The sequence below is a fragment of the Puma concolor genome, chromosome C1 (genome assembly GCF_028749965.1).
Source record: "Puma concolor isolate L17-30 chromosome C1, mPumCon1.1.hap2, whole genome shotgun sequence".
Taxonomy (NCBI): Eukaryota; Metazoa; Chordata; class Mammalia; order Carnivora; family Felidae; genus Puma; species Puma concolor.
In genome coordinates, this window is record NC_141674.1 from 2,629,057 (window position 1) to 2,700,676 (window position 71,620).

The 71,620-nt window shown below is 50.2% G+C and overlaps 2 long non-coding RNA genes across 2 annotated transcripts; both read right to left on the bottom strand.

Annotated features, from left to right (window-relative positions):
* Window positions 1–27,910: 27,910 nt before the first annotated feature.
* On the bottom strand, window positions 27,911–29,079 carry LOC147577728 (uncharacterized). Its single transcript, XR_015254129.1, has 2 exons — window positions 28,890–29,079; window positions 27,911–28,622 (listed from the first exon to the last, which is right to left on the bottom strand). It is a non-coding gene; the product is annotated as an uncharacterized LOC147577728 (long non-coding RNA).
* Window positions 29,080–31,282: 2,203 nt separating this feature from the next.
* Window positions 31,283–42,496, bottom strand: LOC147577729 (uncharacterized). The gene is made up of 4 exons (XR_015254397.1): window positions 41,238–42,496; window positions 33,349–33,471; window positions 32,155–32,402; window positions 31,283–31,702 (listed from the first exon to the last, which is right to left on the bottom strand). It is a non-coding gene; the product is annotated as an uncharacterized LOC147577729 (long non-coding RNA).
* Window positions 42,497–71,620: the final 29,124 nt, after the last annotated feature.

The following is a 71,620-nucleotide window of genomic DNA, read 5'->3' on the forward strand; positions in this document are numbered from 1 at the left end:
GACAGGTACGGGGACATGGGCGGACCCTGAGTCAGGCCAAGGCCATACTGCATCTTCCTGTTCAGATCAACCTACACTGTGTCACTCCCTTCTCTCTCTTTCAGGTTTCTCTTGACCACTCCCGCCTGAGTTACCAATCCTTGCCTCAGCTCTGTTTCTAGGGAATCTGAACTGCTGATAACCCTCTTAATGTGGATTATTTTAAAGGTAAGGAATGAGGAGCGCCTTCTATCTGGGTTAATTGTGTGTCCCCAAAAGATGCCAAAGTCTTACTTGCAGGTACCTGTCAGTGTGACCTTATTTGGAAGCAGGGTCTTTGAAGATACCATCCAGTCGGGATGAGGTCACTGAAATGAACCCTAGCCTGGTGTCCTTTGGGCAGAGTCTCCTTCCTTGACTGCATTTCAGCTAGGTTCCTCTGACCCCCCCCTTTGAATAAGGCCTTGACCTTGAACCTCCATCCTGTCCTTGGTCCGCCCAACCCAGCTGAAGCAAGGATCCTGCTAGGTCAACTTAGGAAGAATCCCCTACCCTTGGTGTCCCTCTTAGTGATTTTCCATCCACCGACCCCTCCACCTGCTTTGTGGCTATAAATCCCCAGCTGTCTTTGCTGTACTTGGAGTTGAGGTCAGTCTCCGCCCCCTGTTGCAATGGTCTTCAATGAATCCTTCCTTACTATTTCAACCAGTGTCAGAATAATTTTTTTCTTGAATAAAACAACTTCTTTCAAGGGGACATTTGGATACACACGAGCACACAGGGAGAACACGGTGTGAACATGGAGCCGGAGAGCGGGGCAATATTACCCACGAGCCCAGCAACATTGAAGATGCCAGAAAACCACCAGGTGCAGGAGAGAGGCAGGGGGTAAATTCTTCCTCAGAGTCGCTAGAAAGAACCAGCCAACCTTGAGCTCAGACTCCCAGCCTCCAGAACTGGGGCAGAACAACTTTCTCCTGAAGCTGCCTTGCCTGTGGGACTTTGTCTGTTTGTTACGGGGGCTCCGGGAAACTAACACACCCCCACCCTTGCATCCTTGGCATTGCACGCAGCACCTGCCCCACTCATGCTCCCGGGAAGCCGGGACACAGGGAGTCTGCTGAAGGACCAAGTTCACTCTCAGGATATGGGTATGGAGCACAGATGCTCGGGGAGGGCTGAGGTTGCATGGAGCAGAAGTCCTGGGCGGGAGGAGGAGTTGCTGACTAATCCACAACAGAGCCAGGCGGAGGTCCTGTCTGCGGCAGGATTCTCAGACCTTCCACACTGGGCGGCCACACCTGTGGGACTCACACGTGCCCGGGCCGTCACGGGGAGCGCCTCCCCTGCCAGACTTTCACATTCACGTACTCTGCTGCTGGAAGAGGCAGCTTTCTGCAGGATAAGTCATCACTGGGCCTTTTAATGCACTTTCCCCCATGAACAACGATGCTCCACTGGATGTCAGTCATCAGGCAAACGTAATTGGATCGGGAAAACGCTTTATTGTGAATTAAGTTGACTGATGGGGAAATGTCAGTTTTATTAACAATCTTCCTTCAGATGATAATTTTGTACCCATAACGATGAATGAGGAAAGAGCGATAGAAGGCGTCAACTTGGAAGATGGCGTCGTTTTGATCAAGTCTGCGTCTCCTTCCTTTCTTCCTTCTGTCTTTAAATATTTTCCCTCTCTACAGGGAATTGTTTGCGCGTGGTTTGGCTGTGGCTGGGAATACCTGAGAAGGCTGTCTGGCCTCAAGCCCCTCCACTGTACATTCTCCGGGGGCTGTGTGGGCTTGACGGGCACGGGCTCATGCCGAGAGTCTGAAGATGGCTGCTCGGTGTCAGCAGCTGGGCTCACAGGACCCCAATCTGCCCCTCACGAATGTTATCTTCTGGGGAGCGTGCTGTCTGTAGGGACATGATTTCGACGCTGGCTTCCAGCTCCCTCTTCCTATTTTTGTTGCCTCATGGAAACTACTGGAGGCTCTGGGCACCTCCTCCCACCTGGCCTCCTGCAAGGCCTCCTGCCTCTCCAGGTACACCTTCCTCTTAAAGTGGTTTGGCCCTGCTATTAAAGGTGACACCGTATGACACTTCTCAACGTCTAGAGGTTCCTAACTCCCCCCAGAATCACATCCAAACCTCCCCCTGGCCTTCAAGACCCTCGTGCTTCACCACTGCCTTCTTCTGTGCTCCAAAGCCTCTGAGCCTTTGCCCTTTCTGTTCCCCGCCCTACACCCCCCCCCCCGGAGCTGTGTCCCCTACAGGGTTCTTGGCTCACTCCCTTGGTTTGTAGATGCGTTTTGAAATATCACTTAAGGACACGCCTTCCCTACCTCCTGCTTTCTCTCTTCTCTCCTCTGCAACAGCCTTCTCTCTTCTTACCTTGTGCTATTTTCTTACCTGTACCTAATCACCACTGAGAGTTCTTGTATTGATTTCTTATTCACTTAAGTCTCTTGTGTGCTCTCGAACATTCCATGAGGGGAGAGACTTTGCCTCTGTGCCCAGGGCTTGGGCATTTCACTGCAGGTTTCTGTGATGAATTAGTTTATGTACCCGAGCAGCCATTATAGACCTTATGTTGCTCTAGATGTGTTTCTTAGAGTGATGAGAAATGTACTTCTTCAGGGGGAGTTGCTTCTTGGAAAACACCTGTCCATTTCCACAGGAGAGTGTGCAGGTGTTTGTGATATTGGGAAATGCAGCCCCTCTGCATGCTGGTTCTAGGTCTGTCCCTTTGCCAGCCCTGAGGGTGAGGGCAAGGGGCTCCATTCTCTGGGCCTCATTGAAAAATGGGCTGTTGGCCTCAAGAACCGCCAACCCCATGTTGTTGTCCCCGCCAATCAGAGGGTTTTGGCGGCTTGCTGAGACTGACACATCTTGCATTTGGTGGGGTTCAGGCTTAAACACGGAACAATCTATCATTCTGGTGTTCAATTATGCAATCGTCCGTGAGTGTGTTGGACGGAATGTGTGTGCACACGTGTGCATGAGCACATATGCCTGACCCCACGAGTCAGGGAGCCAGGAAGCAAGTGGGATTCTGTCCCTGCATAGAATCAAGTCATAGGAGAACCCCATGTAGGCAGACACCACTTGATGAGCCCAGAGTAGAACCCACAGAGCATCCGAGACAGGGTGTGGGTTTCCAGGGGGGCACACAGCACATTTCGCCTAGATTGGTGATATTCCGTGTTTTAAGATAACCGCCAGGTTCGTTACCATACGCGTTTGCATGTATGAAGTTTGCCTGTAGAAAGGGTAATTGGGCTACAGTCAGCGACGTGAACCGGCCACAATGGTCACAGTCCTAACGACTTTGAGAAACGATTCAGCCCTTTGGTTGCGGGCACCCAGGCACCCAGGCACCCCTGGGCCCTTCAGCTTTTACCCGTGCAAGCACCCCCAGCAGGAGGGTCTGAAGTGATTACGTTGAAGTCCAGACGTCACTCACGGTGTTGGATGGTGAAATCAATACCCCTGCCAGGCACACTTTCTGGCCAGACGGCTCGAGCCTCTGGCCTGCAAGCAGAGAGCCCGAGGGCGAAAGCGGACTGGCTTCATCTTCCTTTTTATTTTCAGGGCGTGCGCTGGGTTTGCTGGCTCCTCAGGCGTGATGGCAAACTGCTTGCTCTCTTCCTTTCTGTAGGATCACACACCCCTGCCATGGCTAGTGACCCCCGTGCCCTCCCGGGAGAGGCGTGCTCTACACCGTGCTGGTGTGGGATGTGGCCGTGTTGCACATGTGGTCAAGGGCATCTGAGCAGATTCAGGGGTTATTGTGTCAAGCTTTCAGGGGCACAGGAGTTTCCAGTGCTGCTCTAGCTCTGCCCTGCTGCCAGGAGACCCATCAGGGAAGGAAAAGACACAGGAAAGGAAGGCATGCTGGCCCCAAAAGGGAAAGAAGCCAGTCTGGCTTTCTGAGCCCCTGAGAGCTGGGTTGTTTGTTATTGCAGACTTCCCTAGTGAGAACTGGCTAATGTGGCCGTCTTGTGCCCATGTCCTCATTTGGAACACGAGGTCTGAAAAACCCTCCTGTGACGGTGCTCTGGCCCCATGAAGATCCAGGCTACGGGGTCTTTACAGAGATGCAATGACCAGAATCCACAACGAAGACGGAGCACCCCTGCTATTTGCGGAGATGCGGACAGCTTCAATAATTAGGTGGCCAGTGCACATTTCTCAGCCTGAATGTTTATGGAGTGTCACATACCCTATAAAGAGACTGTCACAATCTGTGGCATATGTGTTGGAATGTTGGCAGGACAGAATGATCAGAAACCAAGCATAGAAACAACCCCATTTGCTGGCTTTCTTCCTGGCGAGATCTTGGGACCCGTCCAACCCGGCCCGTCTTAGTTCAGACGTTGGTGTGGCGCACAATGACAGACGTGCCAAAGTCACTGTCACCTGTCACCTCACCCTGTCCTCCTCACACCCTTGGCAGGTGGGTAGGGCAGATCGCATTCCCAGTTTAGATTTGAGGGACTGGGGATGAGGAAGAATGAGGGGCTTTATGCAATCCAGGAGACCGTGGAGCTCTGGCAGAACTCTGTTTGTGGGTTATAAATTCCACATTATTTATATTATGTCCGTGCTTTTCAACGTGTGTTCTGCAGAGAGCTTCTTACACAGATTATAAAAGATGTTCCCTGAGTACAGGACATATGTTTAAAAGTATGGGGAAGGCTAGGCTGCTTGAAGCAGGGTTTTGTCACCGTGGGGCTTCTCAGAGCCTTCCCAGGCTTTGGTGTGTGTGGATCTCGGAGGAGGGGGCTGCCACACTCTGGCTGCTTGAATGTGGGTCTCAACTCTTACTCCCCCGCAGTAGTGTCCTATGTCAGTGTGGCAGGTGCCATGCATGTCCCTTCTGTGGCCATGTGACTTGCTTGTTTGGCCCACGAGATATTCCAGGACACGAACAAGTAGAGTCTGAAATGTGTTGGGACATGCGGGTTAGACCGGGACCCAGCCAGCTTAGAGTCCAGCCCAGCTGAGGCCAGGCCGGACTGGCCAAACTCGGCCTGACCTGTGGACACGTGGGCAGCAGATGCCGCTGAGCTTGAGTTCTGGGTGGCAGTCCATGCAGATTGCTACAGCAGTAGGTGGGGAGAGTGCAGTGTTTCTCTCTCCTTCGATCATGGAACCCTTGGTTCACTGAGTGGCTGCAGAACAGGCTTGTGGGAAATCCGGCAATCCACCCTGGGGCTCTGCCAGGAAAAGTGTTCAAACCTGCTGGCCTCAACGCAGAACATTTTGAGGGCTTCTCAGCTTGCTGGCATCCCAGTGGCATGAGTACAGGGGCGTGAGGTATCCTGGTAACACTGTGAAGTGTTGGGGCAAGATGTTATCTCCTGCCACCTCTCCTAAGGGCTTTTCACATCTTCCTGCTGTAAGCCTGCCTTGGGGCGGGTCTCCATGGCATCAGGACAGCCAGCAGAGAGGTGGCCACTCGCCTGCCACCGTGGAGCCCTCCAGTCCTGATGAGATCTGACCAGACAGTTGGCATCTTCCAAACTTATGGGGAAGTCTTTATTCCAGCAAAAGGCAAGTGTTTTCTATCTTTAGCCAGGGTAAGAAATCATGGAAGAAACCCCAATAATTCAGAACAGATGAAGTCTGACCTATCTAAAATTTGTAATCCATCAACACTGCCCCTCCCCTGGTGACTTTTTCCCCTTCTGGCTCAGAGGGAGGTCATTCTTCAAAGACTCAAAGCACCTTCAGGGGCGCCTGGGTAGCTCAGTCGGTTGGGCGGCCGACTTCAGCTCGGGTCATGATCTCGCGGTCCGTGAGTTCGAGCCCCGCGTCGGGCTCTGTGCTGACAGCTCAGAGCCTGGAGCCTGTTTCAGATTCTGTGTCTCCCTCTCTCTGACCCTCCCCCGTTCATGCTTTGTCTCTCTCTGTCTCAAAAATAAATAAACGTTAAAAAAAAAAATCAAAGCACCTTCAGACTGGCTGTGTCCCCAGCTTTGGAGAAGGGCAGGTTGGGTTGGAAGACTGAGCAGGAAGAACAATGATGTCACTGCCGTTGTGTCCCCGTCCTTAACGAGGCAGGGAGCATTGACCCCCTGCACCCACAGTATCAATCTTGCATTCTGTCGTGAAGAATCTGTGGGATGTTGGAAAGAGGGCAGGGAGACCTGGATGCTTTATCCTGAGAACAACGTTGTGACATAAGCACAGCCAGCTGGCTTCTCCTTGTGCTTATCCCCTGTTAAGACCCAGAGAAAGGGGCGCCTGGGTGGCTCAGTCCATTATGCTTCTGACTTCGGGTCAGGTCATGATCTCGAGGTCTGTGGGTTCAAGCCCTGTGTTAAGATCTGTGTAGACAGGTTGGGGCTTGGAGCCTGCTTTGGATTCTGTGTCTCCTTCTCTCTGTCCTACCCCACGCATCCTTTCTCTCTCTTTCAAAAATGAATAAACATTAAAGAATTTTTTAAAAAAGACCCAGAGAGAATAAGAACATGGACATGAGGGGCTGTGATGGGCACAGAGCATCCACAGAAGCTGGTGAAGAGTCTCATGTACAAATCCTTCAAAATGGATTTGTCCTGTCTTAAGAAAAGGCACCGTAAGATAAGTCTAGTGTTTCTGGGTAGGCTCTGAAATAAACAAACATGAGTGGGTTATTCTCCAAATCGTGGATAGCATTGCTTAAAGTCTGAGAAATCTAAAATGAGGGAAATGCAAGGTGCAGAACAGATAAATGTTTGGCACTTGCCAACTTGCAAGGGAGTATGTGATAAATACATAAACCAGAGCAAATCCAGCCCCCTCCCTGCTTGTGTAAATAAAGTTTTATTTAAACACAGCCATGTTCATTCATTTCTGGACCATCTGTGGCTGCATTCATGCTACAATGGTGAGCTAATTGCCACAGAGACCACTTGGCCTACAAGGTCTAAAATGTTTACCATCTTGTCCTTTGCAGAAAAAGTTGCTGACCCTTGATATAAACCAGTTCCTAAATAGAATTCCTGTACCTGAAGTGGGCTTCTAAGAGACATGAGGTCTCTGAGGTCCACGTCAAGAAAGTCAGCTCACCAAACTTCTCACCATCTGCTCTCCCAAACTGGGTATGAAGCTGAGCCATGAATGAAGGAGCTGATTGAATCATAGCAGGTGCTATTGCGACCCCACCCTGTGGCCTCAGTCTAGCCAGGGACAGTTTCCAGAGAGCAGGAGCAAAGGGTCATTATGCCCCCAGGAGTAACCCTCAGCTCATGGCAGTGGTGGATGGTCCTCAGGCAAGGTCCCTGTGGTTTCCCAGAGGCCCCTCTGCAGGACTGAGCCCCACAGTAGAAGCCACGCATTACCACACACTTTCTTTGGCTCTTGTCCTCCCTGTCTCTCCATTTCCCCACCTGTGCTTCCTGGTTTGCCTGGCAGGTCAACTATCAGTTCCTAAGACCTGTCTTGGGGTAACCAACCTAAGACACTAGTATTTCCTAGGGATTTACTCTGAGCCAGGTTGTGGGGAAATTGCTTTCATGGGAATATTATGTGTTTTATTTTTGCTCTGCAAACCTTCACCCTGAAAACATCTCGGGGGTGGGGGAGCCAGTTGAAGGCAGAGTAACAGACAGCAGAGGGGGCAGATAGGGGTTTGCCAAAGCCTGAAACTTGTTCAATTTTCAATACCCTCTCTATTTAGAATAAGAAAATTGATCATGAAAAATTATAAAATTTGAAAAGCTGATAAATGCAACAAACATCACAAAACTGGATCAATAATGTAGTTGTGTTACGTAACCCCCTGACCCAGCTCTGGCTTGGTGTCCCCATGTGACAACTCACTGTGGGATGCCTTGGCCCAGTGGGCTGTTGGAGGATTCTGGGAGCCATTGCTCCATAGGGACACTTTTATGGGATGAGTCATGCCCCCCCCCCCCAATTCATATGTTGAAGTCATTTAATATAGAGCTGATAAGGTAAAATGAGATCAATTAGGGTGGGTTTTAATCCAGTAAGACTGGTGTCCTTCTAAGATGAGGAGATCAAGACACAGACAAGCACAGAGGGATGACTGCATGAGGGCATGGAGAGGACAGCCATCCACATGCCAAGGAGAGAGGCTCAGGAGGACCCAGCCCTGTGGACACCTGGACGTTGGACCTCCAGCCTCTAGAACTATGAGAAAATTGCTTTGTGCATTTTAAGCCGCTCCGTTTGTGGTTACAGCAGTCGTGGCAAACTAATATTCCAGCAACAAGTACACAATACGGGGAAGTGAGTGCTCTGTGAGATCTGGTCACCAGAACAAAGTACAGGTCTCCCCAACACAGCATCCCCTTGATGGATTCCCAGCCATGGTCCCCCCATCGAGACCTGAGGCAGGGTCAAGGGTGTGACAAGGAACTTGGGTGGAAAGAGGCAGCCGAGAGGGACCCAAAGCTTTACCTTCATTGGCTCTCTGGCAAATCCATCAGCCATCCCAGCTCAGAGGCCACCTCAGCCACTGCATTTTCACGAGACCTTGGTCCTTGAAGGACTAGTCCCAAGCAGAACACCACAGTGGGATGCTCTGCTTCCTTCCCAAGGCATCACCCAGGCAGATGCCAAACACAGTGTAGCGTGTCCCCCAGTTCTGGACAGCGTCTCAGACCCAGTCAGCTATAACTACATACCTGCTTACGATCCTCAGGGGTCCCCCGGAGAACACTTCAATTCTGTCCAAGACTCAGACTATTTACAGGATCCTTCAAAGATGACAGATGCTAGAAAACCTACAGAATTATAGAAATATAGGTACTGTCACCTGTACGAAATGAGGGGGAAGAACAATTTTTAAAAATGAGTGGAAAGAAAGGTCAGAAATCCAAAAGCACAGGAATAAAAAAATAACAATAGCCCACCTATTAGCATTCCACAAAGCACTTTCCCAGGCTAAGGGCATAAACAGATTTCAGAAGGCTTTGCTTAAATTCACTGGGCTTGGGAGACTATTATAATAACCTTATTCTGTAATCTCCCTTCCACAGGCTTAGAGAGATCAGATAACTGCTCATCATTGGACATAGCTCATTGAGAGACAGAGCTTTTTACTTTAAATGTCCTCCCCACATTCCTGTAGCAGGCTCTGTGGGGGGATCCATGGGACAGGGGAGCAGAGGGAAAAGTCAGTGGGCAGAGGGCTGACTCCAAGGAGGATGCGCCCGGAACATGTGAGTTGAGGGACATGAATTGAACAGGAGCCCCAGGGCTTGACCCATATAGGTTCTCATCAGTAAGCTTGTTGTCAAATATCTTTTGGATGTGAGCATTGTCCCATGGGTGCTCTGTGCCAACTTCTGACGAGAGACTCATTCCTCCCTGGATGATCCCATGTACTTAGTAGCCTATCACTCCCACAGCCAGATCTCTTACTCCAGACCCCTCTGCCCATTTGAATTTCCATGTGGATGACTCCCAGGCAGCAGATTTCTCAATGCCTCACCATGTCCTTCCCACTCATCCCCATAGGACATCTACCACCTTCTCCTTTTCCAGTGGGCTCCATGCTGGGAAATGACAACCCACCCAGGGGCTCGTTCAGAAACGTGGGAAGTACCCTTGATTCCTTTATCTCCCATATCCCATACACCTGACTGGCCTTCAGATCTTGCTGATTCTACCTCCAATTATGTCTCTGTGATGACTTAACTTCTTTCCGTCTTCACAGCCAGCCGCCGGAGTAAGTTTGATATTTGTCATTAAATATGCATGAATCTTTGCCAAGAGCACATCGTTGTTTGATCATGCACTATAAATTTCCTTTTGTTTCTTTCTATCCCTCCCTCCTGGAATGTCAGTGTTTAAGACCTCTGACTGCTGTGTGCATGTCTGGTACATTGCCTGCAACTGAGGACTTCCACCATCATTTACTTATCTGTTCCTCTCATGATGGACAACTAGTTTTCTTCCAAATCCCACTACCACAGACAACTTCTCAGTGACAGACTTCTGAGATCTTACTCCTGGTGTGGGATGGCTGGTCATAGGTGACCCCTTTTCCATTGGGTGGTTTATCTCCTTGATTTGTAGAAGTTTATACTGGTCTGATATGAGCTGTTTGGTGGCTGCAGTGTGGTGGACTGAGTCCACTCCGGCTGATGTAACAGAACACCATAGATGGGGACACTGATAAACGACAGACATGTTTTTCTCACCGTTCTGGAGGCTGGAAATCTAAGATCAAGGTGCCAGGAGATTTGGGGTCTTTTTGACGACTGTCTTCTGTGTCCTCACTTGGTGAAAAGAGCAAGGGAGTTCTCTAGGGTCTCTTCTATTGAGGGCACTAATCCCATCCATGAGGGCTCTACCCTCTTGACTGAATCACCCCAAAGCTGTCAACTCCAAACACCATCACTTCCAGAGTTAGGTTTGAACATACGAATCTTGGGGAGAAAACAATCATTTGGTCTATACAGCGGACTAAATGTGTTCCTCCCAAATTCATATGTTGAAACCCTAACATTCAGTGTGGCTGTATTTGGAGATGGGGCTATTAAGGAAGTAATTAAAGTTAAGTGAGGTCTAAGGGATGGGGCCTGATGGTAGGTTAGTGTCCTAACAAAAAGAAACTCCTACATTGACACCGAGCTCTCTCCCTTCTTTCCTCTCTCTCTCTCTCTCCCTCCCTCCTTCCCTTCCTCCTTGCCTCCCTCCCTCCATGCATGCACACACACCAAGGAAAGGCCATGTGAGGACTTAAGTAAGAAAGCAGCCATCTACAAGCCAGGAAGGGGGCTTTCACCAGAAAGTGACCACGCAGGCCCCTTGATCTTAGACTTCCAGCCCCCAGAACCATAAGAAAATAAATTATTTAAGTTCTCCAATCCCTGCTATTTTGCTATGGTAGCATGAGCAGACTAAAGTAAGTGGGTTACAAATATCTTATATTCCCACTTTTATGATGGCATCGATTATAAGATTATTTTATAAGGCAGTATTCTAAGAAATCTCTTACTTGAATGCATCCAAATGTATCGATCTCTTCCTTTATGGTTTGTCATTTGCATCTTGTTTAAAAAAATCCTTACTGATTGATGTCATATAGATATTCTCTCATGTTTGTTTATTTGTTTTTAGAAATTGCATTATTGGGTTTTCATACTCAGGTGTTTAATCCACTTCAAATTCATTTTTGTGTACATGTCACAAAGGAACACTTCTTCCCCCCAGACCGATGAGTTCTTCCCACTGGAGAAAACTCCACTTGGGGACCCTCCACCTTCTTCCACCCTTGATGTCCTCCGCCACAGGGAGAGGTGGGTAGGCTGTACCTGATAGGCAAGTCTGGGGAGCAGCCTGGTTCAGCAACTTCCTTCTAGATCTACTGAGTTATTTCCTGCACACTCTGTGCTCTTCCCTGCATATCCATCTGTAACCAGAGGGAGGCCTGTCCTGTCCAGAGGTCTCTGCAACTGGATGGGAGGCCTGTCCACGCCTGGCTGCAGGAGCAGAACTGTTTGTTCTGCACATGCTGCATCATAGCCCTTAGCAATAACAAAGGTGCTATTCTAGACTTTAAAAAGCTAGGCTCCCTAGTTTGCTTTCTATCTTGTTGTGTTCAGAAGCCAGGAGAGAAAAGAGGTGCTGCTATTGTGTCCTCTCAAAGATCCCCACGGTTGAAGGGAAGCAGTCGTGTGTTGCTGGAATTACATCATCTTCTCTCTTGGCATCGTGACAAGACCCTTCCTACCCGGTGGAAGGTGGGGGTGCTTCTGCCCTGCGCCAGCTTCCCAGCAGCTGGCAGGCTTGTTCCTGGGTTCTGTCCTCTGCACCATGTCTCACAGTGACGGGAACGTTGATCTGTGCATCCAGAGAGAGCCATTCCCAACCTTGTCCTCTTTCCCTTCTGAGAATGTTCTTGACTTTTCCCACTCTTGACTCCTCCCTAGAAATTACACTCTAGGTTCATTAGGTTCTCTGAAAAACCCTGTGTTTTTGTTGAAATTGCCTTGACTTTATAGATTAATTTGTGGAGGATTGACAATTTTTATGACATTCTATCTTTCTTCTCTATTTATTTAGGGTTGCTGTCATGTCATAACCAACAAAAGTTAGTTATCTTTGTGAACATCTTGCACATCCTTTGCGGGATGTATTCTCAATACCTTCTAATTTTTTCCCCATTGTCGATGATATTTCTTTAAAAGCATTATGTCTGGTTATTGTTTGTTACTGGACTAAAGGCACACTGCCAATTTTGAGGGATGAACCTCAGAACAAGAAGCTGTACAGAGGTCTCTCACTTATACTCTGAGTTGATCTCTGTTCTCCAGAGCTTTCTGTGTGCTGGTCACCACTATGAATAATGATGGGTTTTGTTTTTTCCTTTCCAATCCTTGTCACATTTGTTTCTTTTTCTTGTGTTACTGTGCTGGTCAGAAGCTCCAGCCCAATGTTGAGTACTGATATTCTGAGTTCTGATAAATACACTCAATCACGGTGCCTTTTGTGACTCACTGTGTATGCACATGTGTGTACATTCACACACAACTCAATTCTGTGACCAGTACCCAGATGCATGTGTAAACACACATACACTTGCTCTAAACCTTGCTTCCCCTGACTACATGTGATTCATTCTGATATTTTCTATTCTCTTCTCTTCTGCTCTGCCCTACCCTACCTTACCTTGTCCCACCCTACCATACCCTGCCCGGCCCCATCCTACTCTACCCTATCCTATCCACTTCTCTTTCATTAGTATTTTCACCAAAATGACCTCACAATACTAAAATGCATGACAGTTCACAGTTTAAAAGCAAGGACATTATTTTAGAAGGTTTGCAGGATCAAAAAATTCTCTTCTACTTGTAGGAAACATATTTTATTTTATTGCTTAATGATGGATGAGGTCAGGTGTGAAGTATGAGAAAGAGGGGGTTAGGGATGACCACAGACATCTGGACAAGTGGCCTTGTTACCTCCTGAAATGGGCACTGGAAGAGGCATGTGCTGGGGAGGCAGGAGGTCAGCAGTGTGAAGGACCCATCAGACCCCCAAGTGGAGGGCTGAGGCAGCTGGATACAGCAGCCAAGGAGATGAGGAGCACAGGCCCTGGTTCCTCCCTGGGTGTCTGTCCCGTCATCCATCTCTGTGATGTGAACGAAGGTTAATGAGCCTCCAAGGGTCCTGGGTTACTGATCAGACACTTGTCTTTACCGCGGTTTTCTATTTCCTTTGAGGTTGCTCTGGATGGGTGAGGAGGGAGTGTCCCTCCAGGGCGGGTTTGGGTTTGCTGATCTCAAACGTTGTAAAGACATCATAAGGCCATGTTGATAAGTCTTGACACCTGAACACAGCTCCAAGTGAGTTTTTGCTCATACGGATTTTTTTTCATCCTGAATCCAGGCAGAGGCATCTGAACTTCCTCACCTCTCCTCATACACATGGGAGTTCCTTCCATCTCCGAGGTTGCAACAATTACAGATTTTTATTTAGGGTCTTCCTTCCAGTTCCCCCAATTTGCATGGGTTTTCAGCCCATCTGCTGCTGACTTCTTGGTGTTAAAGCTGAAGCTCGTATTTCCAAATCTACCTGTCCCCCTCACCTGCCCCTGTCACCTGCCTGCTTCGCCCAGGAGCAGCAGCCTTAGCTAGGGGCTTGTCACTCTGGCTTGCAAATCCCTTGTGATGCCTGAAACCAAGGGCGTTTCTTTTCTTAGAATCTTAGAGATGCACTTAAAATACATTTTGTTATATTTTATCCAGTATATCTGGGATTAATTCTTGGGTTTTTTTACTAAGGTCTGGATGTTTGTGTCCCTCTGCTTGGAGGTGGGTGTGGCCTCTGAGAAGTGATTAGGTCATGGAGGTGGGACGCTCATGAATGGGATTCGTGTCCTTATACATAGAGACCCCAAAGAGCTCCCTCACCCCTTCGGCCGTGTGAGGACACAGTGAGATGATGGCCTTTAGGAGACACCAAAGCATAGACTTCCAGCCTCCAGAACCGCAAGAAACAAATGTCTGTGCTTTATAAGCCAGCTGGTTGTGGTGCTCTGTCACGCAGATGAACTAAGGGATATCTCGTCTGCCATCTTGACAGCATCCCAAATCCTCCAGAGTGATCTTGCACACACACAAACACACACACACACACACATGACTACGTACAAAGGTTTTCCCTTTTTTCCCCTTTGCCCTTAAGATAAGGTCCCAGGTCTTCAAGTGAGACCCTGCCTCTTGCCTCCCACCCCCCGTCAACCTTCTCATTCTTTCTGCTTCTGCCTCCCAGGACCTCCAAACCTCTAGATGCTGTGGACCCTTCTCGTCTCCAGCTTCTCATGCTTGCTCTTCCCTCCACTTCTAGCTCTAGCCTCACCTCCCGTATCTGGTCCTTCACCCGGTTAAGCTTTTTCATTCCTTAGATCTCGTCTGGGTGTCCTTTCCTCGGGAGAACCCTACATGTTCCCCAAGACTGACATGACTGCAGTTTCTCCTGTTATATATAGACTTGCACCACACTCGGCACCTTTCCCAGAGCGCCTAACACAAATTATTTAATAGTAATTTTTATATGTAGTAGTTAGTGTTATAGCATGTATCTGTGATAAGAGTGTGATAGTGATTTAAAGTCTGTCTCGCCCACCAGACTCCAAACTCCAGAAAGGCAGGGTCATCTCATTCTTTGCTGGATCACCATGCCTGGCCCTGTGGCAGGTACTCTGAAGGCTGGTGAGACGTTGAATGTGTGTGTGCATGAGGGACTGAACGAAATGCAAAGCTGAGTGAGTTTTTCTTGCCTAAAACCTTTCCTCTGCATCACCATCCACAGGATCCAGTCTGAGACACTTAACACGGCATGTAGATCAAAACTTCACTGAGATACAATTCACATATTGTCAAGTGAACTTCAGCATATCCAGTGTCTTTTAGTGAAGTTAGGGAGTTGTGCCACCATAACCACTATTTAATTTTGGAATATTGTCATCACCCCAAAAGAAGCTGTGTACCCATTAGCAAGCATTCCCCAGTCCCCTAGAACCCACCAGCTTACTTTGTTTTCTTATGGATTTTCCAGTTCTGGACATTTCATGTAAATGGAACCATAAAATATATGCTTTGTTGTCTGTCTGAGTTTTTTTTTTTTTTTTCACTTAGCATAACGTTTTCAAACATGTTTCCTCCATGTTGTAGCTGGGATCACTGCATTCCTTTTTATGGCTGAATCATAGTTCACTGTGTGAATGTAAGACACTTCGTTTGTGCATTCATCGGTGATGGACATTTGGGCTGTTCCCACCTTGGGGCTCTTGTGAACAGTGTTGCTGTAGACAGTAGAAAGCTTTGGATTCAAATCTGCCTCACCTCTTACCCTTCTGATGCGTAAGACGGTGACACCCCAAGCTCTCTTCAAGTAACACAAAACAGCAGGTCGCCACCGAAGGTGATGGAGTGCGTTAGGTTCCTCCTGTTACATTTTGTGAGGTTGTTGGTAGAGGTTGTCGTGTTAGTCAATTAATGGTTACTGTCTGCCTGCTCAGTTATAGCCTTATTCACTACCAGATGAAGAGTTAAGAGGTTTGTAATTAGATATTAAACTACTAACAAGTTACATGGAAACGATGAGATCTATTATTAATAAAGAAGAATCCAGGATAGTGTACAGGAAACATTAGAGCTAGAGAAGTGGATGTGTGTGTATTACACACACACACACACACACACAATTTTCTTATCATATATTTATTTATTTATTTCACTGAAAATCTATGCTTTCCAGCAGCACCAGACCATAGGCAGTGCTTTCCTCACACTGGAACTTTCTCAGCTCTGGAACTTTAACATTGTCGTCCCTGCTGCTAGAAGGTTGCACTCTGGATTCTTCTCTTCTTGACTAACTCCTTTTCATCCAGGAAGCCTTCTTTGCTTACTTCCATGGCACTGGAATTTCCCCTGCCACGGTGCTTGTGTTTTCTCCTGCCTCCCCACCAGGCCACCAGGGCTACATGATGTAAGGGTCATGCATATATATATATATATATATATATATATATATATACACATATATGGAATATACATTATGTGTGTATACACACAATACTGCATATACATTGTGTACATAGATCTATATATATTTATAGACAATATTGTAGATACGTTGCATATATGTGTATATATATAATATTGTATACACACGGTACACAGACACATACAGACAAGGTATATACAGTACACATTTATCTTACTGATCTTTGTCCCCCGAGAGCCTGATAGCATGCTGACACATAGGAGGCCTTCACTGAACCTGTGCTCAGTGTATGAATGACTGGCCCCTCACTGCACGGTTACAGGGTGGGAATGTAATTCATCACCCCAATCAGGTCTGTTGAAAGTGAATAGAGGGCTAGTAGTCCCCTTGCCAAGAACCACGGGCCTGTCCTGAGGCTGTCCTGGACAATTTGAGATGCGTGGCACCTTACAGGTAACGATGGGAGGCCCAGAGGGAAAGAGAGGTAAGACAGTGTGAGGGCTGGCCTGCGGGAGTCAGATACGGGATGAAGGTGAGCCAGTCCCTCTGAAGCCATCTCATTTGCAGACGACAATTAATCCATGTAGAATACAAGCTTAGCATCTTTGGGAAGGGCGTACCTTAGGGAAAACTTGTAAAAAATTTGTTATCCACAGGGATGAAACACTTAGTTTTATCATCTTGTTCTCTCAAAATTTGCTATGATCCACTGAACGCTCACATCTCTGAGCACTGTGTCAACCTACAGGTGAGAGGCTGGCAAACTATCGCCCATGGGCCACGCCCATCATTTGGCCCACTACTTGCTTTTTGAATAAAGTTTTATTGAAACGCAGCCGTACTCGTTTGTTCACGTATTTTCTGTAGCGGCTTTCAAACCATAATGGCAGAGTTGAACTGCGGTGACAGGGACCTGGATGGCCTTCAAACCAAAAATATTTATTATCTGCCCTTTTGTAGAGAAAGATTGATGACGGTACAAACCTCTAGAAACACAGAATGCACTCTTCACATAATACCAGCCCAGAGAAGCTGATCCCAAGGCATTTGGGTGCTGGCTGATAGTGCCAGGGTCTGGTGCTTGTAGGCAACAAAACCCTTTTCCTCCACCCTGTTAGGTTGGCTTAGGCCTGAGACCCATGAATCAAACTGATAAGACAGATTAACAGGGGGAAAGGTTTATTACATATGCACACAAGAGCCTCCTAGAAAAGCAGCTAGGACCCAATGAGGCGGTTAGACCCGGAGGCTTACATACCGTTTTAACTGAGGGTGACAAATTGTGGAGAAGAAGGGACGGGGCAAAGGCAAGGGTTCGGTGCATTGTGGGTCGGCACGTGGGAGTAATGGAGGACAAAGTCCTATTAGCAAGCTCTGTTCACGCCCCTCTTGGTGTCATCTCATCTCTGCTGATGAAGGTTGTCCTTCCCTTCCAGGTACAGGAGAGGAGGACACCTTCCAAGGGAAATTTATGTCCTGCTTTGAGGCAGGTGAGGGAGGGCAGAGCGTTTCTCCTGCATCTGTGGTTTCTTCATTGCATTCAGCTCAAAACACTTTTTTTTTTTTTTTTTTGCCAAAGTGGCATATTTTCAGGTGGCCAGTTCTGGTCCCCTTCATCCTAGGACTTCCTGCCTCCAATAGGTACTGATGGTCCGCTGTGGCCTAGGCAAACTATCTGCCTCTCCCTGCCTCAGTTTCCTCATGTGCCAACACAGCTTACACTGCTCTCCCGGTCTACCAGGAAGCCTGCTGGGGCGATCACAGGGGATGAGGCCATAAACCGCTTTGTAAAAGCTGGCGCCACAGAAATGAAGTGGAATGCTGGCCCTCGGTGGGCCCCAGGGAGGGGGCGGGGGCAGGCCTCCCACAGCTCCATCCAAATGGGTAACTGCTCACTGCACTTAAGTGCCCCCTTGTTCCAACTGAAGATAAAAGGAAAGTTTCCAGGGACCCTTTGTTCACGCAGTGAGTCTGCATTTGCCAATGGCTCAATTTCCCCATGGGACACAGGACTAATTGTGAAATGGCTTTGGAGTTAAATGTTCAGTTACTCTTGAAGATTGTGACGGGATTTGCATTTGAAATGCATTGCCTGGCTGTGAATGTGAAAGCTTGGAGGGCTCGGTTTCAGGAGTTCTGGGCTCTGAGTAGAGTCTGCAGTAATTTTCCATTTCTGCAATGCCCCTCACCCGCTGGGGTTGGGGAGAACTTTCTCCAGCAGCCTGGACTCACTGGTGGGTCTACAGAGAATTCTTGATTTGGAAACAGGAGAAAGAAAGCCAGACTAAAAATAAAGCCGCGTCGTTAAGTGCACACGGACTCTTTGTGAAGAAGTCCGAGTCTTTTGAGGTAAAAATCAATTTATGAAGAAAAATAAAGTTCATCCCCCAGAAAGTTGCTCCCTCCGTTCACTCCGGGATTATGTCTGCACGGAAAGCAAGCTCCCCAATAACGTTTCATGAAGAATGGAGATTACCATTGGATTTGCATGCTTTTTGTACATTCAATTTCCAGAGACATTTAAATGAATTGCCTGATTAAGCCTTAGTCAATTTATTTTTTTTAATTCATTTGATTTCACTATTTTTAAGGTGGAAAACATCTAGCTTTGGCGTGGAATCGTGACTGCTATGGCACTTCATCTATCGTCTTTAACCGTGGATGTCAATTTTCCCTATGAAAGGAAAATTAAAATGGATTGTATAGATATTTTAAAACTATGTATGAGAAATTATTCGCAAATCATACATTTGATAAGGATTTAATACCCAATATATATAAAGAACTGAAACAGCTCAACAGCAAAAAATAATCCAATTAAAATGACCAGAACCACTGAATACACAGGGGCTCGGTCGGTTGAGTGTCCAACTTGTGATTTTGTCTCAGGTCAGGATCTCAAGGTTCATGAGCTCCAGCCCCACGTCAGTCTCCGTGCTGATGGTGTCGAGCCTGCTCGGGATTCTCTCCCTCTCTCTCTCTGCCCCTCCCCTGCTGGCTCATATGCACACGCACTCTCACTCTCTCAAAATAAATAAATAAACTTAAAAGCAAAAACTGAATAGACATTTTCCCCAAAGAACACACACAAAAGGCCAACAAATACATGAAAAGGTGCTCAACATCCTTAATCATCAGGGAAATGCAAATCAAAACCATGGTGAAATATCGCCTCACATCTGTTGAACCACAAGAAGACAGGAGATAACAAGTGTCGGGGAGGACGCAGAGAGAAGGGAACGCTCACGCACTGTCTGTTGCAGCCACTGTGGAAAACAGCCCGGAGGTGCCTGAAAAACTTGAAAATAGAATCCAGCAATCTCTCTTCTGGGGTATTTATCTGGAGGAAATGAAAACAGGATCTTAAAGACACAGTTGCACCCCCATGTTTATCATGTCATTATTCACAATAGCCAAGACATGGAAACCACCTGTGTCCATCAGTGAATGAATGGATAAGTAAGGCGTCTCACACACACACACACACACACACACACACACACTGGAATATTATTCAGCCACAAGAAAGATGGTAATCCTGCCATTTGTAACAATGAGGATGGACCATAAGGGCATTATGCTAAATGAGATAAGCCAGACAGAGAAAGACACATGCTGTATAATATTACCTACACGTGGAATCTAGAAAAGCCAAACTCAAAGGGACAGAGAGTAGAGCCCTGGTTAGCAGGGGCTGAGGGTGGGGGTGGGAAAATGGGGGTGATGTTGGTCAAAGGGTACAAGCTTCCAATTATAAAATTAATACGATCTGGGGATCTAATGTAAAACATAGTGATTATAGTCAACAATACTGTACCATGTACTTGAAAGTTGCCTGAAGAGTGGATCTTAAATGTTCTCATCACAGAAAAGAAATGGTAATTGTGTGACGTATTGTTGGCGTTAGCTAAAACCATGGTGATTATCACCTTGCAATATGTAAGTGTATCAAACACATTGTATGCCTTAAACTTACACAATGGTGTACGTCAACTATATCACAAAAAAGCTAAAAAATTTTTTAAAAATGTGTTATTACTTTGTCTCCAGAAGGCTGGCCCCACTGAGAGGTCAACTGGCCCCAGAGTACAGTGGGATCTACAGGTTGTGGGCCAACTATGGGATGTAGTGCCTGGACTTAAATCCACTTCCTGGAAGCAAGACTGCTGTAGACTGAATGTGTCCTTCTGAATTCACATGTTGAAATCCTGACACCCCCCCCCCCCAATTTGGCACCTGTGGGAGGTGATTAGGTCATGAGTGTGTGCCCTTGTCCCAGGGACCCCAGAGGGCTTCCTTCCTCTCCTACCACTTGAGGATGCAGTGACAAGACAGTTGTTCATGAACCCAGACAGGGGCTCTCACCAGACACCAGATCTGCTGGAGACTTGATCTAGGACTTCTAGTCTCCAGAGAAAGAAGTGTTTGTTGGTTTAAGCCATTCAGTCTGCAGTATTTTTGTTACAGCAGCCAGAATGGACTGAGAGCATGACCTATGCCAGCTACTCAACCTCTCTGTCTCAGTTTCCTGTTTTGTACATTGTGACAGAATGCACCCACCTCATAAGTTGTTATAAGGATGGAATAGGAATATCTACATAAAAGCGCTAAGCAAGAGACCTACTGTGCACCAGGCGCTATGCCAAGCTCATCTTGATTCCATCACCCCCACCCCCCAATCCTATGACAGAGGAGACTGGAGGAAGAGCTGTGCTGTGTAGATCCCTGTATCCCCGAGGACTGGCACACAGTAGGCCTTCATAAACTCTGAGAAGTTGAAGTGCATGGGCCACTTTGTGGGTGGTCTCCCTCCACAGTCTCTTTGGATCTTTGCATCCAGGTAACAGTTAACCCAAGTCTCACTGGGACCAAAGTTCATTTAGGGAGCCGTTAGTTGGTCCTTGCAAAGCTAGGTGGCATTAGTTCTCAACACCTGACTGCCTGGAATGGGCTTAAAAATCATAAACTGGGCTTTCCTTAGGTCTGTTTTCTTGATTCAGCGCTGTCCATGGTGCTGTCCATGATCAGGACTGAGCCTTTGCCGGTGATGAGGCTGTGAGCACCTCGAAGGAAAGACTTGGCCTTCTTGTCTTCTGTTTGCATGCCTTTTGGTACCCTCAGAACTTGTCTAAAAGGGGGTCTGTGCACAGAGCACATGCCGGCAACATGATTACTAATTGAATTCAGGCCCATCAATGAGTAGAAGAAAAAGGTGTGAGGATTTGGGAACGGGCATAGGCAGGGATTGGGGACTTCCCCCAGGTCAGTGAAGGGCTGGAGGCCACGCTAATCTCTGCAGCCTGCCAAGGTGTCATGATGAGGCCAACGAGGTGTCTGGAGCCCTCGGGCTGGGCTGGGGCAGCAGGCTGGCTTTGCAGCTTCTGCCCTCCCAGGCTGGGTAAGCCTGAGTTCTCTGCACACATGTGAGTGCACACTCACAGGGCTCCCTCTGGACCTCTTACCAGTCCTCCTTCTGTCCTTACCCACTTGGTAAATGCCAGGGTTCCTTACGATTTGGGCCTCTGGGCTTTGCTCTTCTCACAGGACACATGCCCCCAGTAACCTGTCCACTTCTAGCCTTCAGTTACACAACTGACCACTGTTGTTTGCTCTGGATGCTGTACTCTTGAGGAGATGAGAACAAGTGAAAAGTGTCTACTCAGGGTCTGCTATAACAAAAGGGTCAGCCACTGTCACCTGTATTTGTCAGAGACTCAAAGCCAGGCAGGGGAGGAGGAGAGCTTCATGGGGGAGCAGGGAGGTTGTGGGCCTGGAAAAACTGGAGGTGGCCAACTTCAGAGGATGAGTGTCCCCTGTGATGAGTTAGGTGAGTGTATATGGCTTTCTGTGGTTGGCCCTGAGTTGGGAGAGGGAGCAATTGTCAGGGAAGCTGGCAGTTCCTGACCACATCCTGGCCATTTGGGGCTGATTGCTGAGGTTTCAGTGGACTTATTTCTTGGACTTGTTGCTGAGGGCTGTGGGCCAGAGTTCTGTGTTCCTCCATGGTCTGGTTGTTGTCTGGTTTCAGTCTCACTGCCTACCGATTTGGATGCCTGTACTGTCTGGTATCCCAAGCTTCAGATAGGGACTCTACTGACCTGCAGAAAGTTCCACCTGGGTGCCCTCAAGTACCTTACACTCAGTATCATCTGCCATCCTTCCAAATCTGACCCTTTCTATGTTCCGATCTCAGTAAAGATCCCTTGTCCATCACTGCCCAGTCCTGATATTCTGTCTCTGCCTCCTTCCCTGCCCTCCCCAATCAAGCCTTCAACACCAGCCCCTGCTGAACTCTCCCTTCCTCATATCCCTCCTGACCCCATCCCTCTCTCTCTTGGCTCTCTGTCTTCATCATCACCCAGGAGCCTGATGGCAACTTTCACCTGAACACCTAGGCCAGGTCTCCTTGACCCAATGGGTCTCCCCTCCCCTCCCCGCCCCCCCAAATCTAGTCTCCCAGGTAAGGGGGCACATATCCCAAAGTGCAAACCCAATGTGTTATTGTCCTGCCCCACACCCCACTTAGTACATTAACCCTCACATGGCAGGGTGGCAGGGGACACTCTCGCTGCTCAGGAACTTCACCTGCACAGAGGTTGGGGCTGGGGGTGGGTTTCCTGAACCTTCTCTTCCCCACCTGTTTGGGTGTGGATGATGTGGATGAAAACTCCTGCTCCTTTAAGAAGTTTGGAGGGTCACCCTCTGAGACCCCTCCCACTGATCTTGTGGAGCCCCACAGTGTGCACTGTTCCAGATGTTACATTATAATGGCCTCATTAGGAAGCCTGCCTCTGGTATTAGGCTGTGAGCTCTCTGCTCTTGGGCGCCAGATAAGTCCCGTTCACCACTGAAGTCCCAGCATCCAGCATGGGGTCTGGACAGGAATCCGTAATGGGCATTCAATAGTTACCTGTTGAAAGAATGGGGCCAGTTTCCAACCCTCCACACCATTGTGGCACCACCCACCAGCCTGGGTTATAGCCAAATGGGTGAAGTGCATTTAGAGCTCTGGGCACCTTGTTATCAATTAGTGAGAGCCTGGTGCTGTGCATTTGACCCCTGACACCATAAGCAGCCTACCTGGGCCACGACCAGATGCCACTGTCCCTCCACAAAGCCAGGAGCAACCACTGGCATCAGCAAGGATCATGCTCCAGAGTGAGAGGATGGACAGCTGTCTGGTGGAAGGCAGATAGGAGCCTACCAACCCGGGTCCTACTCCTGGCAGATCAACTCCAGAAAGAGGGCAACGTTTGCCCTACAGATGGGGGGAGAGGGGACTGAAACAAAAATATGAAATGCTCTGTGATTGCTATGTGTGGGTTAGGTGAACATTATTCCCCTTCTGCATGTAAATGTTTTGGGCTTTTTTGGTGAGCTAAAATTCACATAGCATAAAATTAATCATTTTAAAGTGAACAATTCCACATTTAAATAAAACCATGACATTCAGTGAATTCACAATGCTGTCCACCCACTATCTACTTTCCAAAACATTCTTATCACCCCGAAAGGAAACTCATACCCATTAGCGATCACCCCCAGCCTTCCTCTCCCCCCAATCTCTGGCAATCACCAATCTTGTCTCTGTCTCTAAGGACTGACCTGACCTATTCTGGATGTGTTATATACACACATGGCCCTTTGTGACCGGCTGCTTTCATTTAGCATAATGTTTTCAGGCTTGTCACATTGTAGTGTATGTCAGTGTTGAATTTCTTTTATGACTGAGCAATATTCCACGGTACGGACACCCATGTTTCAACTTATTGGTCCACTTGCCCATCAATGGGGTTTGGGTTCTTCCCACCTGTGGCTGTTGTGCAGAGTGCTACAGGTGTTAATTTTATGTTTGCATAAATATGAAGACAAAGTTGCAGCTGGGTCCCACAGAGACACTACCGTCTCTGGGCACACATAAGGAGGAGGAGCAGGGATGTCCTGGATCCCCTTACTCCCTTATCTTGCCAATAGCATCTTTCCTCATTTATTTGACACAATGGCCTGCTGCACTGTATGACATTTCAACAAAGGGGTACCCTCCCTTAAAAGGATGCCTGAAACCCTACTTCTCTCCATCTCTCTTTGTCAGTCAAGGAAGCTGAAACTTTAAGAACAGTGATGTGCCCAAGGTCAACTGATTCTTTAGTGGCAGAGGTGAGACTGATTTTCTGATTATTTCTTGATCTCTGACTTGATATCAGAGATGTCTCCATAAGTTATACCATTTGCACCCTGCTTTAGTGGCTCTGTTCAGCTCCCTTTCCCTAACCAAGACTACTGGGCTAGTCTACAGATGGCCCCAAGACAATTCACATGGATTTTCTGGGAATCCAGATAAGAAACCTAAACCTCACAACAACTGCATGTATGCATCAAATGCCACTGCCCTTTTATTAGTCATAACAATGAAGTCATAACAATGAAAACACAAGTCCCAGCCTGGACAATGTAAGTTTCAAGGTGGGTTCCACCCATTCAATGAGTAGTTTGTGGTTAGAGTTCTTCCACTTATGGCCAGTATGGGAGGTGTTGAGGGACACATTCATCAGAGGTATCCAAATAGAGATGGAAGAACCATCTGCCAGGTATGCTGTGTTGAAGGAAGGGGAGGGGATTTTGCCTGGGCCCCCTCTAAGGAGAGTATTATTATAATTCACATTTTGCAAAAGAGGGAAGTGAGGCACAAAAGTTAAGTGTCTTGCCCAAGGAACATGGAAGAACCAGGATTCAAATCTTTCCACTTCCACAGTCTGCATTCTTCCCTGATAGTTGCTTTTCTTCCACAAACCAAGATTATAATTTTTCCCACACTGTTTTCAAATTTGCTTTTTTATTTAACAAATATATATCATGAACATTTTTCCATATATTTGAATATTCTTCAACAGTATAATTTTTAAAGCTGTATAGCATTTTATTATATAGATATAGTATAATTTATTTTACCAAGCCTCTATTCTTCAACATTCAGGTTGTTTCCAATTTTTCAACTGTTATAAATATTGCTGCGAGAAACATCCCAGTAGATAAATCTTTTTGCTTCTCTGTGGTTATTTCCTTCATGTAAAATCTCAAAAGCAAAGTTGCTGGGTCAGAGACATACCATTTTAAAGCTGCGCACATATTTACAAGGCTTACTGTGAATTCTTATGATCAAAACCATTTGTAAAACCTGTGTGAATTACTGTATCAAACTAGCATTTACTGAACCTGATGTAGTGATAAATTAGGCTTCTGTTTGCATTTGAATTCTGGAAGTGAATGGAGGCAGAAATGATTAGAAAAATATACCTGTGACTAGAAAACAGGAATGTTAATATAAGTCCAATTATTCTTCTTGCTGGCTTGAGCTGATGAATAAGATAATGATGATGGCAATGACGATGATGGTGATGATGGTGATGGTGATGATGATGGTGGTGAGGGTGATAATGGTGATGATGGTGATGATGATGGTGGTGAGACTGATGATGGTGGAGGTGATGGTGGTGATGATGATGGTGGTGAGGGTGATGATGGTGATAATGATGATGATGGTGACAATAGTGGTGATATTAATAAAACCATTTCAGGAGGTTTTAGCAAATGCCACCTATTTATACTCAAAGCTTTATGTATATGTGTGTCTCATTTAATCCTCTCAGAAAACCTACGGGGTCCAGGACCATCACCTTTGGCAGATTGCTAATTATATCCCAGCATCTATTTCCTCCTTTTTCTTTTAGCAGTAGAACTCTGCTGTGGTATTGTGATTTATAATAAGAAACATATACTTGGTCTTCATCCCAGTTCCTGGCACAGAGCTCTTAAAACCCCAGGAATTTCCTAAGTGATGAATGATAAAGGTGTCTTTTGTTATGTTAATGAGGTGGCTTTTGGAAAAGTTCCTAGGTTATCAAAAGATGCTAAGGGAACCAACCATGAGTGGGAAGTTGAAACTTTCCTTCCTACCCCTGCCCTCCTGGGAGGGGAGAGGGGCTACAGGTTGAACTGAACATCAGTGGCCAACAATTGAATCAATCATGCCTATGTCATGAGGCCTCCATAAAAAACCCAAAGTGTTGAGGTTTGGAGAGCTTCCAGGCTGATAAACACATCTGCGTGCCAGGAGGGTGGCACATCTTAGTTCCCCGAGGACAGAAGCTCCTGCTTTGAGGACCCTTTTGGACCTCTGCCCCAAATAGTTTGCCATTTGGCTGTTCATCTGTATCCTTTATAATATTCTCTGTAATAAACTAATAAATGTAAGCAAATGTTTCTCTGAGTTATTTGAGGCACCGTAGAACATTAACCCTTGAGGAAGGGGTCATGGGACCTCTGATTTATAGCCAGTGGGTCAGAGGCACAGGTGACACTCTGGACATGCAATTGGCATGTGAAGTGGGGGACAGTCTCGTGGGACAGAGGCCGTCACCCATGGGGTCTGGTGCTATCTCCAGGGAGTGCAGAACAGAACCAAACTGTAGGACATTCAGCGTGTGTGGCATCACCTGTGCTTCTGACTGACTGGGGATTATTGAGAAGTGTGAAGAAGAACCCCGGTCTCCAAATGAGCCCTTAGAACAGAGCTACCTACCTGAGAATGGTTGTATGAGAAAAAAGGGAACATTTGTCTTGTTGAAATCATTGCGGGTTTGGATCTTCTTGTTAGAGCAGCTGACCTTATTTTATATTTTTAAATTTTTTTTTAATGTTATTTATTTTGGGAGAGAGTGCCAGACAGAGAGGCAGAGAGAATCCCAAGCAGGCTCTGTGCTGTCGGTGCAGAGCCTGATGCAGGGCTCAATCTCACGAACCATGAGATCATGACTTGAGCAGAAATCAAGAGTCGGACGCTTAACCGACTGAGCTGTTGAGGCGCCCCTAGCTGAACCTATCTTAAAGATGAAATAACCAGGACTTGGCAAAGAACCCATAGCTAATAAGATGCGGGACAGGGATTAAATCCAAATAGCCAGACTCCAGAATTTGCCCTCTTGGGATTTCCTCAAACTAGTGCCCTAAACCTACTGATGACAATGAGTCACCCCTGAGAGACAAATCCATAAAAGGGCTGGCCAAACTGTAATGCTTCTGGAACAGTTACCCTGGAAATATCAATGAGGCCTCCTTGGAGAAGAAAACCAGGGACAGATGGTTTGACAGAAAAAGAAAAAAAAAAAAAGGATAAGGCTTGAAGTTCTGGTGCCACAACCTCCTGGGGACATTACCGGGCTCCTCAGAACATCATCAGTTTTCCCTTCTTTAAACAGGTGACAGGAATGCCTACGTTTCAAAACTCGGAGAAGATTAAGATATGATAGGTAAGGATTTAAAGCCAAACCTGACCTGGAGAAATACGTCTTAAATGACGTCTTCTTTTCATGAGTGTTCCTTTTCCATCAAACCACGGGGCTCCCCCTGAAAACTCCCCCTGAGAGAAGCACAGCCCCCGGCACCTGCTGAGGGTGGGTCTCCGAGGCTGGAGCCTGGGGGTCACCCCAGCTTGCACAGGCGGGGAGCCTCATGTCTGGGCCCCACCGCACTCACCAAGTGAGGGGTCTGAGCTGGCCTGAAAACACCGCGGGCTCCCAGCAGCTGGGGTCCCAGAGCTGCCACCTCATGACCATCCTCTGGCCGCTGACAGCCGGAGACGGGCAGATCTCAGGAGCCAGAGATGTGGGAGTCTGCCTGCAGCTTTCACTCTCCAAGACAAGCTCGGCCGCCTTTGAGATCCCACCTCCTCCTGCCAGCCCAGGGCCAAGCCCGGGAATAATGCAGGCGCGCAGTCAAGGCCCTGCCGGCCTCATCAAGGGGTCCGAGGCCCTCAAGACGCTCAGACGCACTCAGGGAATGAGATGTAGAGAAACGAGAGGTGAGGGGGAGGAGAGAAGGCCAAGGGAAGAGGCCATCCTGTTCCCCGATCACTATTTATTATCCGGTGTGAAACAGGAAAATTAAAATGTGGGGCCGCTAGCAGCTTAATTTAATTGAACGCCGAGGAAAAATGAAACTCGGGACAGGGACAGTTAAGGAGCAATTTTAAAGATGACTGAGCGGCAGGAGTTATCTTGAACTCCCATGGGAAGGAGCTGTTCATCTGTGTGAAATCGATGCTCGCGGGCGACCTGGGTGCAAGGAAGGCGCTGAGGCCCGGGGAGTGAGGGGGCAGGTGAAGCTGGTCCATCGTCTCTTGCAAGCAGCTCTCAGGATGCGTAGGAGGGAAACCAGACTTCGGCAAGCTCAAAGGCATGTTCCCAGGAAGGGCAGAATGTTCCCGAGGGCAGGGACAGACGCCAGGAAGTTCTGCTGTGCAGAGCCAACCCGGAGTCAGCTGGCCTGCAGGAGCGACGATAAGGCTGTGGGCGCCAGGGGCAGCGGGTGTGGGTGTGGCCGGGCCAGCCGGCTCATCACAGGTCTGCAGAATTGTTTGAGACCCAGAAAAGAAAAAACAAATGGCTCCAAATGGACAAAGAAAAGTGTAAAGTCGGTATTAATAGTACTTCCAAAGCCAAATTAGGATTCTTCCCCCAGGAAATGTGCAAAGCGAAATGTGGTACTGATGGACGGGAGCTGGGGCAGGGGCAGCGTGGGCCCCGGGGGAGAGACGCAGCTCCTGGACGTGGTGGCCGTAAGCGCACACGTGGTGAATCACGTCAGCCTCTCTGGTGCCCCCTTGTCCTCACCTGCAGGATGGGAATGACGAAAACCACAGGCTATGCTGGGGCTGAGCTGGCCGAGGTTCTGCTTCCGCGTGCGTGCCCGGCGCGGTTGTTGTCAGATGGAAACCCTGGTTTTGGCCCCGGGGATTCCAGAGCCCTTCAGAACTGGCCCCCCTGCACCCACCCCCCCCCCCCCGGGGGGACTGCCCGGCTCCCCTCTGATCTCCTCTGAGGAGTCTCCTGGAAATGATGGCCTTCGACGGTTGGGGCACCACATCCCCGAAAACCTACTTGCAGAACAGATGACGAGCCAACGTGAGGCTTAGTGAGACTCTCCTGTCCTTCGGCGGCCAGGGCATAAAGGGGCCGCGCTCCAGACACGGGCTGCTTCAGGCGTTACTTCGTTCCACGAGGAGACAGAGCCCAGGAAACAGCTACAAAAGGGCCACCAGAAAGCAGAAAAGGCAGTCTCCCCGCCCCCGGCAAACTGTGCAGGGCTAGCTGGGGTTGCAGGGCCCAGACCCGGGGCAGCTCCTGACGGACGGCACACTTCCGCCCGGGACATCGGCAGCAGGCGGGACGTTCAGAAGTTTGAATCTGTTCCTGTGTTTCCTCCATTGGCCCCTTGGGGGGTTTCCATTTCACCTGGAATGAAAACCGAAGGCTTCTGATGCCGCCCTGCTGTGGGAAGGGGGCCTCGTCCCCACCCTCTGTCCTCTGCTCACCAAGAAGCCTTCCCTTTGGCCCTGCCTCAGGACCTTTGCACATACACTCCCTTCCACTTGGAACTGTCTTCCCACAGGACTGTCCCTTTACCCTCTTCAGGTTTTGCTCAGAAGCCCCCTTTACTGGGAAGCCTTCCCTGATAGACACATTTTGAATCTCAACTTCCCCGACCTCAGCTCCTCACCCCTGATTTTTACTTTCCTTTATAGAAGCACTTTTATTTTTTTTTTTTATTTATTTTATTTTTTTAATTTTTTTTTTCAATGTTTATTTATTTTTGGGACAGAGAGAGACAGAGCATGAACGGGGGAGGGGCAGAGAGAGAGGGAGACACAGAATCGGAAACAGGCTCCAGGCTCCGAGCCATCAGCCCAGAGCCTGACGCGGGGCTCGAACTCACGGACCGCGAGATCGTGACCTGGCTGAAGTCGGACGCTTAACCGACTGCGCCACCCAGGCGCCCCTAGAAGCACTTTTAAAACAGATGGTATATTTTAGTTATTTATTCTATTATTGTCTGCCTCCCTGACAGAATGTAAGCTCCGTGAGGGCAAAAGTTTTTCTCTTTCTCTCTCTCTCTTTTTATTTGTTTGTTTGTTTGTTTGTTTATTGTTTATTTAATGTTTGTTCATTTTGAGAGACAGAGAGAGACAGCACGAGTTGGGGAGGGGCAGAGAGAGCAGGGGACACAGAATCCGAAGCAGGCTCCAGGCTCTCAGCGCAGAGCCTGACGCGGGGCTCGAACCCACGAACTGTGAGATCATGGCCTGAGCTGAAGTCGGATGCTTAACTGACTGAGCCTCCCAGGCGCCCCTCTCTCTCTCTCTCTCTCTTTCTCTCTTTTTAAACTTTTATTTTCCCAGAATTTAGGACAGTGCATGGCATATGGTGGTTAATACATACCAGTCGAATGAATAAACACCCTTGAACTTTTGTCCCCAAGACAAATCCTGTTCTTCTAAACACATTGGCAACGAGTGTTCCCCACCTCTGTGGAGAAGGGCCCGTGTTTGGTCCTCAAGACCATCTCTGTGGGTCAGGAATTCCCGCCCAGGAAGGCATCCTTGGAATGTCAGAGAGAGTAGAGCCAGCCAGGTTGGGGGGGAGGGTGGGTGGCAGGGCTGCCATGGAAAAGGCCCTCGAGCTCCAGCCTGGGGTAGACAGGGCACACAGTGGTGCGGGCTTGTGCAGGAAGGAATCTTACCGTCACTGAAGACAAATGCCCAAGCAGGATGGGTCCTCAGGTCCCTGTTCCCATATGGTCCGGAGCTCCTTGGCCACACCGGGCAGGGAACAAACTCAGGACAGGCTGTGCGGGTGGGGAGCCCGGGGACCCCAGCTAGGGGGGTGAGCAGGGACTCCACTGGACAGCTGCCCACAAGCCCAGGCAGGGGTGGGGCAAGAAGGGGGGAGGATGGGGGCTGCCTGAGCTGGGACCCAGGGAGTTGATTTGACACAGGGTGGACGGCGGCCAGTAGGGGACAGAGGGATTCTAGAGAAATGCATGCGGCCACCCAGTCCAGAGGGTTAAACACAGGGCAATGCCAGAAAACCAAAGGTCCCATCAGGGGGGGATTCTAAACGTTGGAGCAAAACAGTGTCCTGGGCAGGCCCAGGGTGGCCTCTGGAGGTGTCTGGGAGGGAAAACGTTCCTCCCGGCCCTCCAGCGTTGGGATCATCACCCATGACCCCTTCCGGACCGGGCTGGTGGGCAAGGCTGTCACCGTAGCTCCAGGGCAGCTGACCCTCCAGGGGTTAGCCGAAAAGCCACGATGACAGGAGACCTAAAGACTCCTGCGCTGTCTTGTCATCTCTGGGCCACAGCGGCCCAGCTCTGGGCTTCCCTGCTCTTGGCACACATGTGTGCCCACCACCCGGCAGGGAGGCCCCCACATGCTAGCCCCCTGGCTGGACAGCTGCCCCTGCCCAGCCCTCAGCCTCACAGTCTTCACCCCGTGCTGGCTGGCTGCTCCCGTGGGCCGCCCCAGGAGCCCCGCATGGCCAGGTCTTCCTGCTGGCCTGTGATGCGTGTGGCCGCTGGAAGCTGCCGTCCGTCTCCTCTGTCTGCTGTTAGCGCCGTGCATCTGCTTTGGGTCGGGATCCTTCCTTCACTGGCAGGGTGACCAGGAGGCCTTCAGAGAGCTTGCAGAGCGAGGTAACAGCAGACTGACAGTGAGGCTGCTCCCCTGACCTGCTTTCTCCAAGGAGAGGGGACGAGAGTGACCGGCCTCCCCCACGTGACTCCAGGGCCGCACTCTGCTCCTGCATCAGCAAGGTCCGGCCACGGCCTCTCCTGCCTGCTCGAGTTTGCGGTTTTGAGGGCAGGACTGGGTTCTCCGCCTTTAATCCTGGCACGGGGTTGGGCGCGAGACTATCGTCTGAATTAGCAAACAAACAATGAATGCGGAAGCAACTGTCGGACCCCCTGTCCAAGTGCCCTCTGGAGCCCCCACCACTGCGATCTCTGGGGGAGGTTTGAAGTCACTGAAAACAAAATAGCAATAGAAAATGCCAGAAGGGGCTTATATCACCTTTGTTCTCCCAGCTCACCATGATAGCTTACAAACACGCACACACACAAGGGTAAAAATAATTGGATACACTGTACTCCCCCGGGGGGGGCACAGCCTGGTTAAGGAGGGGCAGGCAGGAGGTCGGGTTACCATTGAAACCTGAGGGTGGCCCCTTAGGTGCTGTCAGCCGCCAGAGACAGGAGGTGAGGCTGTAAGGGGGGGCGGGCGCATGAAGCCACAGCTACTGGGGAGCTTCCCAGTAACTGGAAACTGTTGGGAGCAGAGAGCATATGCGAGAAAAGTGGGAGGGAAAATACCTGAGCGTTCATTTTTCTCCTGCGTGGGCCCCAGGAAAGATGCGGCGTAATTCCCGACAAAACGTGGCTGGCAATCACAGAAGATCTGTTGCCTGGCTGGTCGATGGGGCACCGGCCGCAGTCTAGGATGGGAACCTAATGGGTGGACATCCTTAGGGCATTCAGAAGACGCACAGTGGCTGAGCCCCTAGGCACCTGCCCCGGGGAAATGCAGATACGTGCACACAAAAGCTGGCTTTCAGGAGAGCCTGAAGGAGAAAACAAGCCATTCAATCATCAGTAGGCGAATGAATACACACAAAGGAGGGATATTCAGCCATAAAGAGGAATTTGGATACACAAACAAGGAAGGACCTTGAGAATATGCTGAGTGTGAGAAGCCAAGCACAGAAAAGCCTCAGGACACAGGATTTTCCCTGTATGCACCAAGTCAGATCTATGTGGGTGGGACAGAGGTTAGTGGCTGCCTGTGGCAGCGGTAGCTAACAGGCACAGAGTTTCTTTTTGGGGGTGATGCACATGTTTTAAGATGGGTGGGGTGACGGTGGCACAATCCTGTGACTGTGCCAACAGCCATCGGCCTGTGAGCAGGAAAGCCCAGAATTATATGGCGTGTGGATTCTATGCCAATAAAGATATTTAGAATTAAAAAAAGGGTGGGGGGCACCTGGGTGGCTCAGTCGGTTGAGCATCGGACTTCGGCTCAGGTCATGATCTCACTGTTTGTGACTTCGAGCCCCACATCGGGCAGTGTTCTGACAACTCAGAGCCCGGAGCCTGCTTCGGGTTCTGTGTCTCCCTCTCTCTGCCCCTTCTCCACTCGTGCTTTGTCTCTCTCAAATAAATAAAGAAACATTTAAAATAAAAATAAAATGGAAAGGAAAGGAAAGGGAAAGGAAAGGAAAAGGAAAGGGGATCGAGGTCTCCTAAAGTCTCTGTGGTAGCTGTGTGCGTGCTGGCGAAGGAAGGGGTCTGGCTTCCCAGAGATGCTCCTTGTCCCAAATGTCCACCTCTGCCTTTCTGCTGACTAACAGCCCTGCTTTGGCCCAGGGACGTCAGGTGCCCGGGAACAAACACTCCCGTGCCACGGGTCCTCTGGCAACCCCCTCGGTGGTCAGGTGACACATTCTGGCCGATGGGTTTTGGGAGGAAGTCACTGGCATACAGGGGTCCCTTCCCAAGTGAGAGACTAACCAGAATAAGGAAGGCTCTGGTTCTTGTGCTTTTTTTTTTTCTGCACAAAACGTGGACGCGACACCAACTATCTTTCCATTGCTCATAACCTGTCCGCTCCGTGCTCTTGGAGGCGGGGGAGTCCTGGGGAAGGGAGAGGACAGGGTCTCCACTGCAGACCTCAGCACCCCTCCCTGCAGCTCCTGTGGGAGTAGCAATACCTCAAGGACCGTGGTCTCATTTCCCACTCCCCAAAGCTGGGCCTGGCCCTACGGATCCCCCCTCCCCTTCCCCTGCCAGCACGCCCTAAGCTGTTGTATTTATGGCACCAAACAGAGGAAGCAGCAGCAGAGGTGGCTGGAGGAGGGGCACAGGGCCCTGGGGTCCCTTCCCGACCCCTTCGCGACAGGCCGTGCTGGGCAGGCTGGCGTGCCGGAGCAGTGGGACAGGAACTCGAGGATCACAGCTGTGAGCCTGCTGCATCCAGGAAGCTGGGGTCCTGGGCAGCAGCAGGGACAAGTGTGAATAACTCCAACTGAAGTGACAAACGCTGTCCTGGTGAAAGAGCGCTAACATCGGAACACCTAGAGCTCGCTCGTCGGACCACAGCCGTCCTGGACGGGCTGGTGTAATGCCCGAAATTCCGAAACCTCCCACAAAAGTCCACCAGAGTCGTGAGTCAAAGCCAAGCGGCAAGGGTCGTTTATTGCAGGTTCGAACCTGGTCCCCTGCGCACTCGTCGCCGGTGACGCAAGAGGCCTCGATCAGGGTTGGTACAGCGTTTTTATAGACAGAGACAAACAGCACAGGGGAGGTTTCAAATTATGAGGGGTCTGATTGGTTGATTTTAAAGTAAGGACATTTGTTGTTCTCTGATTGAGCGTCCTTTGTCTGTCCTTTGGCGGGAAGGCTTTGTCCGTTACTTGTGGCGGGAGGAAAAAGGGGGAAGGGGGAAGAGGGTAGGGTAGGTGGGGAATGTGCTTAAGCAAGCAGGTTTACAGAAGCGAGAAATGCCGGTTAGTTTATGTACAATCACTCATTCCATTACCTATCAGACTACATTTAGGAAGGTTTACAATCCATTCTACTACACAGCGGGTTACATTCAGGAAAGGCCTCACAATGCTCGTAGCAAACAGCAAGCAAAACAGACTTCTCAGCAATTGTATTTCTTATCAAAGATCCATAATAAGCAGAAAAGAGAACCTAGCTTTAAACTAAGGCAGGGCTGTCATTTGGATTGTTCCTTTCACTGGGACTAGACTAAGAGGAGAGAACGTGTCTCTGGGAGCTGGTGCCTCACTTGAGTGTCCAACCATGTTCTGACCTTGGGAGAAAGAGTCCTTTCCTCAGTACACTGGAGTCCTTGCCCCCGGGACCTCAGAATGTGACTGTATTTGGGGTTCTGGTCTTTAAAGAGGTGATGAAGGTAACAGGAGATCATAGGGTGTCAGGTGAAGGAGAGGAGGGGATGGGGACACAGACACATCCAGAGGGACGCTGTGTGAGGACACGGGGACAGGATGGCGGTCCACACGCCAGGGAGAGAGGCTCGGGAGGAACCGAACTGCTGACGCCTTGATCTGGGCCCTCCAGCCTCCAGGACTGTGGGTGGGGAAACAAATGTCTGCTGTTCAAGCTCCCAGCTGGCGGTACTTGGTGCGGTAGACCTCACACGCCGATGCGGGGGGTATAGAGAAGCACTGAAGGGTCTCCAAAGGGGACCGCACCCAAAGCGAACATACCCCACAGAGTCAGAGGCCGTGAGCTCAGGGTTCCAGCAGAGACCACAGAGGAATCCAACGCCAAGTCCCCACCTGCACCCATGTGCCCCCAGCCCTGTCTAATGTGGTCCGGCTTTGCTTCCTGTCGGTCTAGGAAATTTGGAGCCATGAGTCAGGGCCCCTAAACCAGCCCTGGTGTTTGTAGCCCACCTGAGCCAAGCCAGGTCCCGGAGGGAGGTCCACGATGGAATGAATCACCATGTCCCAAATCGAATGACCTTCCAGAGGACGGGGCAAGGGGGAAACGGAAAGGAAATCGCCCATCAATTGTTTGGAGAGCTGGGGGTGGGGGGCTTACAATGCCGATTCCAAAATAGCATTTGTGACACAAAATACCATTTGTGACATGTTTTCAACCCCATCAAAGAGGAGGGGTTCGGGGGGAACGGGGTGGGGGGAGTAAAGAAGAGAATTCATGTGACGGAACCAGTCTGTTTTCACGCATCGTGTTTCTGACTATAAGGTAGCAGACAATTCCTTCAGAGAACTTGGAAAGGATGGTGAAGATCAGGGATGGGGGTAAGATTTCTCACGAACCCACTGAAGACGGCGGCGTGTTTGGGTGCGATCCTCAGTCTGGATAACCCGTGCACGTTCCCGTCACTGAGAATCATGTTGTGAGGACGTCTCTGCCTCGTGATGAAAATAATTCCTCCGAACACGGGCTCCGCATCTTCGCAACAGCCCGTCCGTGATGGAGCCACAGTAAATGCTTCGTCTGTTTATAGGAAGGAGGTTCCTCCTCCGTCTAGGTAAGAATGCCGTTAGCGTATTTGTGGTTGGAACTTCACGAGCACCTCTGATCTGTCTGGCAGGGCTGTTCCCAGAGCGGGAGTCACTGAGCGGCGGATGCTGTCGGGCGCCTCACTCACATGGTCAGAGCACTGATTTGCCCAAGCAAACTCACGGTGTGTGACCCCACCGGGCACACTGTCCGCGGCCCCTCAGCGGACAGCACATTGACATCATGAGTGTGCCATGCACCCCTGCTGGCCGTCCTGCTTGCGACCATTCGGTCACGTGAGAAGGGAACAGGATATCTGATTTTTGGTAAACTGTTGTGGGTTTCCTTGGGCTGCCGTGACAAAGTACCAACACCCGCGTGGCTTAAAAGACAAGACTTTATCTCTCCTGGTTCTCGAGGCTGCAAGTCCGTCTATTCTCCCCTGGTTCTGGGGGCCGGAAGTCCAAGATCTGGCTGCTGACAGGGGCACGCTCTCTCCACGGGCTCCAGGGTACCATGCTTCTCCCGTCTTCCAGCTTCCGGTGGCTCCTGGCATTCCCTGGCTTGTGCATGTGTCACTCTAGTCCCTGTCCCGGTCTTCACTGGCTGTCTTCCCTCCGTGTGGTCTCTTCTTAGAGGGACACCAGTAACTGAATTAGAGCCCGCCCTAATCCATCATGACCTCATCTTAGCTTGATCACGTCAGCAAAGATCCTGTTTCCAAATCAGGTGCCGTTCACAGGCACCAAGTGTCAAGGCTTCAGCATATTTTTCAGGGGGGCACATGTCAACCCCGCAAAAGCTGTCTGGTGATCTCGCCAGCGCTCTAAAGGAAGAACTCGCTTTGCTGTGTAACCCAGACCTTAGCACAGCTGGGAGGTGCCAGCCAGAAAATCCCACCGCTGGCATCTGGACTGCAGGAGGCCAGCAGGAACTGGGGAAACCCGTCTTATTACCTTGCTAGTCCCCAGAAGGCATGCCTGTATTTAAATCCACTTAAAACCAAGCTACCACAAGCTTTCCAGATGATATCCAGAAGGGAGGGTCTGCTCTAAGGAGTACATAAGAATGATGTGCACTGAACACATGAATTATGAGTCTGTAAATGATGCTCCAGAAGGAGAGAAGGAGGAGGAGAGAGAGGAGGTGAGGGATTCCTTCCCTTCCTGGGGCACTATGGGAATCCTGATCAGTGCATTCGCTGCTTTGGGGGACATTCGTCACAGACTACACAGGGGGAGCTGGTGCCTGTGCAAATAAAGAGGTGCTCTCAGGGAGGTCAAATGTATGCATTTCAACAACGCTGGCCTCCAGGCTTCTCTCTGAACCAGCCCAGGAATCTGATCTTCCCACCAAACCCATCCGCAGATCTAAGGGAAGTAAGGATAGACATCAGACGCTGACCTTGGTGCAGAGCCTGTCCTGCACATGCCCCCCCCCCCCCCCCGTGAAAACAAACCTCACAGAACGTCTGCATTTTGCCTGGACTTTATTGTGGGCCAGCTTTCTCTGCAGCAACATTTGCCCTGTTCAGGGAACTACAGGTGTCACACACACCGTGCCTTTTGTGAAACCGAGATGCACAGCCGGCAAGCACGTGGGTTTGGAATGGGTGGCCCTGGCCTCCCTTCTCTGCTCCCCAGAGACGTCTCTGGTCCGGGTTGGGTAAAAGTCACTCACCAGCAGCCTCCAAGCACATTTGGGACCCAAGCCATTTGCCACACGTTTAATTTGCAGCTGGAGCAGCCAATTCATAATTCAAATGTTACTGCCCTAAATTGCACACACATTTGAGCAGAGTGGAGATGGAGAGATTTGGGTGCTTTTAAAGAAAACCCATAAAGCCCCCATTTCTTTCCTATTCTAGTGAGTTCTGCTCTCCTGAGCAACTTTTCAGCTCCCTGAGAATAGCATGTTTTGAGCAAAAGGAGACTGCACAAATGAAAGAAGAAAATTAAATATGAAAATTTAATTAAATCCCTCTTTGATCATTCTTCCTAGAACTGATGGAGGGGCTGTTGCCACTTAGCCACAAATAAGATAACCTCGAAGGCTAATTAGAATAAGGGACCGGCCTCTGAGGTGGGAGGGAGACGCTTATCACCCACTCAAATGGGCCATTCTGATGAAAGCGATACTCCGGTCTTCAATTACTTGCCATTTGTCCTTTGTCAAGTCTCATAGATATATAAAGTGTTCTTTGTGCCTCCTATAAGACCTTCCAGCTTTTGTAGGACTCCCCAGAAAGGGCTGGGTGCCGTCTACGGGGTGAAGGGCCTCAGCAGCTACATGGGAAGTTCTGCTCTTTATTTTCCAGGGCTGCGGGGGGCGGGGGGGGACATAGCCTTTAAAACTAGCCCCGCCCCTCCCATACCGGGGGAGCTGCATTCCTGAAGGGAGACAATGACACAGGTAAATGAAGGACCAACAAGTCAGGGGGGAACCAGAAGGCACCCCATGTGGGTCGGGACACTGATGTGGCCCCTGCACTCTGACATCCCATATGACAGTAGTCACCTTCCCAGTTAGATGGAGCTTAGGCCAGTGTAAAAAGTGGGTGTGCATCAGGGCGCTTGGGGGGCTCAGACGGTTCAGCACCTGGCTCTTGATTTCGGCTCAGGTCATGGTCTCACGGTTTGTGAGTTCGAGCCCCATGTTGGGCTCTGTGTTGATGGTGCAGAGCCTGCTTGGGAATTCTCTCTCTCTGCCCCTCCCCTCCTTGTGCTTTGTCCCTGTCTTTCCCTCTCAAAATAAATAAATAAACATGAAAAAAGTCTTAGCAGAAAGTGAATATGCCTCTGTATGCACACATGAACACAGGCGCAAACACAGAGACACATACATGTACACACATATGCACACACAAATAAGTACACACACATATGCACACACGGTAGAAGTCTGTGTCTGGAGAATATCTTCAGGAAGATACCAAAAATGGTTTGTGTGCTGTCCCAAAGTTAGAAGTCTGATGTGAGCCCTACATGTTGGGAAATATGCTAACTTAACAAACTTTGCTCTGGGATGAAAACAACCCCCCCCCCCCCCCCCCCCCGCCCCTGCCACCCCCGGGGGCAGATAAAGGAAAAGAGAGGAAGCTGAGTTCAGGGTCAAACACAGGAAAACATCCCTGATTCAGGCTGTGGCGGTGTGGAATTCCCGATGGCATAATTTATGCGGCGATCAAAGCCTTCCCTGGAACGATTTATGAGGAAGTATTTTGCTAAGCAAATCATGTTGCAAAGGATTTCAGGGGCATTGTTTAAATTATTAACAGAATCCATTGTTTCATGGCGTTTGGGGAAGAACATTTTCATACAACTAATATGATATTACAAACTATTTTAAACAATTGCTTAAGGATCCTGTCTCCCCTCGCAATTTATTGAACCACGTCTTTGTTTAACTTGCTTGAAAAATTACATAATAATTTTTATTATATTTATATTATTATAAATAGATCTGTCTTCAATTCTTTGAAGTTAATTTTTCATTAACTTTGGACTGGTCTTCTCTCTTTGTAGCCCAAGAGGCAGAGAAGTGCTCCGGTGATCCCTCCATGCGCCAAACCACCCCAAAATTTGCGGCTTAAAACAAAGATTTAATGCTGGTTGTGATTCTCTGAGCTGACCAAGCAACGTGGTGGCTAGGTTTGCCTGGGCTTACTTGTAAGGGTGGGCTCAGTTCTGGATCTTTTGGGGCCAGGATCAGCTGGGACAGCCCCATGTGGTCTTTTGTTCAGGCTTCTTCCTGGCATGGTGGTCTCAGGAAGCATTTCAAGACGGTGAAGGTAGAAGTTCCAAGGCATCTGAAGGCCAAGGATTCTATAATGGTTAATTTCATGTATGAACTTGACTGGGTCATGGAGTGTCCAGACAGCTGGTAAAACATTATTCCTGAGTGTGTCTCTGGGGATATTTCTGGGTGAAACTAGCATTTGAATGGGAAGAATGAGTCAAGCAGGTGGCACTCCTCAATGTGGGAGGGCATCACCCAATCCGTCGGAAGACTCAAATAGAACAAAATGGCGGAGGGACATTGGACTCTCTCTCTGCCTGACTCCTTGAGCTGGACATCAGTCTTCTGCCCTTGAAATGGAACTAGAGCTTCTCAGGCCCTCAGACATCATCTCTCTGTTTTCTCACTGCTTGTCCTGGGTTTCCAGCTTGCAGATGACAGATCATGGGACTTCTCAGCCATAATCACATGAGCCAGTTTCTCATAATAAATCCCTTTTTTCTTTCTTTCTTTCTTTCTTTCTTTCTTTCTTTCTTTCTTTCCTTCTTTTTCTTTCTTTCTTTCTTTCTTTCTTTCTTTCTTTCTTTCTTTCTTTCCTTCTTTTTTTTTCTTTCTTTCTTTCTATCACCTACCTACCTACCTACCTACCTGTCTCCTACTGGTTCTGTTTCTAATACAGCTCCTAAACACACATGCCATTTCCACCAAACTCTAGTGATTAAAGCAAGTCACAAGATCCCTCCCACCCCCAAACTCAGATTCAAAGAGAGTGGAAATAGACACCAACTCTTGATTGGAGGAGTGGTCTTACTAATCTACTATAAAATATTACTAAAGATTGTTGATTCCTGGGGTGGAATAAAAGAATTGTGGGGGCATTTCCCTTTTCTGGAAGGCAGAAAATATATCAAAGGAAGTCATGCAGGCACCTCTTCAAGAGCAATAGGAAAAGAGATTTCAGATGAATTCTAATAAGCCAGAATGTGGACATTTGACAGAAGGATTCAAATACAATAATTTAAAGAAAAAAATTTAGGTCTTTTTGCAAGAAATGATCTTACATGTCAATTCTTATCTCAAATTCCCTCTGTGAATATTGTCAAATGACTACAGAGGACAGACACGTTGAGCACTTTCTGACATCTTCCTTAGCCACAAAGAACTCCATCCCTAATGCTCCCTCTTGGATCCACTGGTAACAAAGAAATTTGGCTGAGGTCAGGGGTGGGCTAATATACTGTATTAGTTTGCTGAGGCTGCTGTAACAAAGTACCACCAACAGGGTAGCTTAAACAACAGAAATGCATTCTTTCCCAGTCCTGGAGGCTGGAAGTCCAAGATCAAGATGTTGGTAGAGTTGGTTTCTCCTGAGGCTTCTCCTAGGTGTGCAGATGGCTGTCCTCTCCCCACAGGGGCCTCATATGGTCATCCTTCTGTGAGTGTCTGTGTCCTGATCTCTTCTTATAAGGACCCACCCATACGGCCTCATTTTAATTTGATGACCTCTGTAAAGACTCTGTCTCCTAACATGGTCACATTGTGAGGTACTGGTGGTTAGAGATTTAACATATGAACACACTCAACATCTAAATTTGGAAGGACACAGTTCAGCCCTCAACAGACACTATCTTCTCTGCTGGAAAAAGTAAATTAGTCAACCTTACCTTCTTCTTTCCTTAGAATTGAAAGGATGTTCACAGTCTGGGGGAGGACCCACAGGTGAGCAGATTGGTTCACAACCTTCCTAGTGATGACAGGGTAGGGGCTACAGCAGCAGTTAGGGTTCTGGTTGACAAGAAACAGACTTCTACCTCCACATTCGGTTTGTACAAAAGTGTTTTGAATTTTTATTTTTATTTGGATGGCTTCATCAAAGCAATAGGATTGACATGCATCCACTTAACTTGGAATAACTTAAAAGGAGTTTGTTAAGCGTCAGAACAGCATGGATGAGCACTAAAACGAACAGAGAATTGTTCTCTCTTTTTCCCTCCTGAACCAGGTCCTCATCACCACCGCTCACACTCTTTCATCCTCTGATATCAAAGACATTACAGGATGGAAAACCCTTTACAAACATTAATTAATTCTCACAATCCTCCTGTGAAGCATGGGGGATCATTTTTTTCTCTCTTTTAAAGAGGAGACCTGAAACCAACAGGCTAAATGACTAACCTGGATGGAAGTTGCCAGAAAGCTAGAAAATGGAATTTGGTTGAAAATTGGGTATAGAAAATTAATTTTGTGTTCCAAGAAGATGGGAAGAAGTACAAGTCTTAGTCCAAAGTGGACAGTTCATGGAAGCAATCAGGTGGAGCAAACAGAGCTCTCAAGATTTGGGGATCAAAGGGATTTGGGATCTGAGTTATCACAGGGAATCTGAAAGATAATCTAGTCGAAAGCTTTCTCATTATCAGCTTCCCAATCCTGCCCTGGGCCATCTGGCCAGAAAGGCACATCCTGATTCTACTCATGATTTAGACCCTCAAATCCAGGTGGTGATTTTGGTCAGTGATGTTAAACATCATAGAGATAAGGGCAGATAGATTTTTGAGGGTTCGTTTTGGGGCATTTCAGACCCTAGCTCTCTGTGGGGTGAATGGTAAGCTTACAAGAAGCACGCTTGCTTTCCCCATGCTGATAAAATTCTGTGGCAACTGTGGATCGCAGTTCAGGCACCCTTCACCTCCATCTGAGGACCAGTGGATACGGCAGCCACTGTCACATCCTCCTCCAGACCAGACCCCTTCTGAGAGAGACTTAGATGCTCACAAGGTAGAGAAAGCCTAACTCAAAGTGGCTTAAACAAAAAAGTCAATACATTGACTCATGCATCTTAAAAACCCATGGTGCCAGCTTCAAGTCTCAGTGATGTCACAAGAACACCTGAGCCAGCTTCAAGTCTCAGTGATGTCACAAGAACATCTGACCTGCTCATTTCCACTTCCCTCTGTCCTGAATTTTTTCTCAGACAACTTTGTTTCCCCTGTGCAGGAGCAATGTTTGATGGCTCTCCAGAACTTTCTAGCCTGGAGGCATTTTAGTACAAGGATGAAGAGCAGACATACTGGCCCTAAACCACTACTTGGAAACTGTCTGATTATGGACAAGTAGCTTCACTTCTCTGTGTCTCATTTTCTTCATCAGTGTAAGGGGATGATGAGAGCTATCTCCCTCATAGCATTGATAGCTGATTAAATCAGCTCATATGCATTAAATACTCAGCATGGTGGCTTACCCTACATGAGAAAGTGCTCAGCGATGGCCAGCTATTATTATTACTGTTGATGCTGTTAGCTGATTCTTCAGAACTAGAAGCCCATTGGCCCATAAAACATAATGGGGATCAATGGTGAAACTCACATATTGTTCTGGCAAGGAATGAACATTTTCATCTTGAAAGGGCTAAGAATGTGGGTGCTAAGGCAGGCTGTGTTCCATCAGAGTGGCCCAAGCCTACAATTTCCTGCTCTGTGGCTATAGCTCCATCTGTTAAATGAGAATAATTGTACCTACTTTGTAAGGAGATTGATATTTAGAGAGTGACCAAATGTGAAAAGTTTAGAACAGCCCCTTGTCTATGACAAAACTCCAATAGTGTTACTAACAGTTTACAAGCTTTTCCATACATGTCGTTGGAGAAAACTAGTCATTCTGCTCTTGCTGGCACTGTGTTCATTTGCACATTCCTGGCTGTGGACCTCCCATGAGTCCAGTCCCGTGCTGAATGCTGAGCCCACTAGGGACAAGGTAAAAAAGACATATTCCCTGCCCTCCAGAATAACAAAACTCACAAATGCTGAGCACTTAATGCATTACGGGCACCATTCAAGTTCTTTACATCAATGGCATTTCATCTCTTTGATCATGATTTTCATTTCCAGCATTTCCATTTGGACCTTACTTATACTTTACTTCTCTCTGCTGAAATTCCCCACGCATTTATGCATGTTGTCTACCTTTTCATTAGATCTCCTAATATATTAACTATAGTTATTTTAAAGGCCCTGTCTGATAGCTGCAAACCATAGGTCACTTCTGGGTCTCGTTCTATTACTCTTCTGTCTCTTGACAATGGGGTGTTTTATTCTTGCTTTTTTGTGTGTCTCATAATTTTTTTTAAATTAAATTACAGAAACTGTGTGTAGAGAAACAGTGGACAGTGAAGTAAATAGTATTTTACTCTCAGAAGTGAGATTTACTTTTTTCCTGTAAGGCCATTGATGTAAGAGATTGAGGCAACCTGGTCAAGAGTTGAGTTGGGTTGGGTTTTATTGTTGCTATGGTTACCTTTAGTGAGCCTGAGAGCCCAAACTCCTCCTTTTGTGGGCTACTATTACCTTGTGCCCCATCTCAGCCTCCAGTGATTTCTCCCTGCCTGTATCATGGAGGAGGCACCCTTCCCACGCTCTGTCCTCTCTCTGTGGCACACTGCCATTTCTTGTTGCCTGTTCAAGATGATGGTGTGGGTATGGACTGGCTGTTCCTTCTTCTCCAGTCTTAGGCAGGCACTGTGAGGCTGGGCCTGGGGGCAAGGGAGGGGGTTCCTATACCCCTTGATCCTCCTCCCTCCATAGCATACCCTCTGCCTTGTACCTGTGTGGGGGGGTCTTGGGTAGGAGAGCATCCCCCATCTATCCCCCAGGGATGGCAGACTTCTGTTGTATACCAGTTTAGGATCTTGGGTCCTATCTAAAGTCTTTTCTGCCCTTCCCTCATGGATGCATAGCTTTTTTTCTACCCTCTGCATTGATCTACCTTGACTGGGACTGGAGCTGAAGGTTCCTGCTCCCACAGCTCCAGAAGATGAGGGCTTTGTCTCATAAGAATGAAGGGGATGCCTGGGTACCACCAAGGTGGGCATCTCTCCTGGTCTCTTCTTGTCTCCATGACCTTCACAGTGGAAGACCAAGGCAAAGGTCTTGAGAGTTAATATGGATGCTCCTCGTCTCTGGGCTCCCAGATTTTATACTAATCATGCTAGCTCACACTCACTTTTAAGGATTTATTAAAATTTTAGCTATCTTCTTCCCAATCAATTTTATGGTGGCCAACCTCTCTTTCTGCATGTTGCCAAGATTAAACAGTTCATGGGCCCCATCTCTTTTCTGTCACCTTTTGGAATGTAGTTCACCTGGTTGCCTTGCCACCTCAGCTCTCTCATAGTTTCAAGAAAGATAGGTTATTATTTGGTTAGATTACCTGGATCTTCCTGCTTTTCAGTGGGGGAATCAATGCTCTCACACAGCTTTGTCTTTCCTAATCAAAGGCAGAACTTTTCACAGCTAAATACAAATCTATAAGGTCAACAAATCTTTGAGGTCACTATTCTCATGACTCCCATTATACAGATGGAGAATTGGAGTCACTGAGATGTTCAATTACTTGCCCAAGGTAGCCAGGATCTGATGGGGGACCCCGGACAGGCTGGCTCTGGAGGGCACACATCACTGACCACTACACTGTGCTGCTTCTTTGGGGGCATGAAAACAGCCAGAGAGACTTAACAAGCTTCACTTGTTTAAGGGTCAAGTGCCAAGTATGGTTAAAGACAAAGAATTAAATGCAACCCTAGGAAAGAAGCAATGAATCCACCAAAATACAAGTATTCATGTGTATATGGGTCCAAGCTGAGCAGGGAGTTAAAATACTCTCAGCCATGTGTTTGAGTCACATCACCATCCCTGAGTAGCTGAGTGACACTGGAAAAGTTAATTAACCCTTTAAAGCTCTTGTCATGTCATTTCTGAAGTGGACAGAGCATCATTACCTCTATCCTAGAGTTGATTAACTTCTCAGGAAGCCTGGGGAACATCAAGGACCCAGCAGGTGAGTGTGGCTGTGCTTGTTGAATGCAGGTGCATGATGAGAATATTACCCTTCAGGCCATAGATAAATACAAAGATGCTGAACTATCTCCAGATGTAACAGACTCACTCCAATGATGCCTGTATGCTTGCTGCGCTGATAGCTCATGATGAATATGGCGAATATTCATGCAACAATTATTACTTGAGCGTCTGCTATATCCCCGTGGCTGAAAGGCTTGGGGATATAACAGTGAAAAAGGCAGAAATGGCCTCTCCCTATGAAGCATACATTCCAGCAGGGGAAACAGATGATAAACAGATCAACACATAAATTAGAAAATACCAAGAGTTACTAAGAAAACGGAAGAAGATTCCATAGACTGGATGCTTGTGTTTCTCCCCAAATTCATATGTTGAAATCCTAATGCTGGATACAATGATGTTAGGTGGTGGGGCCTTTGGGAGGTGATTGGGTCATGAGAGTGGAGCCCTATGGATGGGATTAGTGCTCTCGTCGGAGACCCCAGAGAGCTCCCTTTGCCATCCCACCATGTGAGAACACAGCAAGAAGATAGCTGTCTACGAGCCAGGAAGCGGGTTTTTACCAGACACCAGATCTGATGGCACCCTGATCTTGGACTTCTAGCCTCTGGACCTGTGAGCAAGAAATGTCTACATGAGCCCCTGGTCCGTGGCAGGGTGTGACAGCAGCCTGAATGGACTGAGATGAGGTGAGGAGGTGGGGAGTGGAGTTGGGGCAGTGGTGAAGGTACATCTCCGTAGGAGTTCCAGGAAAGCCCATGTAAGGAGGTGGTTGAGCTGAGCCTTGGGTGAAGAAGGACGCATCTCTGCCCCCCTAGTGCCACCTCGCCTGTCACAGTGACTGGCTTGCTGTCTATCATGCCCCACGTCCATTTTCTCCTCTTGATCTCTGCACTTGCTGTTTTCTCTGTCTGGGTTTCTGGTTCCTACAGCTGCCTGCCTGCCTCCTTCTTGTCACTCAGGACTTGGTGTCATCTCCCGCACAAACCTTCCGTGACCTCCCGACCCAACCGTCTTTCCTCACAGCCCAGATAGCCTCTGTCACCTCTTCTGCTTTATTATTTCACAGCACTTCTCACTCTCTGCATCTACCCTGCCCGCAGATTGATTTACTTGTTCATTGTCCATCTGCCCCCTAGCTCTGAGGTCACATGGGAGATGGACTTTGTCTGGCCACGTACCACTGAACCCAGAGCTGAGCTTGGAGCATCCCCCGTTGGGAGATCTTGACCAGACACATGACCCTGCACACACTGCACATGTGGAGTTGCCAGCAGGCATGGCTCGCAGAGGCTGAACTCAAGCAGATCTGCTTCTGATGGCCTGGGAGGGGGCAGCGATTGGACCAGTCTGGAACATCAGACCACCAGTCATGTTCTCTGTCTGCCAGCAGGCAGTGAGCTCAGTGTGAGCGGGGAGGGGGAATGCTCTGAGGAGCCTGCCATTAAGAGTGACAACAAAGGACCAGCAGAGCCAGACCTCAGCGGGTGTCAGCTCCCTGCCCCCACCCCAGCCAGGCAGGAGCAAAGTGCCCCGATTCCCCCCAAGGTACCAAGTCCCACGGGCAGGAGCTGACTGCTGTTGAATATGAGATGTGAGACTATCTTTGCACAGACTGGAAAATGACAGTCAAGACCACAGCACTTGGTGGCCCATTACACAAAGCTGATCCAGATTAAAGCCTGCCAACAGTTCCCGGAGGTGTCATGTGACTGAGAAGGCAGTTCCCATTGGTTCCGGAGGTGTCACGTGACTGAGAAGGCAGTTCCCATTGGTTCTGGAGGTGTCATGTGACTGAGAAGGCACTTCCCACTGGTTCCCAGAGCTGTCATGTGACTGAGAAGATGGCGCCTCTTGGGTTCTAGGGTCTGTGAGGACGGCGGCCCCACTTGCTGAGCCTCAGAGGTGGGGCTGTACTGACTGACCCTTGGCGGTGGTTGGGGGTGTGTTTCTGATTGGGCTCAGTCCTGGGGTTCACTGCGAGCCTTGATAACAAGATACTCAGCCAGGACTCGGACCGTTGCCCGCCTGTGTACCACGTGGCTGGTGTTTGCGCCCCTGATGCTGAGGCAACCGCAGGGAACAGCTTTGGCACACCCGCCACTCGAGGGCCTCATACGCCCACCAGAGCCTTCGTCGTCTTCCAGTCTTGTGTCCACGATAAAATGTCAAAAGAAAAAAAGGAAGCCGATGTCTGATATTACTACTTTGAACTTTCTTAGCTACAGTCTCTGGAAGCATGACATTTACGGGGAAAAAGGATCAGAAGGAGGGGGTAACCCTGAGCGTATTGTTCATCATCTTTATCTCTGGGATTTTCGCTTTAATCTTCTGAGCGCCCTTGCACACCAGGAGTCTGGGCCCCGCCTGTGGTTGTCGGTCGCTGCATAACAATCCACTCTGCAACCAGAGAGGCTCAGAATTTTGTTCCTCAGACTTTTCTGGAAGACTTCAGCTGGGGGTCTGTCTCCGGTCCACAGGAGTGGCCAGAGCCCTGGTGGGGCCAAAGCCCTGAGGTTTGATCTCGCTCCCCCGTGACCGCGTCCAACGGGCGGCTTAGGCTTCCTGTAATACAACAGAGCCAGGGCGGTCAGCTTGATTGCAAGGCGACTGGCTTCCCTCCCAGCCGGAGTCCCAGAGCAACTCTTGTGCACAGTCAGGCAGCTGCTTAGAAGGCAGAATACCCCTTGTGCTGCCTTGGACTGGTCAGGACCAAAGGGCAGGAGCTAGATCCAGCCCTCCGTGAGACGGTGGCCAAGACCGGCAGCCACCTTTAATCCGCCACAGTGGGAGGACTCCTTTCCACTGCAGGGGACAGTGCCCTGGGAAGGCAGCTTCCGGTGGCCCCCTCGGCACCACGGGGAATGTGGCCCACTCTGGTTGAGGGCAGAGATGCCACTGCCCTCTTGTGCCACCTCTTGGTCATATGCCACCTCCAAGAAGGATTGGGTGCTGTCTTCTCTGTTACGTGCCCCTCCCACCTGTAACAGGTATTCTCCACCTGTGAGAGATGGAGAATCTCTCACCTGTGGAGAGATTCTCCACCAGGATGAGCGTGGAGAATCGGTGGCATCTCTGAGACCCAGTGCACCTACAGCCTCCTCTGTGGTCAGCACACGCCTGTGACAGTGTGAGAGTCCTTTTGCCGCCTTGGGATATACTGAGAGCTCATCCGTTAGCTGGTCTGCTGCTACTTCTCCCCGGAATTCACCGTAGGAAACTGTCTCCATCTGGACGCCCTGTGGTCCCCTCTGCTCACACCCTGCACTCAGCAGGTGTGGATTTGGCCCAGTCTGAGCAGCTGACCTGCAGACACAGCACGAATGCCCAACAGCAGCCTGGGAGGTGAGACACAGCCACCATCGCCCCAGAGATGCATGCCACCAGTGCAGTGGGAGGCAGTGGGGACATCCGGGGACTCAGGTGGGACAACTCAGGAGCTCCTTCTGCCCCAGTGCTTTTCTCTGACCTTCAGTGAGCTCCTAACTGTGCTCCCTCTGGGCCCCCGGCTCTATACCTGATGAGGTTTTGGAGTGGTGGGGGTTCCGAGCTGACGGCCAAGAAGGAATTCTGGAGATGTCTTTGGTGCAAAGAAGGTGATTTTTTTGGAGCACGGGGACAGGACCCGTGGGCAGGAAGAGGGGCCCTGGGGTTCTGAACACTTACTGGTTATATACTAAGGAGTTGGGGGAGGTAAAGACCACAGGGAGGCCTCCAGAGGGACAGTGATGTGCTAACCAGGACTCCTAAGATACCCGAGGCCTTGCTGTCCTCAGGCTGAGACTGTTTTCCCTCTGGTGAGACACTGACATTAGGACGGTGGGGGGTCCTGGAGAAACGTTCTGCTCTGGATTTGCCTCAAGGATCTGCCAATGGGCTGCGGGTCATAAGGAAATTTAATGTCACCTGCCACTTCCTTCTCACCTCTGTTCCCACGTCACCATGGAGGGGAGGGTGATGTTGGGGCTCCAGGGAACTGAGCCTACAGGTTTCTGGAGATCAGGCTATTGGCAAGATTGCCTTTTTCTTGGAATTTGCTGAGATATTTGTAAACTGATGGAGACTCATGTCCTGCAGGCCTGTGATCTCTTTCAGCTACCATTGGATTTCTGTCCTCTCCTTTGTCCTCGGATGGCTGGGAGAGCCTGAGGAATGTCACACATATCCCACCCAAGGCAAGAGGGGGTTTGAGGGGGTCTCGGCTGACCTTAATCATCCCTCATCATAACTTTAGGAGGTAAGTGTTCCTTCAAAACATCTCGAGAGGTCGAATTTGAGGTTGTTTTCCATCTACCAGTAAGACCAGGCCAGCCCCTCCACACCCCTCCCCCTCCCCCAAGGAGACCCTGGAACCTGCAAGAGGCTACAGCCTGACCCGGATGTCACCTGTGTCCCTGGAAGCACAAGGTAATATGACTGGAACAAGTGAGCATCCTTTAGCTGATGCGGACACTTTCAGTCCCCCCTCCCTCTATTCTTTGGCACATGCTCCTTGCAAAGCCTGTGAAAGTAAACCCGCGAAACAGAGAGGGGAAGGAGAACCAGGAAGTGGGGTGTCTAAAGGTTTGGGACTCCACAGTAGGGTGGGGGGCGGGCTCATATATATTCCCAATAGGTTGTAAACCTGTTAACTGGACAGCACAGCTTTCATTTGGTATTTCTGAAAATGAATCGTCTCCCTTACCTCTCAGTCTACATTCCTTTTCCTTCTTCAAATCCGTACCCCACAGAAGAAGCCCATCCCTCGCCGGCGCCAGGTAGGGCCGTTTCCCTGTCCGTTGGGGTGCAGCCATTTGATCTATATAAGTGAATCCAATTTAGCTGATTCATCTCTCGTGTTTAATTTTTATGTTAACATAACAAGGTTATACAGCTGAACAGGAGAGAGGCCGGGGACGGAATTCATAAGTGCCAGCTTCAGTTTAAAAAAAAAAAAAAAAAGAAAAGAAAGTTCCTGGAGGAAACAGGTTGAGAAGGCAAGTCCTCAGACAAAGGTTTTCTCTTAGGAGCTCCGAAAGCTTTCAGCTTGATTTAAATATAGAATCAAAGCCATTGGCATTTAACAACCTGTGTGTAAAAGTCAGGATTGACTTGTAAATAAGGCCCCGGCTGGAGCAGAAGGATTTCCGAAATAAATACATCATTGGGCTTTATGGATGGGTAGAAAGGGAGGCGTGCGTGTAGTCAAACCTGGGAGGACAGAGCGATTTTTGTGTTGAGTGGATTTTCTAGAATTCGCCGTGCTGTTCGTGTGAGTCTCCAGGAGGGAATGCTCATTTGCTGCTCTAAGAGGTCATTTGTGGGTCTTCTCAGGCCAGACTCACCTGCTATTTTGCATCCCTCTTCCCACTCGCAGGGATGGTGGCCGCCCAGTCCTTGGGTTCTTGGGTTCTTGGGGGTCGCCTGCTAATTTGGAAGCGGGCCAGGTCTTGATGTGGGGAATGAAGGCAGAAGGAAATGGCGGGTAAAATTAAATTTCCTTCTAACCTGCAGCCCATTGGCAAAGACTTGAGGCCAGCAGAGTAAAACCTTCCCCCAGGAACTCCCTGCCGTCTTCATGTTTATGCTCTGCCAGAGGGAAAAACAACCTGAGCTTGACCATGGCCAGGCCTCCAGGATCCAGGGAGAGTCTTCAACCCTCAAGTGTATGGTCAGTCACTCCTCACCATCCGGTCCAGTGCAGTTCTTCCTGCCCGCGAGTCCCGTTCCCGTGCTTTCATAAAATCTAACCTTTTTGCACCAAAGACGTCTTCAAGAATTCTTTCTTGGCCGTCAGCTCTGGACCCCCTGTCACTGCAAGACCACACCGCTGAGACCTGCAGAGGTGGCATCGTGGGCTGGCCCTGCGTCGTCACCAGATTGGGCAACGCAGTCTTGTGAGTCAGAGGCAGTGCCTCCCTCGAGGCCAGTTTTCCCAGTGGGAAAAGAACCATGTGCTGCTCCCACGACCCGTGACTTCTTTAGTCTCCTTACGACTGAGTGGCGCTGAGCTCAAGGTGGAGGGACACGGACTTCTGGGGCTCTGGGGGAGACCCAGCCACAGGATCCCTGAGAGCCGCCCCACTCAGACCCGGTGGGAGGGTGTCCCCAGCCCTTACCTGGGGACCTTAGCCGCTTGGCATCTTGAGAACAAGAGGACGCGGGCCCGCCACCCCTTGTCCCTCGCTGAAGCCACTTTGCAGGGTCCCCTGAGAAGAAGCGGCTGAGGAAGCTGGTGTTTAAACGTTGTGGAGTGGGAGAGACGGTTGTCATGGCAACAGATTGCTCTGACTGAAGAGGCTGGGTCCTGGCGGCACAGGAGGGGGTGCCGGGGAGGCAAGACGATATTTCAGAGGGGCTCTAGCCAGACAGGAATCGCACATTTGCATTTTGGCTCCGATGTCTGGTGGGACCGGGGAGGGAGGTGAGTCTGGCCAACACCTTCCAGAGGGTCGGGGAGTCCGGCCCCCAGACCCACACACGAACCTCCCAGAGAAGGCTGCACCCCAAGTTGCTGGAGGCGAGGCAGGCAGTGTGGGCAGTGGTTGGAGCCGGGCCCCGCCGTCCACCTGGTTGGCCTGACGCCGTGTGTCTGGCTGTCGGCCGCCTAAGGAGACCAGCACCAGACGGATTGGCCCTCCCTGCCTCCCTCCCTGTGTTAGCACTGGGTGAGCAAAAAGCTTTGCATGTCTAATGGGTCTGGGGTCTCCTTGGGGGGATGCAAATACTGTGGAACGTGCTGGAGACGGTGTTTGCACAGCACCGTGAACGTGCTGAGTGCGAGCTTGCGCACTTGCAAAATGGTTCATCGTATGTCGTGAGTTGCACCTCGAAATAAAAATGGCAACGGAGGCCTTTGCAATCCCTGCCATGCCGGGTGTGGGGGCATGTGGACCCCTGCCGGCTCCCAGAGCCTTCCTTCCCCTGAACCCTGCCCCAGGGCGGGGAGGCCCAGAGCCGGTCATGTTCCAGGGACTCTGAGCGTCAGTCTCTAATCTTAAAGAGCACTCACTCCTGGAGTGCCAGCCCCCCTGTGCTAAACCCGTCAACGGACCGACTGACTCAGCAACCCCCAGCATCTCCCCATCCTCCCAGGCCCCGCAGGTTAAGTGACAGCTGAGAGCTCACATCTGGGGAGGAGATGGCATTAAGTGGGGGGGGGGGGGGGGAGACTCCAGAGTCCTCCCAGTGTGTCCCAGGCACAACACCCATGAGGACATCGGACCCAAAGCAAATTGCAGCCGGCTCGCTGTGACCCCACCAGTGAGGGGTGGCCTGCCCACCACCCCGCCTTCCCAGCAGGACACCACATGCTTTAGGTAGACGGGCTTCTTGGGCTAGTCTGGCCTTGACTCTGCACATGCCTGGGCCGAGGCTGAGGGAGGCAGAGCCAGGCCGGCCACTAGGGAGGCCACGGGCCACTGGGCATCTGGACCATTGGGCAGCAAAGGTCTGAGGGTGCTTCCCCTGCGGGGAGGGGACAGAGGCGTGTTGGGAGGGGAAGGAAGGGGAAGCAGAAACCAAGGGAGAGACAAGGGGTGTCACAGGGTTGGTGGTCGTGGCTTCCTGTGTCCCGGGAACTGGGGTCACCGGTGGCGGCCTGTTGCCCTTCCTGTGGCATGGTCCCCGAGAAGTCACGGCTACCACACTCCCCACATCACCTGAGGGGGGCTTCCCTCTCGTCCCAGGTGTCTCCCCAGCTCCTGCTCTCGTACTTAGCTTGTAAGCCTGTCACCCCAGTCTCTGCCCCCGTCGTCACATAGTGGCTTCCTGGTCCCTGGGTCTGTGTCATCACGTGACATTCGACTGTCTGTGTGTTCTCTCTTGTCACCTGTCATTGGTTCGGGTCCACCCTAATGACCTCGGCGTAGCTTGTGCAAAGGTCACATCCACAGATTCTGGGCATTCAGACTTGAGTACATCTTTTTGGAGGACACAGTTGGATCCACAACATAGGCTTTAAATAATCAAAAAAGTGAATAAATGCCCCTGGCACCTGGGAGAAGTGAGGTGGGCCCAGGAGTACTGGAGGATGAGCTTCTAATGGGTGGCCTGTCCGCAGCGGAGTCTGAGAGGCCCCCCAGAGGAGGAGGCATTTGGGATGAGACCCCAAGGAGCTATGGGGATGGAGCAGGGCAGGTTTTCCAGGCAAAGAGAAGGGCATGTGCAAAGGCCCTGTGTAGGAGGCAGAGCTGAGGGGGAGGGAGAGGAAGAGGACAGGAGAAACCAGTGAGGCTCGGGGATGGGGGGGCTGGTCAGGCAGGGCACAGATTTGGGCACTGACCTTGAGAAAAAAGAGCGGTGTGTGCAGTTGGCTTGGCTACCTCGATAGAGACCAAACAGCAGTGGTTTAAGCCTAGAAGAGGGTCTATTTGTCTTTTCTGTAAGCTCCGGCAGGCAGGTGCCCAGGGGCATGAGGCAGCTGTGCTCCGAGGACCACCTGGAGGCCCAGGCTTCTTCCAGCTTGCGGCTCAGCCACCCCGGAAGTGCCGGGCTGTCCTGGGCGACCCCACCCAGCAGCTCCTGCCAGCTGCAGGGGGGAGAGAGGAAGGAGAGAGGAAGCGATGGGGAGGCACTGCCGAAGCAGGGCTCTGTGGCCTGAAGTCAACTCTGGTGCTTGCCGGACGCGCCCACCTGGCTCTGATCTGTTTGTTCTCCAAGGAGCTCGGCCTGCATAGGTTCCCCCAGGGTCAGGGATCTTGGCTCCCTCTGTCACCTCCCCAGGCCCAGCTCCAGGGAGTGCTGCCTACTGAGGCTTCTGGGTTGCGTTCCTGGCCACCTTGCAGCTGGTGACTGGGGTAACCAGCATTGCCCCCCAGCAGAGGGCAGACATGAAAGGCAGGGGGAGGGCCGCTGGGCCGGGGGAGGCCAGTGAGCAGGTGTCTTGCCAGCTTTCCTTCAGGTGCCTGGGATCACCGTGGCCCTTGGAGACACCGGAGCAGGACTCTGTATGTATCATGGCCAGTGACATCTGTGTTGGGTAGAAGATGGTGAGACGGATGTGTGCCCTTGCTCTGAGTCGGGTGCGCAAGGTGACTCCAGCCCCACAGCTTGATTCCCAGGCCCTGGAGACGGTTTAAGCTAAAGGGGGTTCTTTCAGACGTGCCGTGGCAATCTGCTCCTGCCCCACACGCCCCCAGTCTGTGAATCCATCACATGTGCGGGCTTCCCCCTCCCAGTACCTTTACTTCTTCTTTATTCGTGTATGTCCCCCCGCTTTATTGGGATCTCGTTGGCAAATAAAGATTGTGTGTATTAAAGGTGCACAACGTGACATCCTGACATACACTGTGAAATGGTCACGACAGTCAAGATAATCGACATCTCCCTCACCTCCCATAGTTTCCGCTTTGTGTGCGTGACATCCCGTAAAATTTACCGCGTTGCAAATGTCAAGTGCGCGAGGGCGTGCCGTGAGCTGTGGTTCCCTTGCCGTGCATCAGACTTGCTCATCTGAACACCAAGGCCTTGTCCACTTTGACCAGTGTCTCCCCGTTTCTTCCACCGCAGCCCCTGGTAAACTCCCTTCCTGGCCTCTGTGTCTAGGAGTTCGGCTCTCTCCTATTCCGTACGTAAATGATACCATGTGGTCTCTGTCGTCCTGTGTTTGGCTTCTCTCACTTAGCACAATGTCTTCCAGATTCGTCTGTGTCACACAGGCCACGATTTCCTTCTCTTAAGGGAAATTCTCAGCAACACTTCACCGTATATTTACGCTGTCTGTGCCGATCCGTTGATGGACGGGTGTTTCCGTGCCTTGACTACAGTGAACGACGTTGCCGTGAACGCGGCCGGCACCTCTTCGGGATCTGGTTTCATTTTCTTTGCATCTACTTCAGTTTTCTGAATTTGTTTATGTGTTCATCACGTCTGATGCTAGAAAGTAAATACCGTACAGATGGGGGCTTTGCTGTTTCTCTAGGTCAGGGCCTAGCACACAGTAGGTGAAAGGGCGGGCCTACACCGGTCGACTCCATCTTGTTCTGTGTCCTTCACCTTGACCACGCCTCCTCCCCTTGAGTAACCTCCTGCTCACCTGCCTAACAGGACTCCGGCCCTTCCCCAGCCAATCGGCTGAGGCCACAGCCATTACCTCACCAACTGCCCCTAGGCCCCAATAAAACCTTTGTCCTTTTGAAACTCGCTCTCTCTCCGGTATCTCACCGCTGCGTCAGATTGAGCTCGAGCTCGAATAAAGGCTCTTTTGCTTTTACATCGGACTCAGCTCCGTGGCGGTATTTGGGGATCACGACTTCTGGGCATAACAGTAGGTGCGCACTGAGTACCAGTCACAGGAGGAGATGAGTGTCCGATGGAAGAGGCACCGTGCCCCCTACACAGGCAGACTCTGAATGCCGTATGGTTGCTGGACAAAACACAGAACGCCCGGCTGAATTTGGGTTTTAGATAAACAGTGAATAATATTTTAGTGTAAGTATACGCCAGATATCGCGTGGAGACACAGTTACGCTAAAAAGAAATTGGTTCTTGGTCTAAAATTCAAATTTGCCTGGGCTTCCTGTGCTTTTGTCTGCTGGAGGCCACAGTCCTGGCCCCGGATCACTTCGTGCCCGCGAGTCGTGGGTCTGCCCTCCCGCCGCCTTGTTCTTTTCTAAAGTACCAGCACCCAGGCATGTCCTGGGGCTGCTCATCTTCCGTTCCCTTCCCTCACGCTCCCTTCCAGGCCTCTCCCTTCTCTCTGCTCCCACTCACAGCCAGGCTTCCCTCCAGAGTGATCCTCACATGTTCCCTCTGGCTGCTTCCCTCCCACTTGCTCTGACACCTTCCGTTTCCAAGTCACCTCCCCAGTGGTTGGGGGACAGCGTGATCCCACGAGGCCCGAGCCAACAGCCTCGCTTTTGACCTCGCTGCCCCAGACAGCACAGCTGTTATCAATGCTGCTGGCTACCCTCTCCCTGTGCCCCGCGGCCGCCCAGTCCCTGCCCGTGGCCCTCGGGCCAGCTCCCCTCTCTGTTGCCAGCTGCTCTTTCCTCCAAATTCTAAATGCAGAAGGACATTCGAGGTCCCGGGGCCCATTCTGTGTGCACATCCTCACCCTGGGGAATGCAGCCCATGGCCCTGAATTAAACACCATCCCAGATTTACACCAAACGTCCGCATCAGTGCCTCCAACCACCTCCAGGACACCTTCCTTGAGAGTCTCACCCTCACGCTCACCGGATTCAGAGTTAAGCCTTCCACATTTAAACATTTAAACTGCCCCCATCTAAGATAGGACATCCGGGCCCCCAAATGCTCCTATAAAAAGCTTAGCCGGGCTTCTTCACCCGCACATCAATCTTTTCTGCCTCTGTGTAGGCTGGGTCATCCAAACCTGCACATGGCCGTGACACTCCCCTCAGGCCTGGGGTCTGGAGTCTCAGAGGCTAGAGTTCTGCGTCCCTTCTCTTTTTGCCCCAACATTGCTCATCTTTGCCCAAAGTCGGTCGGGGAAACGTTTCCCTGGACTTCTGGGTGGAAGTCTGCACCAGGAGCTGGGCAGGGGCCCCAGGGCTCCCGGAAGGCGGCTCTGTGCCCGTCCTGGGTACCGCTTCCCATTGGCCTCCGGGCTTGGGGAGCAGCAGATATGACAGCACGACTAACGATCCGCTGTTTCTTCTCCCCCCGTGGCCCCCAGCATCTGGGACTATTTCAGTTTCAAGGGTGGAGGCTGGGGCAGGGGTGGGGGCGGTGGAACAGACATCTTCCTTCCTGCTCTTCCGTCTAGAATTTCCATCTCACCTCCCCCAGTCTGGGCAGCCTTATCTTCGTTTATCTTGATCCTTCTCCGCCTCCTGGCAAAGCAACAATGAGTCTTTCCCGCTTCCCTCAGAACAAACTGCTGCTTTCTCCACGTTTCTGCGCATTTTCAAGAACGAACAACTTCGTACAAAGCTCAGACAGACATCCTTGCGGTCCCCCCACCACACCTCAGGTTCCTTGAGGTGGTGCTGGTCCAGATTCCCCCTCCCCCTCACCTGTTAGCCCAGTGCTTTATACCAGGTAGGGGGGCGTCATGATGGGTGGAGACTGGAGGGGAAAAAAAACAAAAAACAAAAAACAAGCGATGCATTTCAAAAGTAGAAACAGACAAAAGAAGCGATGCCCTGATTGAAAGACACGCACAGAGTGAACTGGCACAGGCTCGTTATATTCACGAGTGTGTGTCTACAGTTATAAAGTAGGCAATACATACAGCGTCTATTATAAGACAGGGGCTATAATAACGGGATAGTATATATCATAATAACGGCATAAAATTATCATGTGTATGTGCTTGAGAATCGCTAAGTGCCTTTCAATGGGATAAGAGAGTGAAGATGATATTGATGCTGGGACCAGATGCTGGGAAGTTGATAAAACACAAACCGTGGGTAAACTCAAGGTTGCCGTGGCCCTGTTGATTTCCTCTGTCGCTGATGGATCGCTCGGGGGGGTCACGGAACTCATGACAAATTACTGGGACTTGTCACTCACCGGGTCCAGCAGTGGCCCCAGCTCGGGGAGTAAGGACAACGTGAAATGCTTGAAAAGTCATCTTGACACATGAGCGGATGAGGTTCTCCTTCAGTGAGGCTCCCCCCCCCACACACCCCCAAGGGAGGCGGGGGCTGCTGCCTTGCGGCCCCTTCACTGACAATACGGAGAGGTGGAGGGCAAGGTCTTGTTGGATGTGGGAGAATTTCCCCGCCATCCCATTGCAGGTGCGAACACATCACGTGGAGTCGCTTGTTGCCTTCAGAATTTTGGAACTGATGTGCCGGGAAGTACCATCGGAGTGCGGACACCCCGTGCGGTCCCGGGTTACGTTAGAGCATGCCACACGCTGGCCCGGAGGGAAGGCAGGGCTGTGCCGGTGTGAGGAAGCCAACACATAGGTGTGTGCACACGTGCGCGTGCACGCTCTCTCTCACACACACGTGCACACTCCCACTGGCAATGCGGCGACACGTGGAGTGTGCTACGTGCTCACAAGACGGGGCTTAGCGAGCAAAGGGATGCCAGGGAAGGGCCGCTGATTGGCTGGTCTCCTCACCAGGGTGACTTCCTGTGTTCCAAGGCGAGGGGCAGAAATCCGGGTCGCGGGGACGCGTGGACTCATCCTCAGTGAGGCTTTCTAAACCCAAGTGACTTGGGGGGCTCCCTCCCCCCACCCGGGATTGCGTTCCCCTCCACGGACAGTAAAGGTGGCCGAACGTGTTCTGTTTTTGTCCTGGAAAGCTGTCAGCTTGCTGTGAGCGCTCTCTTCCACCCTGGCCTTTGTGATCACACGATGAATTGATTCCGACTTGCAGTCAGTTATTCCAGGTCTGTGGACACAGCTCCGGATCGTGTCTCCAGCCCGGGTTCTGGAGTCCGTGCAGACCTTGTGACTAAGTTAGTGCACTGACTCACGACCAGCCCCCGGTGGGGACACGCACGAATGTCTAAGACACCTCAGCTCTGTTCCCACCCTGGCTGCTATGCTGCAGTGCAGGCTGCCGCTGACCCCCCAGGGCTGGTGCGGATCCCACAGGTCAGGGCTCATTCTTGCATAAACTGCTGTCTGCACGATTATAGTTTTAGCATAAAGGAAACAACTCAGGAGGCAAATGAGCCACGGAGGGTGAGGTCCAGGAAGACCCCAAACGAGCAGCTGTCCCCGTGGGATCAGGGAGTGTCACTCCCCTGCGACGTCAATGGGTTGAGCAAGCGTGAAGCTACACCCAGCCTTGGTGTCCTGAGTCTCTGCCGGGATTTCATAACACAAGTGCAGTGGCTTGAACCGCTGACCACATGGCTGAGCCCGGTCCGCAGCCCCCTCCCTCCCCAGAGGCCAGGCTGGTGTCACCGGACTCAGAGCCCCATCCTCTAATCACTGGCCTGGTCTTCCTGTGTCCAGCCCCCACCCTATACCATCTCATCTCTTAGCCTAAATTTAGGTGTGATTCCCAGAGGCTCCTAGATAGCAAAGACTTCAGTTACAGGGGAAATTTGAAGGATTTAGTCTTCTTCCCAGAAACTAGAAACAAAGGTGAGCCAAACTCCTTATTATACAATACCCTTCTTAGGAATACTTCTTTTTAAAAAAAAAAAAAAGTTTTATTTTTGAGAGAGGAAGAGAGAGAGAGAGAGAGAGAAAGGGCAAGCAGGGGAGGGGCAGAGAGAGAGGGAGACACAGAATCCGAAGCAGGCTCTGGGCTCCAAGCTGTCAGCACAGAGCCCGACGCAGGGCTGGAACTCACATACCATGAGATCATGACTTGAGCCAAAGTCAGATGCTTAACTGACTGAGCCACCCAGGCGCCCCACCCATTTTATTTTTGAGAGGGAGAGAGAGACAGAGCATGAGCGGGGGAGGGGCAGAGAGAGAGGGAGACACAGAACCCAAAGCAGGCTCCAGGCTCCGAGTTGTCAGCACAGAGCCCGACGCGGGGCTCGAACTCACGGACCACGAGATCACGACCTGAGCCAAAGTCAGATGCTCAACTGACTGAGCCCCCCAGGCGCCCCAGGAATACTTGTAAAGAACAGAATTGTCGATGTGACAATTGGGAACAGCACGTGGAGCATAGATCCCAGAGACAGTGAATGGGATCGATTTTGCAGGACGACCTAATGTCCTGTCTCTGACTGTGGAACTAAACGTACCTCGCAGGGGCCTCTGCTGGTCTCTCTACGTCCACGCCGAGCGGCAGGGCAGGACTCCAAGCTCCCTCGAACAGCCTGCTAGGACTCTGGGGCCCCTTCAATGATCAAAACTCCTTCTCTGGCCCGTTTACTTTTAGTACCATCGCTTCTGTCAGTTAATGGTCTGAGGTTGAGTGGGAGCTACTTTTTCCAAGATAACCTCTTAAGGTCTGGTGGACACCTGCAAGAAAATAGTCCGTAGTTAGCACAATCCCGGCAGAGACGCTGAGAGGGAGTGTTACAGGAAGCGTCTGTCCTCCGTGGCCTCGCCCGTAAATATTTCTATCTTCCCGCGGAAGCCCACTCAGCCCCTTTCCCGTTTGTTGTTCACGCTCTTGGACCTCTCCCCACATCTACGATGGTTTTTCTCAGAGTTAAGAAGAACCACTACAAAGCGCAGACGTCAGAAAAAGCCGTGACCTCCAGGGATTTAGAAACAGGTTAAAATCACCCACGACACCCAGATGAGCACAGTGGACGTGTTTGGCAATCAGAATTAATGTAAAGTAAGGCTTTCGCTGCCTCCCAGAATAGCCCCTTCTGCCCCTGGAGGCTTGCTAACTCTGAGGTCTGTGCGTTCTCGCTCAGACGGCACTTTATTGGCTCTCTCCTCTGAACTGCCGGGGTACACGCGGCCTCGTGCTGTGCCCTGCCACCTCACCCCGCCTCATCCTGCTTCCAGCCACCCACCGCCACTCAGTATCCACCCTCTTCTCTTGGCCTTTATGTGTTGTCAGCCTCCCCTGTGAAGGCACAACTCCATGTGAGCCTGATTTTATTTATCCCTGGGTCTCTGGCAGCTAGTGTAGACATGCGCTGCTCAGAAAGCACTTGCCAATTCACACGGGACAAATACACCCCGAGCATCCACTCCAGGTCAGGCAGCGTGCAGAGGCAGGCAGATGAGTTTCTGTGATGTTCTGGAGGAAATTCTGAAGTCAGGTCCTGCTTAGAAAACATGGTGTGACCACCCCCCCATTTTTGAGGTGCTGAGCTCCCCGGGAGGAGCCTTGCACTCCTGGAAGTCTCGATGAGGTGGGCTAGGACTGCAAAGTGCTGGTTCAATTACTTTATTGGACTTCTATGGAAGGGTCCATCAGAGATGGAAAATCAAAGGATGCCACCCACCGAGACAAAGGGAAGCAGATGGGTAAGTTTCCAAATCTGGGGTTTCTACTCAAGATGGAAAGCACCCAGACCACAGTGCCAAGATACGCTTTAGTCCCCATGCTTATGACCGCTCTAGAGGAGGAAGTGCATGCTTGCATTTCTAAGGTTATGAAAGCCCTTGAGCTCTACCAGGCAGTGGGACACAGAGTCAAGGAAAGTGACAATGGGGGGATCTTGTACATGAATGGATGAGCATCTCCGTGGACTTAGGGATGATCCATCCCAGCATGGCAACTGGGTTCTCGGAGAAGTGACGTAGCATCGTGGGGAGAGCTAGACTCTGCAGGCAGAGTTTGAGCCCGGGTTCAAATTCAAGTTCTACTGTTCAGTAAGTGGGTTCTTGGGAAAGTTCTGCCCTCTTTGAGCCTCTGGAAATCAAAGTAATTTATATACGTATGCAAATACATATAATATACATATATACCATATTATAGTATACACTGGATACCTACTTTATACATATATGTATATTGTATGTATGTAATATATTATATATACGTAATCTTTACAAAATTTTTACTTTTCCCTAAAACAACAACTACTGAGATCGTGCATTTATTTGTTTATTGTCTGTCCCACTGTTTATTTTTGTTTTCGATGCCTTTGCTTTTGGAGTCAGATCTAAAATACCATCGCCAAGGAGCTCACATCTATGTTTCTTCTAGGAAGTTTACAGTTTTGGGCCTTACATTTCACATTCAAGTCCTTCATGCATTTGAGTTTGTTTTTGTGTGTGTGTGGTGTAAAATAGTCTGGCTTCACTCTTTTGCACGGGGCAGTCCAGTGCCTCCAACACCTCTCGTTGAAGAGACTGTCCTTTCCCCATGGTGTAGCCTTGGCTCCTTTCTCATAAATTAACTGACCGTGTCTGCACAGGTTTATTTCCAGGCTCTTTATTCTCTTCCACTGGTCTGTGTGTCTGCTTTTATGCCAATACCATAGTGTTTTCATTACTATAGACTTGTAATATCGTTTGAAATTAGGAAGCGTGATCCTCCAACTTTGGTCTTTCTCAAGATTACTTTGGTTCTTCAGAGCTATCTGTGGCTCCATACAAATTTTAGGATTGTTTGTTCTGTGAAAAAAATATGATTGAAATTTTGAATGGCATTGCATTGAATCTGTACATTGCTGTGGGTAGTATGGACATTTTAACAGTATTAATTCTCTCCATCCATGAGCATGATGTATCTTCTCATTTATTGTGTCTTCTTCAATTTCTTTTATCCCTATCTTGCAGTTTTCAGTAAACAAGGATTTTATTTCCCTGGTTAAAATGATCCCTAGATATTTTACTCTTTTGGATGCACCTGTAATAGTGTTATTTCCTCCGGTTTTCTTTCTGACAGTTTGCTATTAGTGTATAAAAAGCAACCGATTTTTGTATATTGATTTTGTACCATGAAAATTTACTGAATTTGTTATTAGTATTTATAGTTTTTTTGTGTGTGTGTGTGTCTAGAGTCTCTAGGGTTTCCATATATAATATCATGTAGTCTGAAGGTAGTGACAGTTTTATTTCTTCCTTTCTGATCTGGGGGACTTTCATTTCTTTTTCTTGCCTAATTGCTCTGGCCAGGACTTCTGATACTATGTGGAGTAGAAGTGGTGAGTGTGGCCACCCTTGTCTTGTTTCCGATCTTAGCGGGGGAAGCTTTTAGCTTCTCACCATTGAATATGAAGTTAGCTGTGGGTCTGTCACATACGGTCTTTATTACGTTGAGGTATGTTCCTTCTATACTGACTACGTTGGAAGTTTTTAACATAACCTGATGTTGAGTTCTGTCATGGTTTTCCGGCATCTGTTGGATAGCCATGGTATTTGTCCTGCATTGTGTTAATGTGGCACATCACACCGACCCATCTTCAGACTTTGAGCTGTCTTTTCATCCCTGGAATAAACCCGATTTCATCTTGGTGTCTGATCCTTTTAAAACATTGCTGAATTTGGTTCGCTGATAAAATACTGTCCATTTTTTCTTTTGCCTTTAACACAATTCCCTATGTACAACAAAAAGTTGCCTCTAGGACGCTTTAATTCTTTTGTAACAGCCTTTAACAAGCCTTGGTTATGAGAACTCTGAACAATCCTGATGCTGTCCAATGACTCCCCCAGAAGTACGTGGTCCTGAAAGATCTTGGAAACCTCAAAGAGCCAAGTGCCCAGATCTTGGTTTCTAAATACTGTCCCCGGATCAAAGGAGTCAGGGCCCCTTGGGGAGATGTCTGATTCCAAGTCTGTGGCAGGTGGAGAACAGGGGCCCCTGATTACCTTGCTGTGCTAGGAAATGCAGCGTGTCGAAAGGACACCAGTTAGGGTTTGGGTCTAAAGGACACCAGTGGGGAGGGAATCTTACCAGCCAGATGTAGGACAATCTGAGCATCAGAAAGAATAATGGTGGTGACAGATTATAAGACACTGAGATGAAAAAAAAAAAATCTATGCATCCATAGTGATTCTCAAAAAAGGTGTGGGGGAGAAGTGACAGAAAAACATATTCTTGCAGAAAAAGATATCTAATCAGTGTTAGAGGAATAATCGGATCAAAACATAACCCTCTTGCAATCATTGATGAGAGCAAAGGCCAACTATTGATGCTAAAACTGGGTGAAAGTTGCTGGTGAATGGCACGTCTGCTCTCTCAAGAAGCATCCTGTACAGATTGACGGTAATCACCAACCAGGAGGTGCCTTTATGATGGAGAGATCCAGGGGCACCGTTTTAACCAAGAATGAGACAAACTAATATTATGTGCACTGAGAGGTACTCAGGATTTGGACCAAAAACAAACAAGAATGCTTAACCTGACTTTAGCCGCGAGGAAACAGCCCAGAAAAATCCCAGTTGTGGGATATTCCACAAATAACTTCCTGGATACTTCAGAAGTATCAATCCTAAAAAGTGTTACTCAGCCTTTAAAAGGGAAATTCTGACATGTGGAACAGCGTAGATGAAACTTGAAGACATTATTAAAACATTTTTTATGTTTATTTATTTTCGAGACAGAGAGACAGAGAAAGAACATGAGTGGGGGAGGGGCAGAGAGAGAGAGGGAGACACAGAACGCGAAGCAGGCTCCAGGCTCTGAGCTGTCAGCACAGAGCCCAACGTGGAGCTTGAACTCAACGACCGCGAGATCATGACCTGAGCTGAAGTCAGACGTTTATCAGACTGAGCCACCCAGACGCCCCAGAAACTTGAAGACATTATTATTGAGGACATCACTGGAGTGAAATAAGCCAGACACGAAAAAGACACATACTGTATGATTCCAGTTATGTGTGGTATTCAAAGGAGTCAGGTTCATAGCAACAGAAAGTAGACAGTGGTGCCAGGGGCTGGGGACGGAGATTCAGGAACTTGTGCTTAACAGGGACAGAATTCCAGTTTGGGAAGACAGAAAGTTTCTAGAGATGGATGGTACTGATTCTTGTAACAATATGAATGTACCAATGCCCATGCTAAATTTTTAAAATTATGGATCTGTTACTACAATAAAAATAGAGATAATAAGGCAAAGGAATGTTTTAGACTAACTTAGTAAAAAAGAGACATGTCAGTGAAATGCGATGTATAATATTTAGTCAGATTCTGATTTAAAAATAAGCTATAAAGGGTATTGGGGAGCCACTGAGAAAATTTAAATTGGAAATATCTGTAATTAATACTTTCATATTCATGCCAAAAGTAAAAATGACAGATGAAAACCAGTGCAGCTTTGGAGCAGACCCAGCTATCCTGTGTCTTCATATTCTGAGCAGGTGACATTTGCATATGTGTTAATGACTTTACCGCTCATTTTAGGGTCTATCCACCTGCGGGAGCAGAGGTGAGAGCTGTTTATTTCTCAGTCTCCTTGGGAGTGAGACCCCGGGAGGGCCAGGCCATGGTGTGATGACAGGATCCTCGGATCTTCTTGTTCAGCGGTTTCTCTGTTCCACCCTCCCCCCCAGGGGCTGATGGAGCGACGGGCGGACCCTGCTGATGTCCATTTCCACACCTGCCCCTGCCAGAGTGGGCCTGTTTCCTTCGGAAGCGCTGGAGGGTTTTCCTTCCACATTCCATCGGAGCAGCTTGGACCCTCTGACCAGGACCAGCTCCTTACCGGGGGGGTCTTTTGTTCACCACTTTTGCAGACTTTCAAGCCAGTGTCAGCAGAACACCACACTGGGGCTTAACCCCCCTCCCCCCCCAACAGGGTGGTCACAGTTCCCTCGTCCATCCGAGAAGCCATCTGGCCTCTGAAGATAACGCCTCCCAAATTCCCTGGCTCAGGTCTCCAGTCACTTCTCCGCGTCTCTGTGAAGTGAGTAGCAAATAGAGCAGTGAGGAAGGACAGGCACCAGCTCTCATGTCTCTCCGCCGTCCTGGCTTTCAAGATTTGAAGTGTGATAAAGACACTAAGTGACAAATGGCGAGAGATAGAGAGAAACCTCTTATCCCCTAACAGCTGCTGCTCAGGGATCCTCAGAACCTCACGGAAGAAATATCAGCTAACCTTCTCCCCCTGAACTCAGTGTCAGCCACAGGGTCCCCCCGGGGGAATAAGGAACGCCTTGAAGACGGCTCTCCTTGACCGCCTTGTCACATCTAGAGCGCCACCACCATGAACACCCTCAGCTTCGTCCGCAGGGAGAGGGAAATGAGGCAGGCACAGGTGAACAGCTGAGGATTTCATTTCCTGAGATTTTCGGGTCATGAATATTCAGACCCTCCTCTCCGCCTCCCCAGCCTGAACTTGCTCTAGACCGACCGTGTGTGTGCTGTGATGCCCCCACGCACAGGTGCTCTGGCTGGGAGGCGTGTCCCCTGACTATAGCTGGGACATTACCTTCCCTGATGGGTGGCCATTTATTTCAGTCAGTAAAGGAACATTTTCTAAAAAAAATTTTTAATGTTTATTTATTTTTGGGAGAGAGAGACAGAGAGTGAGCAGGAGAGGTACAGAGAGAAAGGGAGACACAGAATCCGAAGCAGGCTCCAGGCTCTGAGCTGTCACAGGGCTTGAACCCATGAACCGAGAGATCATGACCTGAGCCAAAGTCAGACACTCAACCGGCCACACCACCCCAGTCCCCCTAGTAAAGGAACATTTTCTTTAAAAAATTTTAATGTTTATTTATTTTTGGGAGAGAGAGACAGAGAGTGAGCAGGAGAGGTACAGAGAGAGAGGGAGACACAGAATCCGAAGCAGACTCCAGGCTCCGAGCTGTCACCGGGCTTGAACCCATGAACCAAGAGATCATGGCCTAAGCCAAAGTCAGACACTCAACTGAGCCTCCCAGGTCCCCCTAGTAAAGGAACATTTTCTTAAGTGACCTGGTGAAGAGTGCACATCAGGGGCTCAGATATTGACTAAGCGGACAGGGACCCCCAAGGGTAAGGTGTTTCCTTCCTAACACATTGGCTCCTGTGGGAGTGAGTGTCTCAGCTGGTGAGTCAAAGAAACCAGGCAAAGTGATTCAGACTTTGTATCAAAGAGGAGATGATTGTGAGAATCTGATCTTTCAGTAACTTGGAAGTTAACCCACAGGCTCAAGGCTCCGGGGTCAAGGCGGTGACTCGTACGTGGAGAAGGAAGCTGGTGCCCAGGGGTTTCCTGCTGGGGACTGGAGGAGCCTGGAAATCTTTCTACTTTTATTTTTATCGTGTTAGGAACACTTAACCATGAGAGCTGCCCTCTTAGCAGACTGTTGAGTGCACACAGCACCTCGCTGACCGTGGTCAGCGTGCCGGACAGCGGACCCCGGGGCTCATTCATTCTGCACGACCTCTGTGCCCCCTCCCCCAGGCCCTGGAAATCTGACATTCCTTTCTTTGCTTTGGTGAGTTTGACTATTTTAGATCCCTCGTATCGCAAGAGCCAGTTTGTGGAAACAATCCAAATGTCCACCGACAGGTGAAGGAATGGAAAAGAAAAGCGGTCTGTCCACACAAGGGGATACTATTCATCGCGAGGACACGATGGCAAATGAAAGAAGCCAGACACAGAAGGACAGATGTCGCGTGATTCCACTTGGGTGGAGGAATCTGCATCTATGGTCTCCGACTGAGAAACGATAGAAAATCTGTGTTTTGGGCTCTACGGCTCATTTCTGGCAGCTCCCCCAGTGATGAGAGAGCTGGGAACCCCTCCTTTCTCATATTTGTACTGGACCCAGAATGCCTCGCTCCCTTGGGGTTTCCTGGGTGACAAGAGCGTCTTTTGTTCTAATGAGGTGACTCCGGGTGGGCTCCCGGATGGGGGTGGCCACCAGAAAGCCAGGCCTTGATTCTTAGAAGCTTGGAAGTGTCATCCCAGCCCCACCCTCTGGAGAGTCACTCGTGGCTCATGCCCACCGATGAGGCCTCCGGAAAAATCCCTGACATGTAGGGTGTGGGAAGTTCCTGGTGGGCAGACACGTCCACGTGGCAGGAGGCTGACGCTCTCCACCTCCATGGGGACAGACCCTCCCAGACCTCATCCTATGTATCTCTTTGTCTGGTTGTTCATCTATATCCTTTAAACCCTTTTGTAACAAACTGGTAAAAACAAGCATTCCCCTGAGTTCTGTGAGCTGTTCTAGCAAATTGTCAAACCTGAGGACGGGGTCGGGGGAACCCCAGGTCTCTGGCCAGCCAGGGGTGCAGCACAGGTGACTACCGGGGCCTTGCAGCTGGCGTGTGGGGAGGGGACGGTCTCGCGGGCCTGAGCCCCTAGCTCGTGCCGTCCAGCACCACCTCCAGGTAGAACCAGAGCTGAGCTGAATCGCAGGACGGCTCAGCCGGTGTCGCAGAATCGCTTGGTGTGGAAAACCCCCGGGTCTGGGGTTGGAAGTCGCCAGTGAGCGGGGAGCAGACGCAAAACAGGGAGGGCCCGCTGGCACTGCCCACGGCCGTGTCCTCCCGTGTGGGCCTCATCGCCCCGCTGGTGAGGGAAGGAAGTCAGCGTAGAGAGAAGGGAGGGGCCGCAGGAGGTCAAACCGTCTGGGACGCCTTTGGACACTCCTGTGAGTTTTCCCCCCGCCTGTCCCCCATCCCTGTCGGAACTGAGCGGTGTCCTTCCTGCCTGCCTGCTGGGGTGAGTGGGGACGGGGGCCTCCCCGCCAGGGCACCGCAAGAGGCTGTTTTGCCTCTTGCTTCATTCCTGTGACACCTTTCGGGGCTGATGACAACCGTCTTGTGGGGTGGGGGGGCACGGGGTGATAGGCGGGCGGCAGCATTATCACCCCTCGCAGGAGGTGCCACAGAGAATTCACCTTCCAGGTGGGGAGCAGCCTGGAAGCTGACACCAGGGCCGTGCCCTCTTGTCTGCAACGTGGCTGGTGTGAAAGGCGCAGGTAAACAGCCGCGTCAGGACATTTTCCCCCAGACAAAAAAGAAAAGAAGAGAAAAGAGGAAGAAAACCAACGTTGAGCAAACTCTCTGCTTCCAGGTCTTAATGCTGATCCCGACGCAGCCAGCGAGGGGTGTCGAATTGATTTGGGGAGAATTATCAATGGGGCCGCAGAGTCTGGACTCCCAGTGATAAGAATGCCCTTTCTTCTAGAAAACCCGTGGCCGTTCGCACGCATCAGCTTGTCAGAGCCTCCGCAGGCAGGAAGTCAGACTATGAGTTTTCACCCCACGTTACAAGGGAGCAGCCCAGGGGACCTTGGCTGGCTCCTCTAAGACCACCACTGGGACCATCCCTCTGGGACCAAAGGTCGGGGCTCTGACACCCGCTGTGTGCAGAGAACATTCTCATGAGCGGCAGAAACCCCCTTCCGTCAGCTCAGGCCAGTCGGGAGGTTCGCTGGGGCAGCTCTTCAGGGAAGCAAGTGCGAGAACCCCCGCCCCCCTCTCCTGCCTCGCTGCCCTCTCCCCTGCCACACTCCCGACTTTCTCCAGCCACCCCAGAGCTGCCTCCTCCTGTGGGTACCCCCGTCAGTGTATGAATAATTTCCTTCTCCCCCGACTTCCTCGCTGGAACGAGAGTGTGAAATTGCGTGGCAACCCTCCCTGTGCATCAGACACGCTGCTCGGTACCCAGCGCCTGCTATCTCACTTCTCCCTCTGGAGAAGGCATTATGGGGGATGGCTCCAGGGCCCAGAGAGGTGCAGGACTGCCCGGCGTCACACAGCACACAGGAGGCGGCTTGGCACGTCTCTGCCTTCCTTCCAGGTTGGCTGCACCTCCCGGGGCCCAGGACGTGTTTAATTACCGAGAAGGAAGCCTGGGCAGCTGCCCACCTGCCTGTGCTCTGGGCCTGGTGAGTCAGCTCTGGACAGGACACCAGTCTGGACTGAGTTCAGAGTTGCAAGGAAAATAACTGCCCTGGAACTGGCTCCCGTGGGAAGGATCAGGTCGGGGTTTGGAGGTCGTCGGCACGGCCCAGCCGCAGGAGCACTGGAGCTGGGGAATGGGCATCGTCGGGCAGTCTGCTCGCCTGAGGTCCCCCTGGCTGGCTTCCACCTCTGCGTCTCTTGGCTGGGACTTTTGAGAGAGAATCAGCTGGTCTCTGGCCGGTCAGCGGGGAGGCTTGCACGATGCTGTAGCCTGAATGTTTGTGCCCCCCAGAGCTCACGGTGAGTTCCAGCTCCCAAGGTGGTAGTAGGGAATATACCTATTAGGAGGTGGGGACTTCGGGAGGGCTGCACCTCCATGGAGGGGTCAGTGCCCCTCTGGGAGACCCCAGAGAGCTCCCCAGTCCCTTCCACCACGAGGACACAGCCGGGAGATGCCGTCTATGAACCAGGAAGCATTTCATCACCAGACACCGGATCAGCCAACACCCTGATGGGGACTTATAGGACTGTGAGCAAGAAGTAAGTGTCTGCTGTTTACGAGCCCGCGGACTGTGGGGGTTTGTGACGGCAGCCTGAACTAAGGCGCGTGGGCTCAGGTGATGTTGCAGGCCCGGGGGATGGGGGCGTGTGGCACTGTGTAGCCATGTCTGCCGAGCAGTGGGGGTGGGAGATGGTGTGGGGGGGGTGGGTGGAGACCTCGAAACAGGCCCCCATTCATTCCAGGTAGAAGGCTTCTCCCATCCTTCCTCAGGCCAGAGGAGCCCAGGGCCTTCTTCCTCGCCCAGAACATTTTACTGGGAAGACTCCAGGACCTGAGGACAGAGTGAGAGCCCAGACAGGGTCCCCAGGTCAAGTGCACCTGCCTTTCCAGTCCAGAAAGCAAGGTCTGAACTTCTCACTTCCGTGAGACAACATCAACCGAACAGATAGAAAATATCAGCGACGAAGTTGTGGCTTAAGAACTTTCAACAAAATGGAAAGAGAAACGAGCCTTCTGGGAGAAATGTATCTGTCTTTGTCCATTTGGGCTGTTTTAACAGAACGCCACTGATGTGGCAGAATATCTGTCTTGTGGTCTGAGGCTGGATGTCCAAGGTCAGGTCTCTGGCGAATTCGGTGTCCAGGGAGGGCCATCCTCCAACTGTGTCCTCACGCAGTGAGAGGGGCGAGGAAACTCTGGGGTCCCTTTTGTCAGAGCACTGATCCCACCATGGGGCTCCGCCCGTATGACTGGTTACCCCACCTCCCAACACCCTCCCGTGGGGGTGAGGATTTCAACGTGTGAATCGAACATTCGGTCTATAGAAATATCCACACTTTGATATTGATTTCAAAGAGGACGGCCTTGAGTTCTCAAACACACCCTGTGTGGCTTTGGAAGGAGAGCAAGAAGCATGGACAGGGTCCTCTGGACGCTCTGGGGGCTCTGAGCCAAGAGAAGGGTGGGAAACTGTCAGTAACCTGCTTCACGTGAGCGCCTCCTGGAGGACCTTCCCTGTGCCTTGTGGGCATGTTTCCCCCGAGGACTTGGGGATGCCTGGCTCCGGACCTGCAAGGAGCTGGTGGCAGGGAGATGAGCCCTGCTCCCGGCTCCAGGCTGAAGGCCTCCAGCCCCCGATGGTCCAGCTCCAGGCTGTCTCTGGAAAAGCACCACGGACACACATCTGATCAAGACGTGAGGTGACCAGCCGGGGAGGGACACCTGGTAACCTCAGGGGTCTCCAGAGAAGCAGACCCAGCAGGACACGTGTCAATAGATGTAAGAAGGCTTTTGTTATGGGAACTGGCTCGTGCAGGCTAGGAACTCCCACCGTCTGCCGTCCACAAGCTGGAGACCCAGGGGAGCCGGCGGCATGGGCCAGTCTGAGTCTGAAGGCCCAAGAGCCGGGACCGCTGATGCCTGCGTCCCAGCCCAGGAGGAGGAGGGAACCACTTTGTTCCCTCTGACCCCACCGGACAGGATGCACCCCACCCACACTGGTGAGGGCCGGTCTCTTTACTGGGCCCTCCCATTCAAATGCTCACCTTTTCCAGACACACCCTTGCAGACACAGCCAGAATCATGTGCGACCGACCATCTAGGCACCCGTAGTCTAGCCACGCTGAC